This window comes from Ixodes scapularis, unplaced genomic scaffold, assembly GCF_016920785.2.
Source record: "Ixodes scapularis isolate PalLabHiFi unplaced genomic scaffold, ASM1692078v2 ptg000044l_1__unscaffolded, whole genome shotgun sequence".
In the NCBI taxonomy this organism is placed as follows: domain Eukaryota; kingdom Metazoa; phylum Arthropoda; class Arachnida; order Ixodida; family Ixodidae; genus Ixodes; species Ixodes scapularis.
Window position 1 is genome coordinate 941,767 of NW_024609897.1, and position 63,267 is coordinate 1,005,033.

Here is a 63,267-nt window from a genome sequence, read left to right on the forward strand (position 1 = left end):
GCTGGGGAATGCGTCGCTTCCTGCATACCTAGGTAAGGTCCTTGAGAAGGGTCCAAAATTCTGTTCGATGCCCACAAGGCAAGGAGCCCACTTGTTATCTACTGTTCATGACATCGCGGCGAAAGCTCCAGAAAATGACAGGCCGCGATGCATCGATGACTGCGTTGATGTGTTACTGAGAGTAGGTCCTAATCGGACGAGTAAAATTTAACTTTCAAGCATTGTGGGCCACTTTCATCGCAACAATATGAAACTGCTAGTGTCCGACAAAGAGGGAGGATTCGTTGTGGCACCTCAGAACATCTACCTAGAAAGGGCGGAGGTGGCCTTGGGAAAAAAACTTCAATCGCCTGCCTGACTTCAAATCGAAACTTGTCAGGGCCAAGGCTCTACAGCTGTGCCACGGGCTGGATTTGAACCGACTACGAAAACAAATCATCGCATCCAAAGGCAACCAAGTGGAAGTTTTTTTCACGGCCAAGAACGACAACGAAGGATCTTCTTTTCACGGAATTGTGACAGAGAAGCTATCATGGCAGGGTTAAATGTCGCGGCACCTTCTGCGTCGTTTGTCTCTCCTTCAACTTGATGACCCGTTCTTGATATCCAACTCAGAAGTAATGATTCAGTACGTAATAGACGACTAAACCCAAACACAATGTGGAATTTCCCTAGATGGTTGAAGACTTAATTGTTTGACAAGGCCAGAGAATGCATCGACTCCAATGGGGAACTAGGTTTTCAGTACACCTGTGGCATAACGGTCGCGTCTTTTCTAGAGTTTTCGAAGTTTTATTGGTTCTCGACCTTTGTGAGGTTTTCAGGAGAAACTTTCACTCAGAAAAAACGAATCTGCATCGGGTCATCGGAACATTTTGTGTGACATTTTTATTTCAAAGTGTGACAGGGGCATATTCCATGGTTTCACCTCCTATCCAGTCGCACGCATATTCAGATTAGTTGACGACTATCTTGTGCTGATAACAAAAATACCTGACGCAAACGACATCAACATCATCAGAAACATATTTCTAGGTCAGACCCAAGGATTGAACTTCACCCACGAAACTCCGACTAACAACAACCGCCAAACACCTTTCAAAATGACCACGTCAGTTGAATGTATTCCACTAAATCCAAGAAACGAATACTCCAATATGAATTTGCACACTCAAAACTACTCAAAAGGGGCATTGTGTCTAGTTGTTTGAGCGCTGCCCTGAAATATCTTGCATTCATTCAGCAAGGGACAGCTTTGACGCGCAAGTATCAAGGCTCAAGGCGTCAGGCTACCCATTCTCCATCCCGTCTGATGTTGTTGAATGTATGATAAAAACAAACAGAACAAGCAAGAGAAGTAGAGAAAAAGAAGCCTACCGGCGGTCGGCCCTTATATACAATCGCATATCTCATAACTTCAAGAGAATTGCCTCTAAGTACGATGTGCCGGTTGCGTTTTCAGCTCCCGACAAGCTAAAAAAAATCTGCCTCAAAGTCAACACCCTGCGCGAAAAGCCTGACGAATGCGGGGTTAGGCACTGCAACAAATACCTCAACTGTTGCAGCGAAGTGGTGCATTTGATCCCGTTTACCTGTGGGAAGGTTTATGTGGGACGGTCGGGAAGATGTATCAACGTAAGTCTCAGAGAACATGCGCTATCTCTAAGATCCTCTCCGTCGGGGAATCTCGCTCTAGATGTGAGGGACTGTGGATGCGGAACGCTACTGTCCAGCACCAGGATTCCGAGGAAGTGTCCAGATAAGCGAACTCGCGAGATTTATGAGGCTGAACTCATTGCGACCAAAGGAGACACCTGCAACAATGCTCCATCGGTGACTTTATTATCAAACGAATTAGAGTACATGAAATATTTTCCTTGGATATTCTTAATTTGATTTGCCTTCCTCTCTCTTTTTCTTAATTTTTTCGGTGTCATTTTTTTCACTGACACTTTAATCATGCCCACCGTTAGACACGTAGGCAGGATTTTGTTTCGGGAAGGGGGGGGGGGGGCAACCATGGCAAAATCCTGTGTGAGGGTGAGGGGGGAGAGGAGGACCCATGGAAAATGAAGATGGGGGGGGGGGGGGGGCGGGCCCCATGGGCCTCCCCCCTGGCTACGTGCCTGCCCACCGTTTTCTTTTGATTTTACTAATTTCCTATTTCACCTTTTAAATTCTCAGACTTTTCAGATCCTTTCACCCCTTTCTCATAAATATTTGCAACCTTTAATGTTAGGGTCTTTAATGTCTTTGTCTTCCTCATCTTCCGAATTAAAGCGTCACTGCGAGTAAGCGCTTGTTTTGTGTAGTCTCCACCTTGTCCTTGTCTTAAGCGCTTTCTATTTTCGTAATCTAATTTGATTATTCGCATGTTGTAGAAGCCTTTATTTTTACTTCGATAATTTTATTTGAAATATGTTGTAATTTTTTCTAGGATTTTGTGCACAGGGCGAAAATCATAATTTCTAGATATCATTATCTATGAATAATTCGAGCTCGTAAGCCGTTTTTTTGCCAAAGCGACTTTCTGTATTATACTTTAAATTAAAGCTTTAAAACGTGCAAGTTCGACATGCTCATAACACACGAAAAGACAAAATTAGTATTGGGAACATGACGGTTACCAGCAATGAGTTCCTTCAGTTCCGTCGCCAGACTCTCGATGTCCTTGTCGAAGCCGTCTTTGACAACGACACAGGCTGTTGGAGCCTCGCCATACTGCGAGCTCGGGACACCCACAACAGCGGCCTCTGCGACAGCCTCGTGGCTGATCAAAATTTCTTCCAGCTCAGCAGGGGTGACGACGTTATCCATGCATTTTATCATCTGTTTCAATCTCTCAATAACATGTAGCCGTCCATCAGTGTCATAGTAGCCTAAATCTCCTGGAAAGCAACATGAAATATTGTCCAAATTTAACGCTCCTTGTTCAGTGGGCTTGCAGTAAAGTAAACACGCGTGTTTTTATTTGGCTAGGCGGTTTTTGTCTACTTTTCGTGCATTGCGAATAAAAGTTTTGTTATTCAATATTCATCTCGAACTTAAATTCTTGGCCACCACTTTGCACCATTCGATTCGAGCGGAAATTTCACTATTTGCGCAACTCAAATAATTTCTTTAATATAAGTACACTTTAAGATTAGTTTTAGTCTACACTGAGCTTGAAGCACTGCCAGCTGGCGAGGGTAGTAGGTACTTTTCAACCAATATTGGTGGGGTCAAAGCGGCGACTTGCGGCAGGTGTTTTGTATGGTTAGTAGCTGCCTCGTGAGGAGTGCGAAACCAAGCCAAGAATGATTATTACTAGTGTATAAAAGCTTTTTTTTTTTTTTGTAACAATCCTCGCTACATCGAACGTATGAACTTTAGAAAATGCACCATGACTATCGGCTATATGCATTACAACACAGGAACAAGAGAACACAACAAGACGCATGCCAAGAACGGCGGATAGGTGTCTAGAAACGCGACTCTGCACGCTTCCGTGCGCACACCGAGCACACAGCGATGCCAACTGAAGTAGGATCGTAGTGGATTTTGTAACATCATATGAAAAGTCTTTATATTAATATTCCTCCTATAGTTTTGTTCACATTATTGGTTGGAAACTAAAGCACAGATTTCTGAGACTCAACGGACACACAATGAGCAGGGTAGCATAGAAAATGTCTATAATAACACGCCAGACTGATAGCTATTCAGGCGCAATTGAAATATGTGGGTCTGATCGAAAACATATTCTTGTAATTTGGAATAAGAAAAAAAAATTCACGAAAACAAGATGAGCGTTGCACCTGTACGCAGCCATCCATCGCTGCTCAAGGCTTGAGCAGTGGCTTCGGGACGTCCAAGGTAGCCTTTCATGATGCATCGGGAGAGAACCGCAATCTCGCCATTTTGGTACGGTCCGAGAGTGTCTCCACTGGTAATATCTATAACCTAGGGCATCATGTTAAGTACTCAATTCCTTTCTTCTTTTGGAATGATATTTACTAGGAGAGACAGCTACGTCCCCGTTTCGGAAAATAGTCAAACTCTTATAAAAGAAACTTAGAACATAGAACATAGAACACAGTTTTATTTGAAGAAATTACATTAGTTAAATGATTGTCCGATTCTAAGCGTACACCTAGCTAGTTCAATAAAAACTGTTTTCATGTCATTGAAAGTTCTAGATAATAGGGATTGGAACCGCGGATTGGCACGGTAATTATAGTATACGTCCGAGTCGCGCGTGAGTTGTGTTCCTTCGTATGTGCATCGGTGACAACTCTATGTCGTTCTGTGGCACATTGTTTATGTTTTCGTTTTGTACTTTGTAATTATCCCGTTTAAGTCCATAAAACAACCCATCCAACTCCGAAATCCGGTTTGTGATAACATTTTTGGAAATGAGAAATGTCTAATCATGCAGAGCCTGAAATCATCGACAAGTTTGCTAAATATATATAGACCAAACTCAATGAGCAAAATGATGAAGCATAAACAGGTTCGAATGCTTAAAGCAAGGTCAGAAAGCGCTCATAACGCATTGAAATGCAGTCGGCCGTTTCTCGGCACACAATCCGTCTTTAACGAACTGAATGAAAACATCCCCGTTGTGATGCTTAACAAGATCTGATATGCAAAACATTACAGGAGATTTGAAATTCCGTTCTTCACAAAGTATTTAAAAACGCTGCAGTAGTACAAATTGTTTTCAATATTTTGGCTGAGATCTCACGCAGCAGACTATTATGAGGAGGCTATCGAACCACTTGTGCCACGCTATTGTCACGAATGACAATTGATGAGGCGATGATACCTGAAGAAACTAAACGTTTAATGGCGCGAACTTGTTCCCAAAACAAAAAGGAAACAAGATAGCAATAGAGCGTCGCAGGCGTCGATGGCGGCGTAGCAGCAGGATCAAAAAAAAGGGGGGGGGGGGGCGCGAGACAGACTCCGCGTGCCATGCGGAGCCCCTTATGTACCTTCGTGAGTTTCTGGAACATTCGGCGTAGAACGTTCGGCGCGTAGAACATTTGGAACTCGATGAGACGAGAATGTTTTCGAACTTACGAGGACGTCAATTTGACGGAACAAATTGATGTCCTCGTCAATTTGTTCATTCCGCTACTGGAATCGAACCTACACCTTCCGCGCGATAGTCAAGCGGAATAATCATTCGGCCACGCACGCGCTCGCTCGGCGCGCGGGTGGCATTACTTCCTCCTTTTAAAAGCGCATCTTCTTGATGTGACGTGCCGGGAAACAAAACCGCAATAAAAACAAAAAAGGCTTGAAGTACTCCTAAGCACTTCTTATGAGTTGTGAATGCGAAAGCGCGCCTGCCGCTCTTCGCTTCTTTCTTTAATCTGTGGCGTACAACGCGCTGACCTTGGACGTGGAACGGTGGAGCCGCTGCCTCGCGGACACGCAGCGCCATTCGGATGAGCGATCGTTTAAATCGCCGCGTGCCTTGCGGCGCGAGGAAGGAACAGATAGCAACGTAGTTGCGGGCAGAACGAACGCCTTGGTTTGTTCATTGCGCCGTATATATTGCCACGCGCCGTACACCCCAGAAGAGGCGAGCGAACGAGTTGATCAGTGATAACCGAACAGTGTGATAACACAGCCAGGATGACACCACACAAACTGATGCCCAGTGGCCAATCTAAGCCTCGTGGACGCGCCAGCCAATGGGATCGAAGTGTGAAAGGTGCTGTTGGCTAGCTTTGCGTGTGGTTTCATTAAGGTGCCGTTTGGCATGGTTTCAAAAGATGATGACGTCGGCTCGCTCTATGAGACAGTCAATGCTTTTGCATTATTAATGGCGAACTAGGGAACTTTGCAACACAATCATATCGAGCGTAGTACAAAACGCAATTCATGGTCCTATCAATCGTAATACGGCTTGAGGCGCATAACGTGGATGACTTCCGGTCGTGGAGGGCGGCCTGATGAAGAATGTGTTCCGTCAACCATCACCTCCTAGTTCAAATCCCCGAGTTGACGACGCACTTTGTAGGGTACTAAGTAGCGCTCCAGGGAGTTTCTCGCCGAGACGACGGCGGCGGATCGGTGTCCACACCCGCACCCTGTCTCGTGCTAAAAGTGGACGTCCCGACGACGAAAATTGTAGCGGCCACTGTCGACACTTTGTTAGGCTTGAATCCGGAGCCTGGCGAGCTGACGTGCCTCTTCTGCCCGTTGGGCAACTACCTGGGCCTCGTCACTTCGTCGACAACCGGTTCCTGGGGTAACATCGCGTCCAGCATTGTCGTTACTTTGCAACCATGAACCAGTTGAGAGAGTGTGACTCCGGTCGTCTCTTGCACGTCTGTGCTGTAGGCAGATGTGACGTACGGCAACACCTAGTCCCATGTCTTGTACTCCACTTTGAGGTAGATGGTGATCATGTTGGCGATCGTCTTGCTGTGTCTCTTCGTCAGCCCGTTGGCCTGCGGGTGGCACGCCGTGGTGCGACGATGGCTAGTGTGGCTAAGACGAAGGATTTGTTGTCTCAGCTGGGTCATGAACAATGATTCACGGTCTGAAATCAGAACTTCGGGAGTGCCGTGCCGGAGGATGATGGACTCGAAGAAACACTTGCCGACTTGCACAGCAGTCCCTGAAGGAAGGGTTCTCGTTTTGGCGTACTGCGTGAGGTAATCTATGGCGAAGATTCCCCATCTGTTTCCTTGCGTTGAGGGTGGAAAAGGACCAGGTAGGTCGATTCCAATATGCTGAAACGGTGCGGTCGGGGAGCAATCGGATAATGGAGACCTGCAGGCTTCGTCGGCGGTTTCTTGTGTCGCTGACACTCGTGGCACGATCGTGTGTAGAGGTGAACGGTCTTCGGGAGCTTGGGCCAGTAATACCTTTCCCGAATTCGAGCCAGCGTACGGCGCTAACCAAGGTGTCCGGACGTCGGGGCGTCGTGACAGGCTTAGAAGGTCTTCGGTCTAAGTTCAGTAGGGATTACCAGTAGCCATGGCGAGCTGTGGTATCTGAAGATCTTTTTGTAAAGTACACCTTATCGGAGGACGAAGGTCGGCTGGGATCTTGAGAAGTCACGTGAAATAGTACCCTTTCGTCCTTCGAGGTGCTCGATTATTGCGGGCAAATCAGAATCGCATCTTTGACATCGTGCCATGTTATCGGTGTTCACTGCGCCTAGCAAGCACTCGTCGTCATCGTCGTCATTTCTACCGGGAGATGCCTCGACAGGGGCTCTGGACACGCAGTCGTCGTTGCTGCGCTTGCGGCCTGATTTGTAGACCGCAGTCATGTTGAACTCCTACAGTCAGAGGCTCCATGGAGCAAGGCGTTTTGAGCGGTTCTCTTGGATTCGCAAGCCAGCAGAGCGAGGGGTGGTCATTCAAAACGCGGAAGGGGCTCCCATACAAGTACGGGCAAAACTTTGTGATTGATCAGACGACCTGAAGATTTTCCTTTTCAGTTGTAGAGTAATTTAATTCCGCTTTGAACAGTATCCGACTTGCGTAGGCAATGGCTCGCTCTGCGCCTTCTAGTACTTGAACGAGTAATACGCTAAGTCCTGCGATACGTGCGTCCGTATGAGTCCCGGTTTCCGCATCTTGATCGAAGTGTCCAAGAACTGGAGCTGTCTGGAGTTGTTGCTTCAGTTCGTCGAATGCCGGCTGTTTCTCCTCGGCGAATTCGAACTTCTGGGCGTCCTTTATGAGGTTTGTGAGCGGTGCCGAAATCCTAGCGAAATCGCGAACAAAGCGCGGATAGTAATAACAAAAATAATAATGTTCATTTTTCCTTTAAACAAATGATCGAAAGGTTTGTGTGAGAGGGCGGGGGAGCCCCCCTCTCACACAAACAGCAGTGGCACAAGGGAAAATAAACAAGACACAATGACACACATAGTCCAAGGAATCTTGAACTATATGTTCGCCAAGACTCAGACATGATTGACGCCGAGACGGCGCGAGTGTTCTCTCGGTTTGGGCGAACACCATCGTTGGTAACCACGTGGCCTAAGAACTTCAGTTGGTCATAGGCGGACCGACACTTTGATGACTTGATGGTGAGGCCGGCGGTCTGTATGGCTTGGAGAAAAGCTCGGAGTCGTCCCAAGTGCTTGTCGAAGTCGTTTGAAAACACTAAGACGTCGTCAAGGTAGACGAGACAGCTCTGCCAAATCAGCCCAGCCAGTACGGTGTCCATGACACGCTGGAAAGTTGCTGGACCCATTCATAGTCCAAGGGGCATTACCTTGAACTCGTATAGTCCATCTTTCCTGACGAAAGCTGTCTTCTCTCGGTCCCGTTCGTCGACTGCGATTTGCCAGTAGCCACTCTTCAGGTCCATCGACGAGGAGTATTGAGAGTGGCGCAACCGGTTTAACGTGTTGTCGAAGCGGGGGAGTGAATAGACGTCTTTCATCGTCACCGAGTTCGGCCGCCTGTAGTCCACGGAGAACCTTGGCGTCCCGTCCTTCTTCTTAACCAGTACGACTGGAGGGGTCCGCGGACTCGCTTAAAGGCTGGATTATGTCGTCGTTCAGCATTTCTTTCACTTTCTCCTGGATGACCTGCCATTCTTGTACGAAGACTCGGTACAGCGATTGATGCACGGGAAGCGCGTCGTCCTCGGTAACGATGCCATGCTTTGCAACGGTGGTTTTGTGCACCTTGGACGACGTCGCAAAGCAGTCGCTGTATTCGGCGAGGAGGTCACTCGGCTACCGCCGTTTCGGGCCCGGAAGCTGTGGGTCAATGTCGAGCTGCGCTGGCGACGTACAGTCTTGCGGAGGCGGCGAATATTCTTCAATAATTGCGACGATTTTGGCAGAGTTCCGGAATTCTTCGACATGGCCCACATCTGCACCTTTATTGAGGTGTTGCGTTTCTAATCGTAGGTTCTTCACGAAGACCACAGTGCGCCCATCCTGAACTTCAGCTACTCCTATTGCGACGCCTATTCGCCTTCCCAGGAGCAATTGAAGGTTACCTTCCAGAACAACTTCGCCTCAGGTAGCTGCGTCGGTCACAACGGTTACGACAACACTTGAACGCGGCGGCGGGTTCACGTGGTCGACAGCAACGGGGACGGCGGCTGTCGCAGTTTGGGGTTTTTGTGAAGGCGCAACAGGTGTCCGCAACGTCAAGCTGTTTTCACCAAGGTCGATAATGGCGCTGTATTCACACAGTAAGTCCATGCCCAGAATGACGTTTCTGGAACAGGCTTATAAAACGACGAATTTCACAGGACACGACTCGCCGTAAATTTCGGCGCGAGTAGTAAACCTTTCGACATGCGTGATGAGATGTCCTCCAGCGGTTCGCATCTGCGGTCGATCCCACTGCGTCCTCACTTATTGAAAGCCGGGAGAGAGCCTCCCACTCAAGACTGAGTAGTCTGCTCCGCTGTCCACGAGTGCCAATGCGTCGGGAGACTCGGAGCACTCTGGCGTTCGGGAAGGCTCTTTACGTCGTCCATCAACTGCAACTTCACCTCCGGGAGTTGCTGCGCTTAGCATCGGGGGATGGAAAACGAGAACCTCGTGGTGATGTCGGCGCTAATGACGGAGGTCGACGGAGGTATTTCTCGATGTAACTCGGGTGTTCGCCATACCTTTGGCGAGGGTCGTTTGGCGTAAGCCCTCGTAGGTCCTTTTGACGGTATCGGCAATTGCGGTAGAAGTGATCAGCCTCACCGCAGTGGTAGCAGAGGGGTCGTCTGTCGGCCGTTGGACACACAACGCTGTTCCTCGGCGAAGGTCACTCCGGACGGAATACTGAACCCGTCCTTCCTGACGCCGAGGATACTGCGGAATCGGATGGTCTCGTAGGGATGGTGCGTGACCTGGCGGTTATCTTCCGGCGGACGTCGGGCCATTGCAGCGTAGTTCAACATTGGTTCTTCCGGCGTTGTCGTGTTGATGGGAACTCTAGGCTGGACGGCTCGGTGAACCTCCTCTCGGACAACCTTGTCGAGGGATAGTGAGGAAGGGCTCCGCAGCCGGGAGCATCTTGCGGAGCTCTTTAATAACCGGATGACTTCTCGGATGATGTCACAAAGCATACAAGACAGGAGGACGGAAACGCAGACCAGACTCGAAGGAAGATCGTGGTGCTACCGTACATTCGTGGAATTACGCACAAATTGAAAAAGTTTGCAGCAAGGAATGACATTCAAGAAGTATGCTTGGCGCCAAACCAAGCCTACTCTATGTGCAGTGAAGTGAACCGAAGAAGAAAGACAAAATCCTGCAACACGGCCCACAGAACGCAGTATCTCCCATTCACAACAGGAGTGGTGTACCACATTCCCCTTTCTTGTGGGAAATGCTACATCGGCCAAACGGGCCGATGTATCAACGACAGAGCCCGCGAGCATACAGCGTCTCTAAATGGAAAAGCGGCAGGAAATCTGGCAGCTCATTGGAGGACATGCCAGTGCAGTGTAGCTTTTAACAGCACCACCATTCTTGCCAGAAAAAACAATCCTCATGCACGCCAAATGCTCGAGGCGCTCGCCATCGAGGTGCACACGAAGGATTGCGTCCGCACCCCATCAATCACCGTACACAAAAAAAAAGACAATACCTACAAATTGTCACGCCCCAAACAAGAACAGCACGAGCTTGTGGCGGGTTAGTTAAAAAACAATATTTTTCTAGGAATTCTGTGTAAATGATTTGTACATTTTTATATAACTGTAAATATCGGGAGTGACCTTTATTACTGGAATAAGGTTATTTAGATACTGTGTTTATTGTGCTCTACTTGGGACTCTAAATGAAGGAGCAAACGCGCAAGGAAGAAGTTTACGCCAAAGCATGGTTGGTAGTCGGCTGTGTGTTCTATCCTGTCCTTTCATTCTCTGTGTTCTATTTTAATTCTAAAGTTCAAGCTTATATATTTACAAAAATGTTTTTATTGATTTCACGAAAGTCTTCCACTTTATTATTCATGATTTATTACTTCTTAAACACAAATGTTAAGGTACTCGTGGTTTACTTCGACAGCTCTTAAAGTCCTGCTAGCATTATCGCAATCAATATATTTTTATGAACCAACATTATTTCAATATTAAGCCCATTCCCTCAGGCGTCCCACAGCATAGCATCCTTGGGCCGTACCTTTTTAACGTCCACATAAATGAAATTGTAAACATAACTCCTGCAAAATTTATCATATATACGGACGACAGCAGCATATTCTTTGCTCCATATAATCGATATTTTCTTGTTAACAACGCCAATATTACCTTGACGAAACTTTTTGATTGGGCAAAGGTTATCAACATAGACACAATAGTGATAAAACAAAAGCAATATATTTTGTTAAAAAAAGAAGTGCTTCTCTTTAAACAGAAACATATACTTGACTCCAATCCAATAAAAATTGTTAATACTTTTAAAAATCTCGGTGCTATTTTTCCTGAACGATTGTCGTGGGACAGACATAATAACCACTTACAAAACTGTCCAGTGTTATAGGACTGACACACCTCAAACGAGACGCACTCCCATTTAATATAGAGCTGTTAATCTATATTTCTTATTTTCAATCTCATTTAAACTATTGCAATCTCGTCTGGCTAACACAACAGTTACAAGACTGAAAAAAGTATTTTGTTGCAAAAAATAGTCAGAACATTTAACGCACCTTATGATTCCTACACGTATACTTTGTTTAATGATCTTAAAATACTAAAAAGAAGTAAAATTTAAAGAATATGGATTATGTATGAATGTAAAAGTTAGAAAAACCTAAACAGTCTACATTTCTATCGTACCTAACGGAACTGATACTTAACGAGAACATCTACTTAACTCGAAATGTGAAATATTGGAGAGTGTAGGACGAATTATTGTACGCAAATGCTACATTATATCGTGCCTAAAATGTTACATTTTTATGAAAGATATCATTTGCACACATTCTATCTTCAAAAAGGGCTTGCGTTTTTTTTAAATTTGCGCTAGTGTTTTTTTTATAATAGAACTGCGTCTTTAAAATGTTGTGTTTTGATAAGGTAATTGTTTGTTATATGTTTTGCCTTTTGTGTGAGTGTTTTCTGTTTTTTTTTGTGTTGCCGTAATGTTATTGTGTATAGCAAAGGGCTCGTCAAGCCTCCATTGTTTCTTTTTCTCTTCCTGCTCTACCATATTTCGTCGAAATTAACTTATCTTTAAGGTGATGACATGTTGAATTGGAACACTTCTAGCATTGAGACAATATATACTTCTTAAAATTTACTAGGAAGCTTTTTGCTCACTGACTATCTTTACCTAATCTATTTAGAAAAAAACAGGTAAAGTGCTCTAAAATAACAATAAAAATAGTTTTAACGATATTTTTATTCGTATGTACATGCCTGTATTGCGAGGCATATCTCGAGACATCTGGTTTACCGGTGTTAGTATAATACATCAAACTTCTGTAAGCTCCTAAATGCATTACAATGCAGCATTCCCGGATTGTCACATGTTTGAGCACATACGAAGTTTCATTGGGTATTTCTGTGAAAGCGTAAAAAATGCCCTAAAAGTATTAACAGAATCTTGGGGCACAAACGAGCTAGTGACGATCGAACATGATGAACTAAAGCCCTGAGATCAGGGAGAAAGACGACGATGAAAGACAAGATACGTTGTTCGAGATAAAAACAATAAAAAAACTGTTTGGGGGAACAAGCTACCTCCTTGACCCACGTCAACAATTGAAAACACTAACTAGCAAGAGAATTAACTAAAATTTACTAATTCAGTTTCGAGTTAGTGTAAGAAAGGTATGGTTCCACTCAAAAATTTGCTAAGCATCAACAGAAACCACTAAACTCTTTTTTGCAAGATATCAGGCAGGGGCAGCATTTTAGGGCGTCCGGAAAAACAACAAAAAAATACGCTTAGTTTGTACGTGCTTTTGAATTTGGTTTCTTATCGGAGCGCCATTTTGCGCCAATGGTCCTGGTCCCCAGTGGTCGCGGCGCGAAGCCACCGCCTCGCCTCCCTCGTAGGATGAAGGAAAGCAGGCGCACGTGAGCCGCGCGTCTCGGCCACAGGGGAACAGGACCGCGGGTGCAAAGATGGGCTCCAATGAGAGACTGAAGCCTAGGAACGCGTCCAAATTGTACGTTTTTACGGCACGCCGTAAAATGTTGCCCCTTCTTTATATCTTTCCAGAAAGACTTTGGCTTAGTGCTTTTCGATGATGCTTAAGAACTTTCTAAGTGGAACCATTTGTTTATTTCACAAATTAAAATATAAATTTGTACATGTTAATTAATTATCTTTCTAATTAGTATATTTGTGCAATCCTTGAAGTCCACCAGGGCTGGTACTTTGATTCCGCAAAAGTTGCTTCTTATTTTCAACAGTATATTTTAGAGATTTTTGACAGCTTTCGAAAAACAAAACTTTCTGTTTAACTAGCCGTCATATATCAATGAAGTGATCGTTGCTGCTTCTAAATTAGTTCCTTTGCACTCTATTGCAATACACAATAAACGAAACACTTCACGGTTAGGGCAGATTTAAAAACTGGGCAGACAGAGAAAACGTTTAGTATTTGATAAATTTGAAGCATACCTTGATTTTGACACCGGCAGCAGGAAATCCACCATTGTCGAAGGTAACTTGTCCAACATTTGAGAAGCTCACGATACCGAACGTTTCTGTCAAACCGTAGCCATTGTAAAGTGATTCCACGTTGAAGATTTCAATAATTTCCCGTGCAAGCGAAATAGGCATCATTGAACCAACCATGATGATTCGATTTACACGAGGTACACTATGCTCTTTTTTTCTGATTTCATTGACAATATCCTGCATTCGTCCCGGGACGCCAACGAGCGAAGATATCTGCCAGATAAAAAAACAAAAAAACATCATACAGCACCTCTTGGATACTGCGTGCAGCATAAATACACAGTTCCGGTCCCGGAAAAAGAAAAAAATCCTAGTAGTTTCTTATTCATTTTTTTTATTGTGATCTAATATAGCACTACATAATGTGCCGTGACTTGACAGGTGGATGTGGGTCTATTTCATGGGTTTGAGGTCTGAGGGGCGAATATCCTTGAAGGGGGAGCCTACACTTTAGGTGTTAGGTGCTTGGTCAGTAGCGCCACCACGCACCCCTAGCCGCCACTCCTAAGATGTACTCAACTATGCCAAAAAGACTGAAGGTAAAGTGAAGAAACCTCGAACGATTGCGGTCGGAGTCTTCGTCAAGCACCGTTTGATGGGTGTCATTGCACCCCGGGACCTTAGTGATGGGTGAGCCACCACCGATAGGCCGATTCCCAACTGAGTTTCTCTAAACCTTCTACCAAGTTGCACAAAACTTTGTATAAACTGTGGTAACTCGGGAAATGGAGGAAGAGAACGTGCACAACTGGCAGAGAGAGCTCGAGCGGATCAGGAACCGGCCGCCATCGGGCAAGCATCGGCTAGCACAGCCCAGCCTGTATAAATATGTAATTAAACGGCAATTTACTACATTTGGCGACGAGATGTTCCACTCAAGTCAACATCCGTGGGCATCAACTGCGTAGGGTAAATCCTCTTCAACTTGAACGCTCCACAACCTAGCGGCCTGGTTGACCCTACGACTACACGGACATTCGGAAGGGACCCCTTCGATGTCAACACAAACCCGGGTGAGGATGACTTACATCGATCGCGTTCCTGATTTTGATAAGTCAGAACGGTTCGATCTTTACATGGAAAGGTTTGAACGCTGGCTCGCGACTAACAAGGTCCCTGAAGGCAAGAAGGCAGATATTCTGCTTGGGATACTTCCTGCATCAACCTATGAGCTGCTTCAAGATCTGGTTTCTCCACTAACGAGAACAGAATGTTCATATGGGGATCTCAAAGAAGCGCTTATCCAGCACTTCAAGCCCAATCCCATGACGATTGGGGAACGATTTCGCTTCTACAAACGCAATCAAGAGGAGGGCGAAACTCTGACTGATTTTATAGCCGCGCTGAAGAAGCTCGCTCACGCTTGTGATTTCAAGCACTTTTTGAACGATGCCTTGCGAGACCGGTTCTTCTGCGGGTTGAAGGACGAATATCATATCAACCGCCTACTCATCGAAAGGACGCTGACTTACTAGTCCGCGTGCGAGATCGCCTTAGGTTTGGAACTCGCCAGGCAAGACACTCGTCAGTTCACCCCGGACACTGCTCCACAAGGTGGAAGCCTTCAAAAACTTCAGGTCCAGGCACGTACAAGAAATACAAAACACACGGCTTCAACGGCGTCCGGCGCCCTTTCGCCACGTACCTGCTACCGTTGTGGCGAACAACACCTTCACTCCAATTCCCTGTTCAAGAAAAGATTGTGCCATAAATGCGGAAAAAAGAGATACATTGCTCGAGTTTGCAGAAGAGAGGAACGTGTGTAATACAAACAACAAATCTCGATCGAAGCAGGTCCTCATCATGATTGCGTCGCTCTTATCCTGTTGATGGGGGCACGTGCAGTGTCGGCGATGGCATCAAGGTCCTGCTGAAGCTGGCAGGAAACCCTGTGAAAATGCTGCTCGACACTGGTCCGTCCCTGACCATCATCTCGGAGAGGAAATACAACGAGTCGCTACGCAGTTTGCCACTCAAACCCATGACTCTGCGCCTCCGCTCTTACACGGGCGATGCCAACCCTGCCCTCGGAGAGGCACAAGTCCTGGTAACTTACGAACACCAGTAGATGACACTACCACTGGTGGTCATCCAAGAAGATCGACCAGCGCTGTTGGGAAGGAATTGGTTGCCGCACATCCGCATCAACTGGTCAAATATTTTCTTAATCACCAAGACTGCAGCTCGAAATGGACTAGCCGGTATGCTAGAGAAGCACATGATGCTTTTCAGCGAAGAAATGGGAACGGTGAAGAGGATAAATGTAGCGATTCACGTCCAGACAAAATCTGTTCCTATCCTTTTCAAGCCTCGCCCGTTTCCATTTGCGCTACGATAGGTTGTGGAGAAAGAGTTGGAAGATCTCGAAATTAGAGGCACCATCACCAAGGTTGACAGAAGCGAGTGGGCGGCATCGATCGTGGCAGTTCCGACGAGGGACAAGTCCGTTCGTCTTTGTGGAGATCATGAGGTCACCGTGAACCTTTGCATTCGGCCGGAGACCTATCAACCACCGACTGCAGAAGACTTGTTTGCGAGTCTTGCTGGTGGCAGGTACTTCAGTAAGGTGGACTTGACCAGTGCCTACCAACAGTTGGAGCTGGCGCACAGCTCGAAGGTCTACACTACCATCACTACACACAGGGGTCTTTACCAGTGTAATCGACTACCGTTCGTAATCTCCACAGCCTAAATCGTGAAAGAATTGGAGCACGTAGGATGCTATTTCCACGACATCTTGATTACTTCAGGTACTCTTGAGGACCACTTTCGGTTGTTGGAGCAAGTTCTGACCCCACTAACAGAAAAGGGAATTAGGGCCAACCTTCATAAATGCGAGTTCCTCAAAATTGGAAAAGTGGCTTGAAATAGGTCGGCTACAAAAATTGACGGCCAAGGATTACATCCAACGGATCCAGCGGAGGGTAAAGTTCAAGCCATTCAAAACGCTCCGACATCTTCCAATGTGATGGAGCTGCACTGGCTTTTAGGCCCAATGAACTACTATGGGTGATCTGTGGCCGGTCTTTCCACAGCCTTAAAACCACTTCACAAGCCACTAGGGAAAAAATAGACGCTGGAAGTGAACAGCAGAATCTCAAAACGCCCTCAAAGAAACGAAAAAAAGCCTGCTGGGGAGCAAATGGCTTACTCATTACGACCCGAGCAAGCCTCTCTGCCTCTTCTGCGACGCATCTCCAAGCGGAGTGGGAGCAATCATCTCATACATCATGCCAAACGGGGAAGAAGTGCCAATCGCCTGCGCCTCTAAAACGCCCTCACCAAGCGAGCGTAACTACGCACAGATCGAGCGGGAAGCGCTTGGTATTGTATTTGGAGCAAAAAAGTTTCATAAGCACTTGTACGGTCGGAAATTCACACTTATTACAGACCACAAACCTCTGACCTCAATATTCAACGCGCACATGGCAATCCCAAGCTTAGCTGCTCTACGAATGCAGCGTTAGGCACTTACGCTCCTCGTCTATAACTATGATATCCTGTACAGGCACTCCAAGGACTACGGCAATGCTGATGCGCTTTCGCGGATGCCTTGTGATTCTGGTTCGTATCACCCTGGTGAAGACACCTCCGCACTGCAAGTCTCCAGCGTGGAGCTGCTCCCCGTCACAAGCGATCGCAGTGGGAACTCGGAGGGTCCCAACTTTATCCATTGTGCTGAACTTTATCCTGAACGGTTGACCCAACTCCGTTCAAGACAAGGTGCTCCGGCCTTACTTTGACAAGAGGGACCAGCTATCCACATACCAAGGTTGTCTTCTCGGGGGGGGGGGGGGGGGGGGGGTTCTGAATGCTGCAGTCGCATTCAGAACGCGACTGCAGCATAAACTACACGCGGTTTACCCAAAAACCAATCGCATGAAGGCCAAGACTCGAAACCATCTTTGGTGGCCAGCGTTGGATAAAAATGTAAGAGATTTAATCAAAAAGTGATACGCTTGCGCGTGTATGCAAAACCATCCGGTGGCAGCACCGCTACACCCCTATGGTCGTGGGCAACAAGCTCGTTGGAGAGAGTTCATGTCAACTATGCTGAACTCAACAAGCAGCACTATCTTTTAATTATAGACAGCTTCTCAAAGTAGACAGAAGTTCTACCCACAAGGACGACAACGGCAGCTCGCACCATTGAGATGCTGAGGAACCTCTTTGCGCCCTATGGAGTTCCTTCTGGGCTTGTGTCGGATAACTAACCACAGTTCGTTTCAGGGGATTTCGACAACCTCATGCGAATGAACGGGGTGAAGCACATTCGCACACCGCCATATCACCCGGCATCGAATGGAGCTGCTGAGCGAGCCGTTCAAACATTCAAGTGAGCTTGGATGAAAGACTCATCCATTGGTAACACACTAGGCGAAACAGAAAACCAAAGGCTGGCCAGATTTCTCCTGATCTACCGAAGTACTCCTCATACAATAACAGATAGGACACGGGCTGAGCTGTTCCTCACGCGGCCGCTTCGAACCCGTCTTGACTTGATAAAGCCAAGTACGGAGCGGACCGTCGTCAAGCATCAACGCCAACAGCAGTTGGCGCACGACAAATCGCGAAGACCACTTCGCAGCGTCGATGTGGGTGACCGGGTCCACGTGTGACACGTGAGAGGCAAACAGCACTCGTGGTCCCCAGGCGTTATTGTTTCCCGACAGGACCACTGTGGTATCTGGTGGACGTTCGAGGACGGACAATCTCCGTTCACTTGGACCACATTTTACGACTAGATGTACAACTACCCAGTCGTAAAGTATCAGGCCCGCAGCCATGGGTGCTCTTGGGTCGAAGTCCTAGTCCTGGAGCGTCTACGTTAGCAGATGGAGATTTGCCACGTTCAGCACCAACCGCCCCACCTCCAGTAGTGCAGGCAGGGTCGGCCGGCGACACCTCCTCAACGCCGGCTGAACGTTCAACTCGGTACCCGCAACGCGTTCGGCGTCCCACAGACATACTTGTTTCACCAGACACTTCTTTCATTCGTCCTTTGTAAACTTTTGCGCTGTTTTTACGTTTGAAGATGTTCAGCCAACTCGCCCAACTTACCGCCTTGTTAGACTTGGAGCACTGCCTGACCTGCCCGAAGCTGTAGGGCCCCCTTGTACTTAACAACTAAACCTGGGGAGATGCGGTAACTCGGGCAATGAAGGAAGACAACGTGCACGAGCTCGCAGAGAGAGCTCGAGCGGGCCAGAAACCGACCGCCATCGGGCAAGCATCGGCTAGCACAGCCTAGCCTGTATAAATATGTAATTAAACCGCAATTTACTACATAAACGACCTAGACAAGACGATATATCGACCATAAGAAAAGTTATGAAATACGTCAAGTAAATACGGGTAAGAGAAGCCTTAACACACTATTTACCAACGAACTACTTCATATAAAATGGAGGAAAATGTACCAAAATGAGCACCTCTAAAGTCGTTTAACGAATATATAAAAATCCATGCTTAGTAGCCAATATTATAGTTGAGTTAATATTGCAGAAAGGTAGCTGATTTCTCCAAAATTAACCAAATTGGACGTAAAAAAAAAGATAAAAACAAAACTTTTTTTAACTATTGTTAATCGTTTGAACTGCCTTGAACTAACTTGTGATGGAGAAACATTCAGTAACACATGACCTCCAAATGAGAAAAACGACAGCAAACGTTCATTTAAATTGAGCTAGCTTGTCTTCGTTATAGGGACTAAGCCACGTGGCGTCGGCTCCAAAGATACATTTTCTACAAGGGACAAAGTCCGTACAGCGGGGCCGCTCCATTGAAGGGTGTAGAAAGTAGTGCTGTCCCTAACTTTAGTTTTATATTTATATTTTCTCGGGTTGCCTCCTAATTGTAGTCCCAATCCAGTTACTGCTGTGCCTCATTCCCCACTGTATAATCGTTTCTTTTTGTTTGGGAACGAGCAGGGTGATTATAGCCGAATTCCACAGAACCCGGACAGAAACATTCCGGGGACGCCTAAGCACTTCTTATGAATTGTGAATATGAAAGCATATATGTCGCTCCTCCGCTCCCTTAGCTTGTCTGCGGCCTAATGTTACCAACAGTGAAAAACAAAGTGGAACAAAAACACGTAACCAGGGAAAAGACCTAAGGAGACATCCAGCACAAGAAATGATTAACGCCACACCGCGTTGTTCGACTCAGATGGCATCAAAATCTGCCTCACCAGATATGGAAACAGACAACAATTAGTGGATATTCCAAGGAGAAAAACAAAAAGGTAAAATTTTATCCCCATCTTGATAAGTGACCCTCAAAGAATTAATGACTGAGGGACAAAAATATCTTCAGTGGAATGTGAGGCGCCTACGGCCAAATATTGAGGATTTGAATGAACGGAGCGTGAAACATAACAGCCTAGAAGAAACCTTCCTTAAAGAGCTGCCTGGTCGCAGTGAGACTGTAAGGATTGAAAGCTATAGCATTTTTCGAAAGGATAGCGCAGGTGGTTTCAACTGAAGGTTGCGGCCATAATGGTTCCTTCTTGCATCCCCTCCTCTTCAGGCACCCTTACTATTGCACTTGGAGCAGTAGCCGCTAAATACAAATATATTGTTTGTTCACTTTGCGTAGCATTAGATTCCTCTCTACAGGGTGTCCCAAAAGAAAATTTACACTGTCTTTTAAACCGCAAATATGAACTAGGCATCGCCGAACGCTCATTCTCCGCCCAAAATAGCTCTATAGGTCACAACCAGATGCCAAAGTTTCAGCCCGATCCGATAACTTAATCAGAAGTTATAAGTGATTTTCTGAAAATTTCAATGGGAAAATGGAGCCTATTTTTGCCCGTTTTCGGTTTCTGGTGCCATAGAGCCCCATGTGTTCGGAAACTCCGTCGGCCGCCATTTTCCCATTGAAATTTCCAGAACATCAGTTATAACTTTTTATTAAGTTATCGGATCAGGCTGAAACTTTGGCATCTGGTTGTGACCTCTAGCGCTACTTTTGGGCGGAGAATGAGCATTCGGCAATGCCTAGTTTATTTTTGCGGTAAAAAAGACCGTGTACATTTTCTTTTGTGACACCCTGTACTATTCATAAGAAACCCGAGCTCTAGTGTTACCAAGAAGGAACTTACTGAACGCTACATTATCAAATGTGACTTTAATGCTCACCACCAGATATGGGGAAGCTCAATAAAATATACTCGTGACTACATTATATTCAACACATTCTTGTATAATCCTATTTATCTTCTCAACACTCGGAAAATGACACACCTAAGTGAAATACACGGATCACTCTGAACGATAGACTTCAGCATCTGCTCGGCTTTACTTCAAACCAATTTTTTTTTGAGAGACAGAAAACTCTTCAACGATAACCATTCACTTCCGCATTGTGATAGAAACTGTCACCCCAACTCCCTGCATACCTACACGTGCCCCATTTCGGCTAATGGAAAAGGCAAGCTGGCCGAAGTACACTAGTCTTGCTTGCATACCAGGTGATGTCCTTCCCAGTTTGAGTGTAGAGAATGCCACGGTTGAACAGACGAAACTCATCATCACAGCTGCCCCTTAAATTCGAAATCTGAGACAGGTTTCCCACCCACCTAAAGCCTCGAGGGAGTGAAGAATGTGCAGAAGCTCGAAAAGCAAAGAATAAGGCGCGGAGTTACTTGAAATTGCAATATAAAAAAGCACAGCTAATATTGTTGAAGAAAGCAAAAGCACACCTAATAACAATTACTAGAGAAGCAAAGAGAATCCCTTGGAACAAATTGCTATCGGGTCCATTAACTCCGTAACTGAAGCTGCTCTTGTATGGAATAAGATTTATAAAATACGAAGTAGAAATACAAGCTTCGCTTTGTACACACTTAAAGTAAATAGTAGGCAGATATTGGACCGGAGAGAACAGGTAGAGGTCTTTGGTGCAACAATTTTCTTTTAATTTCATCCCGAACGAATTGTTCTGCGGTAGTTTGAAATTTGAGGAATTAGTTGAAATGAAAGAGATAACACTCCAAATATACCATAGAGAGTATTGTAACCGTCTCTTCACCTACACAGAACTTGAGCAAGTTTTTAAGGACAATAAGAATACACGGTAAGGATTGAAAGCTACAACATTTTTCGAAATGATAGAGCAGGTGGTTTCAACTGAAGAGGTGCGGCCATAATGGTTTCCCTCCTATTCAAGCACCCTTACTATTGCACTTCGAGCAGTATCCGTTAGGTACAAATATATTGTTTGTTCACTTTACGTAGCATTATATTCCTCTCTACTATTCATAAGAAACCCGAGCTGTAGTGTATCCAAGAAGGAACTTACCGATCATTACATTATCTTATGTGACTTTAATGCTCACCACCACATTAGGGGAAGCTCAATAAATTATACTCGTGACTACATTATATTAAACACATTCTTGTATAATCTTATTTGTCTTCTCAACACTGGGAAAATGACACACCTAAGTGAAACACACGAATCACTCTGAACGATAGGCTTCAGCATCTGCTCGGCTTCACTTCAAACCAATTTTTGTTGAAAGACAGAAAACTCTTCGACGATAAGCATTCACTTCCGCATTGTGATAGAAACTGTCACCCCAACTCCTTGGATAACTGCACGTGCCCCACTTTGGCTAATAGAAAACGCAAACTGGTCGAAGCACACAAGTCTTGCTTGCATACCAGGTGATGTCCTTCCCAGATTGAGTGTAGAGAATATCACGGTTGAACTGACGAAACTCATCATCACAGCTGCCCCTTAAATTCGAAATCGTGTGGCAGGTTTCCCACCCACCTAAAGCCTTGAGGGAGTGAAGAATGTGCAGAAGTTCGAAAAGCAAAAAATAAGGCGCGGAGTTACTTTAAATTGCAATATAAAAAACACAGCTAATATTGTTAAAGAAAGCAAAAGCACACCTAATAAGAATTACTAAAGAAGCAAAGAGAACCTCTTGGAACAAATTGCTATCGGGTCCATTAACTCCGTAACTGAAGGTGCTCTTGTATGGAATAAAATATACAAAATACGAAGTAGAAACACAAGTTTCGCTTTGTACACACTTAAAGTAAATAGTAGGGAGATATCGGACCGGAGAAAACAGGTAGAGGCCCTTGGTGCAACATTTTTCTTTTAATTTCATGCTGAAAGAATTGTTCTGCGGAAGTTTGAAATTTGAGGAATTAGTTGAAATGAAAGAGAAAACACTCCAAATATACCACAGAGCGTTTTGTTACCGTCTCTTGATCTACACAGAACTTGAGCAAGTTTTTAAGGACAATAAGAAAACACAGCGGTTGGACCGGACGGCATTCGTTACCTTACGATTTACTACTTATCAACCAAATCGAAGCCTGCACTCTTCAGTTTCTTCAACCGGCTGTGGCTTAGCAGAGGTCCTCCAAGCTCTTTGACGAAAGGTATAGTTATACCTATAGCTTATACCAGCAAGGATCCAAAAATCCAAAGAACTATAGTCCCATCGTTTTAACGAGTTGTTTCAGAAGGATCCCTGAAAGGATTGTTAACAGCAGGTTAAAGTGGTTTCTAGAAATGAACAACATAATCTCACCGGCAAAGTGTGCTTTTCGCAAGAAGCATTTCATTACAGACAATTTCATACGCTTTAAAACCTGTATACGGATTGCTTTTGCAAATAAACCATAATTGGTTACCATTTTTTTCGACCTCAAAAAGCATACGGCATGACATGGCGTCGCGATATCCCGTCGACCTAATAAGATATCGAGTTTGGAGGAACATGCAGGTGTTTTCAAAGATTATTTTCAGAATAGAGCACTTTCCAAGTCCGAAGTTGCGGAATCCTTTCACAACCTTTTGGTCAAGAGATGGGGGTCCCTCAGTGAAGAGTCTGGAGTGTAACATTTTTTGTTTTCTAGGTGAGCTCGGTCTCTGAGCAACTTACAAAGGCCCTTTCTCACTCTGTACATGTTGACCATCTCCAGATATCGTACCACGGAAGTAGCTTCACTCTTGTTGGGCGACAGCTACAACTAGGATTTAATAAGCAAGAGAACTGGGGCAACAAAAACAACTTCATATTTTCCATTAAAAAAAAAAACCGCAGCTGTGCACTTCACATGTATACAAAGAGCGCACCTACCTCATGAACTTCAACATTACGGTAAAACAAATGCCCGTCCGCTGTAGTATACATTTCTAAGAATCTTTGACAGAAAGCTGACCTTCGAATCTCATTGATAAGATATTTGCAACAAGTGCTAAAAATAACGAACATACAACAACTCCTGGGTGGTACCTTGTGGGACTCAACTGCTACTTAATGTCGAACCTACTGGTTATTCACCCGCTCCAAGCTCAATTACGGAAGAACTGTGCACAATGCTGTGCAAATTTTTGAGACGAATACACTTGATCCAATGGTCCACGAATGCACTCTTATTTGCACAGGTGCCTTTTGAACAACCCCTTTTAACAGCATTTCCAGCATAGCTAATGAACTTCTTTTGCTTATACGTCGAAAAAAACTGTTACTTTTGTAAGTTATCAGAATCGACGTTATCTTAGACTACAATGGTCACAGCGATGCCATTGATTCCAAGCTAGTACAATTATTCGGCAACAAACCTTTGTAGCGGCACGCTACAGCGAGTAAAGAAGACGAAGAGCACCAGCTCGAGAAAAACACCATCACTTGCACGCGGGGGCTCAAGATGACAAGGCGAAGGGCTACGCCGTCCACGTTCCACGATCTTTAGATTTTGACTCTGCTGTAAATAATTTAAATATACGATTTGTTAGCAAATGAGAATATCTTTCTTGCTACAAGCTGGTGACCCGAGACTCGGAACAAGCCCTCCTACCCGACTAGTGGCTTCTATCAACCAGTGAGTTTGTCTTGGAACATCTGTGCTCATTTGGAACGATGAGCGTCACTCAAGCTTCCGCGTCGCCGGGCGACCTAACAACGCTTGCTGTCGCTGCGGTCAACTTCAAGTTACCGGAATTCTGGGCTGCCGATTCGGAACTCAGGTTCCTCACGATTGAATCGACCTTCTCAAAGAACAAGATAACATCGTCCTTGACGAAGTTCGACCACGTCATTTCCGCTCTGCCGCAGTCATCGGCAGCAGTCGTTCGGGACATCCTTCGCGCTCCACCAGAAGACCAGCCCTATGAATACTCGAAGATTGAACTCATCCGACGAACAACAGAGTCGGAACACCGCAGGCTGCAGCAATTCCTGACGGCAGAAGAACTAGGTGACAGGAAGCCGACAGAACTGCTACGACGCATGGAACAGCTTCTAGGAGACAAAGCACCGAACATGGAGACAACGATTCTCCGAGAACATTTTCTCCAGAGGCTACCACAACCAGTCCGCATGATACTAAGCACATCGACCACCGACTCCACCCCCACGTTCGCTCGGATGGCCGACCAAATCATAGACGCGGGCTTTCCATCCATCTCCGCTGTGCAAACACATGACACTACACTCCATGCCGCACGACCATGGCCGGCCGTGGAGGACAAGATTGCCCAGCTGCTGTCTTCCAACTCTCGGATGGAAGCCAGGATGGATCAACTCACGCGAGAGCTCAAGGACCTCCGTATGCGTCACTCCCGATCCTCGAGCGCGAGTCGACGAACCAACGAAGAACGCCGCCGAAGCAAGTCTCCTGCAAAACACCAGGTCTGCTGGTACCACTACCGTCACGGAAATGATGCCAAGAAGTGCCAACCTCCGTGTACTTTCACGGGAAATGGCAAGGCCGCACACTAGAGGCGGATGGTGTAGCCGGCCTGGAGTCCAACCGTCTTTTCTACGTAACCGACCGAACCACCAAGGTCCGGTACCTAGTAGACACGGGAGCCGAGATTTTCGTCGTTCCGCCTACGCTGGAAGATCGACGGCATCGACAAGACACCCCGCCACTACATGCAGTGAATGGTTCACCAATTAAGACGTACGGACAAAAGTCAATCACTCTCGACATCGGACTCAGACGGACGTTTCGGTGGGTTTTCTTAATCGCCGACGTTCTTCAACCCATCATAGGAGCCGAATTTTTCCGGCATTTTGCGCTCCTGGTGGATGTAAAGCGAAGACTGCTTTACGACATTGAGACTCGCCTCACCGTGCAGGGAATATCTGCGAAAGGAGTCCAAGAGGCGCCCAGCCTCCCCCAAGTGGAGCCCACCTCCTAATGGCCGGATATCCTCGATGAATTCCCCGACGTGTTTCGTCCAACTTCAAGGGACACCCCGGTCAAACACACCGTGACCCACCATATCGAGACGAAGAGACCTCCGGCGTTTGCTCGACCTAGACGCCTAGCTCCAGATCGCCTGCGGATAGCGAAGCAAGAATTTGAGCACATGCTCGAGCTTGGCTACGTCCGGCTTTCTTCCAGCTCCTGGTCATCGGCTCTCCACATGGCCCCAAAAGAAGAGCGGCGACTGGCGTCCATGCGGAGATTACAGAGTCCTCAACCAGAGCACGGTCCCCGATCGCTATCCAATTCCCCACATACAGGATTTCACTGGCGCCTTGCATGGAGCAACCATCTTCAGTAAGGTGGACCTCGTGAAAGCGTACCACCAAATTCCTGTGGAACTCGCCGACGTTCCGAAGACCGCCATAATAACCCTATTTTGCATGTTCCAGTACTTGTGGATGCCGTTTGGTCTCCGCAATGCGGCCCAAACCTTCCAAAGGTTCATCGACCAAGTCCTACGCGCCCTGACCTTTACTTTCGCATACATGGACGACATCCTCATTTTCAGCGACGACCCGAGAGACCATGTAGACCACCTACGTCAGCTCTTCTCTCGCCTTGAAAACTATGGATTGATCGTAAACCCTGCAAAGTGCACATTCGGCGTCGAGCGCCTGGATTTCCTGGGCCATCGCGTCGACAGTCACGGCATACGGCCGCTGCCACAGCGAGTAGAAGCCATCCGCGAGTTCCCGCAACCTCCTACAACAAAGAAACTCCGCGAGTTTCTCGGGCTCGTGAACTTCTACAGGCGCTTTGTTCCTCAGTGTGCTACAATCCTCCAGCCCCTGCATGACCTTTTGCAAGGAAAGCCAAGCAAGAACGCCATTTGACTTGGACGCCAACTGCTGACGCAGCGTTTTCCGCCGTCAAGGAGGAACTTGCAAAAGCTACACTGCTGACCCATCCAAAGGCTGGAGCACCAACATCAGTCATGGTAGACGCCTCTAACTCCGCCGTTGGAGCTGTCCTCCAGCAGAACATCAACGGAACATGCAAACCATTGGCATTCTCGAAGAAGCTGTCAACCACTGAGTGCCGCTACAGTACTTTCGGAAGGGAACTACTCGGAGTCTACCTTGCCATCAGACACTTCCGCTACTACCTCGAGGTACGATCATTTCTTGTGATGACTGATCACAAGCCGCTGACGTATGCTTTAACATCTTGCAGTGAAACGCACACGCCAAGAGAGATACGGCAAATGGCTTACGTCATGGAGTTCACGACGGACATCCGCTTTGTACCAGGCGAAGACAACTCCGTAGCAGACGCACTCTCTCGAATTGGTGTGAACACCTGCTCTACCGAACGGAACGCTGTCGACTACGAAGAACTAGCAGCAGCGCAGAGCACGAATACACCACTACCACATCTGCAGGAAACAACGTCACTGAACCTACAATACATAAAGATTCCGGAATGCAAAGCAACACTGGTCTACGATGTGTCGACAGGACAACCAAGACCATATGTCCCCGAGAAGTTCCGGAAGCCTATTTTTGAAGCAATCCACTCACTTTCACACCCAGGAATTCGAGCCACACAACATCTCATAAATGCTTGATTCATCTGGCCTAAGATCAACGCCGACATCCGGAATTGGACACGCACGTGCGTGCAATGCCAGCGCGCGAAAGTGGCTCGGCACACGACTACACCGCTCGGCAAATTCAACTCCCGATGGTCGTTTCACCAGCATCCACCTCGACATAGTGGGACCACTCCCGCCAGCCGACGATTGCCGGTACATTTTGACCTGCATCGACCGCTTCACGAGGTGGCCTGAAGCAACACCGATCAAATCGATAGCAGCAGAAGCCGTAGCACGGGCCTTCGACAGCATGTGGGTCAGCCGTTTTGGAACACCAACCACCATCACAACAGACCGAGGGAGACAATTCGAGTCTACACTGTTCCAGAACCTCTCGCGGATCCTAGGTACAAAGCATATTCATACTACATGCTATCAGCCCATCTCCAACGGAATGGTGGAACGGTTTCACAGTGAACTAAAGGCCAGTTTGAAGACAAAAGGTACAGCCGCGCCTTGGACGGAAACTCTACCACTCGTCATGCTTGGAATACGCACGTCCCTAAAAAGTGACCTGGGATGCAGTACAGCAGAAATGGTGTACGGCACGCCTGTACGCATCCCTGGGTAGTTTCTAACACCTACCACCAGCACCGAAACCACCACAGCAGAGGACTACGCAAGTCGTCTACGTTCCTCATTCGAGAAACTACGACCTATGCTCACACGACAGTGGAACTCTCGCAAGGTTTTCTCATCCCGGAACTGTCACGCTGCACCCACGTGTTCATACGCACAGAAGCCGTCAAGCGACCGCTGCAGAACCCATATGAAGGACCATTTAAAGTTCTTAAACACGGCGACAAGTACTTCACCGTGCTCGTGAAAGGATGTGAAGATACAATTTCACTCGACAGGATAAAACCAGCTCATCTCGAGCAACCCCAAGCACACACAACTCCAACCCTAGTACGACGTGTACACTTCAAAGGAGCACCTGATCCCTCGTCCCCTCCACATCCTCACTAGGGGGGGAGTACCTGTAGCGGCACGCTGCAGCGAGTAAAGAAGACGAAGAACACCAGCTCGAGAAAAACACCATCACTTGCACGCGGGGGCTCGAGATGACAAGGCGAAGGGCTACGCCGTCCACGTTCCACGATCTTTAGATTTTGACTCTTTTGTAAATAATGCAAATATACGATTTGTTAGCAACTGAGAATATCTTTCTTGCTACACCTTCACTCATGACTCCATTTGGCATCAGTGTGAGCTATCTGCTAAAAGACCCTGACACACACTAAACAATGTCCTTCCGGCTCCCAGTGAAATACTAGCATAGGAGAGGTTGCGCTTTTGCTGTCGAAACCGTGACCAATAATTTCGAACTGCCCACTTGTGTTTCAATCTTTACTGCAGAGGCTCTGGGAATATACAAAGCAGCCAAATATATAAAGGTTTGCTCATGACGGTGCTGAGTCACCTTAAGTGCTTCAAAAAACGTTCTGCAAGCATTAACTGATTAAACAACCAAAGCATATCCGTCCATTCTCTGGTTGGGAAGATCAAAATGCTTCTTGTACATTATAAAAACACGTAACAGACACGCCACGTTTTGGTGGGTTCCAGGCGACTTCCAGATACCTGGAAACGAGAGACCTCAGTATGCTGCTCGAAATGTTCATGAGCTTTTCCCTGCCACACTGAGAGTTCCACTCACAGACGTCAAAGAGTTCTTCAATAAGCATTTAAAAGGGATGAGAAAGATGCATTAGAGCCAACAGAGTAGCGATGAGCTCTATGCTCTCTGAGCAGGCCTGTTATCACTTATCTAAAACCAAGCGAGTGTGCTACAACTCATCGACACTTTGTTTTTGAAACTCGTACTTCTTAACCTAGATTTTTAAACTGTCATCTAGGCTCTCATCATACATTCAAATTCAAAAACCTTAAACTGTCGCTTTTTGGCCGTTGGAGCTCTTGCACCAAAATATACAGAAATAATCTATCAATCGTCGAATATAACTTATATATCGAATCGTGGAACGTTAAACAATGTTAAGTCATAATGAAATTTGTTACCCGGAGTACCTTTAGGCACCAATGTCATTGGCGTCAACAGATGTGATGCTAGCAAGGTGTTAACCCTTGAAACGCGCTCACCAATTGAAGCCCTAAAAAACAGGAGCGACATCGAGGAAGCTGCTTGCTTTTTTATCTGCTAAGGTTAGGGAACGGTTAGAGATTAAGAAGATGTTAACACGGATAAATGAATACTACTAGTGGATGCAGAACTCAGATTGTTTTATAAGCTTTCTTGTCCATGTAACGTTAATCTGTACAAACGCGCTGTTAAAAAAAAAATAATAATAAAACGTTATTACTTCTTTGCATTCCGGAGCAATGCAAAAAATCATGATTTTTTGTTTAATTTTAGGCAAATTGAATTTGTTTGTTTTGATTCAGACTTATTTGATTTAAGGAAGGTCGATATTATTAAAATCCCGTCAGCTAAAAACATTTCTCTCCATTGATACGCCTTTAAAATGGCTGCGTGAAATGGAAATGTTTTGCTTGAACACTCTTTGCTTTAAATACAAAATAAGTGTCCCTGAAAAGTAGGAAACGATAAAGAAGTGCTAAACAAAAAAATATTTTTCGGAAGAATTATTTGGCGGAAGTTCTTTTATTCAAATCACCGCAGTCTGGTGAGTGACATTAAAAACACCGACTTCGATCATTTTAAATCAGGATTTAGATAACAGATTTTTATTGTTCATCCTGCTTACGATCACGAGTATTATTTCAAAAACGGCTTGTGGGACTATTTTAGTTCAAATTAAACCTTTCGCCTAGGAATAAAAAAAAAGGGTTTCTTATATTGTTATTCTTAGGAAAACCTATATACAAAGTAAGCGCAAGAAAGGTACTGAGAGTAAAAAAAGAGAAGTACAGCGTTGATTTTCCCGCCCAACCATTCAGACCTTTGTTAGAAAACGTGTGGCTTTCGGATATGCATAAAGTTGTATATTGCTATCTGGCACTCAGATATTTTTCGGGGAGTACTTCTGGGCCGGCGTGTTAAAAACAGTGTCTCAGCTGAGACTGGGGAATAGAAACCATTCTTAAAGCCAGCACACGAGCTGAGTGGGATTCACATGGCGTCTCAAAGCGCTCGCGCGCTTTAGCCTTTACGGTGCTTTCTTTCACCTAGTGTCAGCTGAGACGCATTTCTAGCAAGCCAGACATGGTAAGTTCATTACGTAGCACGCGTTAGTGTTGTTTATTATATGAAACTGTTCTGAGCAAGATTTGTATTGGCATTAAACTTGTTATTCCGCGAGTTCGACGAGGTAACGTTTAAAAATCCCTGGTTGAGTTCCGTGCTTGTTGAAAATAAACGGCCTTCTTCAGCTCAGTTGTCTTTTAACAATGTCCAGGAACTGAAATCGTCAGCGGGACCACTGTGAAATTTAGGTACTTGTTATCAGCGGAATATCAGCGATTAATAACCTAGATGGTAAAGCTGCAGGTATTTCTAAGAAATACCACGGTGCACTAAATAAAAAAGGTGTGACATTAAGTTCTGTTTGGACTTTAAGACGAAATAACAACCCAGCTTGTTTTAATTAGGAAATCAGAGTCTTTGCTAGAAAGATTAATTCGAGTTCCATATGTGAAGCTGTTCGGTTCGTTCACAAAGCTCAGCTACTGAAAAAATGGTGTCCTACAACAAAATATAGCTGAAAAAAAAACGTTTACGATTTAGACGCGAGATGAAGTAACGCTCGCTTGATTATGACAAGTTAGTGCTGTTAAACAAAGCAGGTCTATATAGAACACATAAATCAAGCTAGTTGTACAGGCTACGCGAAAAACGGTAAAGTGTTATTGTTTTTTTTGTTTTGTTACTTTCACAGGCGGATGGAACACTAGATTGCACTTGTTTAGTCAAAATAACTTTCTGTTGGTTTATGATAACGAAATTCATCTGTGCAATGCTGAGTGAAATAAACAATACATATACAATTAAATAAAAAAGCCCACACGAGCCGGGAGTCTGGTTGTACTATGAATACGTTCTTAAACTGCTCTCGCTTATTTAAACACCCACTCAACGCCAATAGCAAAAGAGCCCGTACCTGAACACGTATTCTAAAGAACACGCAAAAAAAATACTGCGGTTTTTCAAATTTTCTAAAGTAAAAAAATACTGCAGCATGAATTAAAGCATGAATAAAAATGAAACGTTCATTTTATAGCAAAAGTGGTTTTGCGTTAAAATTTGCGATGACAAGGGGTCCCTACATGCTCCTCTGTGGTAACATTATGCGGCTTGACACAAATCAATTATTGTGAGAGACGATCGTTAATATTAATTTCTCGCGATATTTCTCACCTCATGGGTCTTGAGAGTCTGCAGGAAAGTTTCGTATGGAATCAAAGGATCTGTTATGACTGTTTTTGTTCCTAAAAGCATACAAAACATGTTCAGTGCAAAACCCGAAGCGTGGGTTAAAGGATTCCAGCCAAGAAAAACATCCTCTTCAGTGAAAGTTCTAAGAGAGCTGAAATTGAAACAACAACAACAATTGAAAAGTAAACATTTCGGCAAAAATCTGCCGGGTCAGGTGAGTATTAAGAAGCTGGAGGTACTCTAACCAACTGTATTTAAATAGCCCGACATTTCGCGGCCTGTTCGGTCGCTTGTTCCCGTTTGACGTATTTGACTTGGGGTTTGTCTTTCTCTTCTCCTTGTCGCTGCCGTTCAAATTGTCTTGTTATTTTTGCGACTCCTTGGGAAGGTATCAATCGACCGGTTCAGGTTGTTGTTGGTATGCTGGATATGGCCATGACTCTAAATAAAGTCGTTTTTTTTTCCAGTTTCTTTTAGTGTTTAGGACGAAACTGTTGTCGAAGTGATATGATGTAAAAAAGAGGAACGTGCAAGGAAACGCTCTAGCGGAACATGCAGAAAACAACAATCTCGTCATCGACTTCGACAGCAGTTCCGTCCTAGACACCACATGAAACTGGAAAAAACGACTTTATTTCGAATCATGGCATATTCAGCATACCAACAACATGAACTGGTCGATCTGTACCTTCCCAAGCAGCTGTATTCACGGACTTTGAGGACTTATAAAAAGAAGACGATTTGAACGGCAGCGACAAGGAGAAGAAGAACAACGAACACCCAGCTAAATACGTCACCAGTGAACAAGCGACCAAGCAGGCCGCGAAACATCGGGCTATTTGAACCCAGTTGGTTAGAGTACCTCCAGCTGCTTTTCTTAACAACAACAACAACAACAGGTACATGTAAGTTCAAGAATCATCAAAAACAGCTGATTAAGAACATTCTGAAACTTTGGCTTTCCCAACTCGAATTTCGCTTTTAAGATCTATGTACAAAATATTATATACCCTTGGGGTGACCGGCCTGCAGCAGAGAGAATAGGACAGAACAGGACAAAAGAAGGAAATAGAGCTCGTAGAAAACCTATGGAGGCCCTGCTCGAAATGGTCGTGCGCATCAAGGCCCCGTCGTGGTAATCTGCTTCTTTTAATATAAAGTGTTTTTTTAGAATAAATATGTTATAAAATACTCAATAATGAGGAAAATAAACTTACGAGCAAACAAAACATTGAAATACGGCACGCAGTTTCGTTTGACCTGCTTAGAACTTTAATTGTGACGTGCTTAGCAGCAGTACTGAAAGTCTAACACCGGTTGCAGAGGATAGCTGTTGTGGTAACCTTAAACTGGGGGAGGGGGGGGGGGGGGGGAAGGGGAGGGGGTTAGTGGAGTCTTTAAACCGATAACATGCACATGTCTCCGAATGGTTACACAGCGTGTCAGCGTTTGGAAGCTGATCGTAACACGTAAGCCGAACGCTGCTTCAGGAACACGCTCAAATAATTCATTTTGTACCCATGGGTTTAGTTCTCAACTTCGCCGCTAGGGGTGCGGCGATTGGATCTACTCTCCAAAAGGGTCTCAGACTTCTCGTGAAATTTCGGGGGGAGGGGGGAAGGGGGGAGGGTCATATCCCCCCCGAGACCCCCCGACTTTAAGAACTGAACTACACTTTCCTGCCAATGGGCGCAATGTGGTTGATTGCGAGAGATCATACTAAAAATTTTGGTTTCCCCCATGGCTTCACATAGTTACAAAATATTTCAAGCAGGGTGACATTTAAAATTAATATCACTATTTAAAAAAATAGTATTAAGTTAATTATAGTTCGTTTGATACTTAGAATACAGCGCGGTCAAAGATACTGGCGTCAGCGGGTGACTTCATCTGTGGTTTCGTTTGCGGGATGACGCGTGCAAATAATCTTGGAGATCATTCCCCATGCTCGCGCCAGCAGCTCTGAGAGCGTTGTGCGCTAAGTATGAAACAGAGTATAATCTCTATATATTACCACGTAATCGAATAAAACAAGTTAATACTCGATCATGTCGAAATAAATATTTTTAAATAAGGTTGCTTTACGCGGAATATAGAATATACAGTGTGAGCGAGATATGATGAAACATAACGGTAATTTAAAAAATAAGGCGGTTTAAAAAAAGATCATTCAGATATTTTGCACGGAATTTAGTACAGATAGTGTTTTTATTCGTGTTCTTAAACTTCATTTCATAAAACCACCTTTAGCGGCCATGACTGACTCGAGGCTGCTTCGATAACAGTTGCCTGCCCTGATCAAGCGGTTTTCGTTGATGACCATAGCGTTTTCAATGACAACCTTCACTGACTCCGGTGTCGTAGGGTTGCCTGATGTTCTATCTCTCGATAACGCCCAAGAGAGCTAGTAGTCCACATGGACGTGGCTATTGAGGTTGTCAGCCAGTCAATCTTGTGTCGCGTGTGCCATCTGACATGGGGCACAATCACTTTGAAAAATGTCTGGACTCTCCTACGTCATCTCCTCTATCAAGTGTTTTACCACAGTTCGCAGAGTCTTGATGTAGGCCTTTGAGTTGACCCTCAAGCCCCGCTGAAAAAAGTGCGGTGGCAGCCCCTGACCCTCGTTGCTCACAGCGTCAGGACCATCACAGATGACGGAAACTTTGTCTGCTTAACCTTTTGGTCAGACCGTACATCCTGACGAAATGTCCATCGGGTCAAAAGGTCCACCAAGTGAAAATGTCTATCGGGTCCTTCTTTATTTGCATGTTTTGGAAACCCTACAAAATATATGCATAAACAGGGTTCAACTCGGAACCCTGGAAACAAAAGCGACTGAGAGTTCCGAAACCACAAAGAGTGATAATATAAAGTGGTATTTGAAACTGTATCCTTACACACTCGCACGTTCCATGCCACCCTTTTCTCGGTGTTTGACCAGTTGACCAGTGACAAGGTGTCTTATAGCGAATTCCTTTATGTGACCAATATCCCTGCTACGAGTTTCGGTAGGTGAATCGTCTTTCAACGAACACCTCGCCTCCTCCGCTCCGCCAAGTAGGTAGGAGGTTCAGTCTAATGTTTGTTTTACTCTGTTGCGTCCGGGGACCTTGTGGTGTGGTGACCTGTAACGTTGCTTAAGGCAACTATGCATCTGCTATTTGTTGTGGAGCATTGTTTTAAAATTTTTGTTACAAACGTCACACTGTGCAGCTCGGTCACTTTCAGTCGTAGCTAGCGCATTAATGCTCCAAATTAAAAAAAAAAAAAATAACAAAGGAGCGAGAAAATTGTTTCCGGTCATTTGGAGCCAGGAAAGTATTCTCGACATTGTTATGCTTTAATCTCTGTCTTCACTTATTTTTGAAAATATAGTATCTAAATAACAAAAATTTTACAGTAATTGCGTAGCATTTTTAGTTTTATCAAACCATAAGTACAACCAATACACAAGACGTTGGGAGCGGATAGAACCCTATTTTTTTTAGCACTACCATAAATAAACGTTTCCAGAACGTAAATCCGGCAGTATGATCCTAGCTTTATGCTGAACTAACGGCCAACAGAGACCGTGTTTATTGTGAATCTGAGTTTTTTCACGAGTTCGATATTTGGCGACTTTCTCCAACGAATTTTCTAGATTTAGATAGGTATACTGTGTATTCACTTGCGTGGGGTTACTGATTCGCGGGCACGTTGTTCGGGATTGTTTTCAAATTTCTAAATTTGTGAAACTGAACTCAACGAACGCGCTCTATTTTGTCATTGACACTTATTTTTTTAAAAATGCTTTCACTTTTTAAAGCTTCTAGAAATTTTTCTCTGAACGTTTGGCATCTTGTTTGAAACACTGGGCACGTCGTGGCGGAGGTTGAGCGGGCCGTAACGTTTTATTTTTTATTCTTTTCCAAAAAAAAAATGGTTTCTCCTAAACATCCGGTACAGAAAAATATGGTTTTTGACAACATTAAGAAGTCACTCGGATTTGCGGAAGCAGGCAGATCATGATCATTTGTGGAAGAACGCTTGTTTATATATACCACATATATCTATACGAGTTGGCATCAGCGCCATTGTTAAAATATGAGTCCACGACGTAAACTGTCTAAAGGGTCAACACATTCATGTGGGCGAAATGTCCATTCGAGACGAAATGTCCATAAAATCAAAATGTGGACATTTTGATTCGATGGACATGTGGTCTCGATGGACATTTTGACCTGGAATCCGTTGGGACCTCATCGAGGCTCGCACACAGCCACCTGTCATTTCTCCTCTTGACCTTTTTGTCTAAATAAAAGTTAGTATTGAAAAAAAAACAAAAAAAACACGCCCAATCCCTTAGGTTGCTTGAGTTGGTTCGACAAGCCTTTGGAACGAATGGCACCGTTTTAGTGAGTTTTTTGGAGAAATAAACTGCCCTCTTTTTATCACGCACGACCGTATCTATGGCGCTCATTGAACACAAGCCGGGTACTGTACTCGGTAACAAAGAGCTGCTATTTAATAGCTTTCATTGACTTGGTGGTGTCATAATTCAAAATTTTCTGCACCTACATGTTCTACCAGCTCAGCCTTTATGACGACGTCTGACCACTTGGAATGTATTTTTTTTCCCTTTCCGACTGGCCACAGGTAAAACGTCCCCGTCAGAAACCGAAAACTGTTTTCTGATCTTGAAAACGAATAACCTTGACAAATTGAAGAAGGTGGCTATATCCAAATCGCTGTGGTTCGCGGCTAATGCAGCCAGGTTCGTGTGCCTCTTCATTCTGGCTGTGAGACCGCAAGGTTCCTTTTTAAATTGTTACACTAGATAGATAAACGTACATGCAGTCGAAGAAAGGGAAGCATATAGAAACATATTTAGTGAGAGTATAAAAGTTATACGCTTTGAATTTCTATTCTGAAATACTTCGCGCACCCTGTAGATCAGGGGTCGGCAACCTTTTGCAGCTACGGGCCGAGTCGTCACGGAGCCGACTCTGAGGTGGCCAGAAGCCAATTTACGAAGGTGGGAAGGAGGGGGGCAGGCGAAAAAACTTCAAGAAGGTAGTGAAGGCGTCCTTTGCCCAAGTTGAGGATGCCGGGCAATGCCCATTGGAAGTGCTCCTTGTTCCTGTCTAACCCCATTAGAGGTCAAAAGTGCAGTGTGATTCTTGAGTCTTTGTTGGGAAGCGACAGGGGCGGTGCTTTTCTGGTGTCGTCCCGGGGACTGCATGAGACTGTCGCGCGGGCCGCATGCGGCAGGGGGGCCGCAGGTTGCCGACCCCTGCTGCAGAATTTAGTGTTTCCCAAGGCTTGAAAAATTATATAATCTTAATTTTTTTGCTTCCGTATATAGATAAAGAAGCAAACATAAAATGCTACCGGCCTGACACAATGTAACTTGTGTCTTCTAAAAACGAGTGAGTTTCCGAATTCCGGAGAAAAGCTCACCAGAGAGAAGCTCACCGGAGAAAAGCTCGCCCACTTTTGTGCGGGTCTAAAGAAAAGTTCACCAGACTTTTGACAGACCCGGAGAAAAGCTCACCTTGAATTAAATTATTATGTAAAGTGGTCGCTACCATTTAATAACAGTACCAAGGTTTTAGGTGCCTCTGATGCAGACGGAACATTGTACAAGAGTTAGCGCGAAGCAATTTTCCGCATGTTACTTATGAGACAAAGGGTTGAGCAGCGTCAAACTGTTATTGCATAGATTTGTGCCCTGTATGAGTAATTTCCACCGCGCTCGTCGTTTTGACGGCAACCGCAAAAATATAATTAAAAAGCCCATTGTTCGTTTATGTTGACAATGTCACGCGGTGTACAGACTTCACATCAGGTCTCTCTGCTGTGAGAATTCATGTAATTTTAACAACGTTTTGTTCATGGAAAACTGGGCATATTATAAAACAAAAACAGCTTAGTTCTCTGTTAGCGAAAAAGCTGTATTTACTTTTATTTTTCGCTATCTCATTTTTTTTTTTTTTTTTTTGCAATACGACATTACTTTCCTAGTTTTTTGTTTTTATCTTCAGCGTTTTGATTTGATTGTAAGAAGATGTGGCGTAACTGAAGAACGAAGTCGGGGGTAGAAATAAAGCTCCACGCACCGATTTGATCCAAGAGCACTGCTTCTGGCTCCTGTTCAGTCCGATATAAACATTTCTTGTGCAACGACTCTTTGATTTAGATAGAGGACATATAAGCATATTTTAAGTATCAAATGATTGACAAACTCTAACTAAAAATATTTTAGGAACTATATTTCTTGGAAGGGTTTCATTTAAATCAACCCAGTAAAACAGGTCCGATTTAAATCAAGACTGAATATAGCTTGATTTTCATTTTCCACCCTGGGTGCAGTTTTCGCGTGCGTGTTACCGTATTTAGTTTTGACATAGCCAGGTTAAAGAAAATACGGTGTTTTTTTTTTTTTTTTTCTCGTTCAAATGAAGAAAATATTTGAAACCTCTGCTTCCTAAAATATAGTGAAATGTGGAGATTTGGCAATGCGGTGTCGGTATACCGCATAAAGGGTTATTATATAAATGAATATCTAAGAACTGCTCAAGCTGCAGCCCTCTACAATGGTTATATTTCCCCCGTTATGTCTTTTTTATTAGCGTTCTATTGAAATTATTTATTTTATTTCCGCCTGAATCTATTTCAAAATAACGTCCTGTTACAGGGCGTTATTTTAAAAAGTAGATTTATGTAGTGAACTGCGGAATGACCGCATGAACATAAAGCATCCCAGCATACTTCGGGTGAAAGAACGTATGTCCCTTGAGTGAACGCTCGATTCTTAAGCTACCTCGGTGGCTCCGATGCGACAGCGCTGGCCTACGGATCCCCATGTGGCGGGTTCGAATCCCGGCCGAGGTGCCCGCAATCTGACGGAGGCTTATTGCGGAGGAGGCGCCGTGTAACCGAGCTTTCGGTTGCACGTTAAAAGATCCCCAGGTGGTCCACATTAAACCTCAGTCCTCCGCTGGGGTGTGCCAGATGCCCGTCGTTGGTTTGGCACGTAAAACCCCCAAATTTGACTTTCGCTCGATTCTTAGATTCGTACGTGAGCTTTTCTCCGCATCCGTCAAAAGGCCGGTGAGCTTTTCTCTGCATCGGAACCTTTTGCGGTGAGCTTTTCTGCGGTGAGCTTTCCTCCGGTAAGCTTAAATCCCGTGAGCTTTTCTACGGTGAGATTTTCTCCACCGTACGAGTTTGCAACACGTTGATAAGCGCGTACCTGAATGTATGAAACCCGGCACAGTACGCCTTGTGCGAAATTTCCACGCCCTTCGGGGGACCCACTGATCCTGACGTATACATTATTACGACAACCTCTTTCTCGTTGTTAGTAGGTGCATGGGGTGTGAATGAGGCGTCACAAAGTTTTTGAAACTGGAGAACATTGATGAAACCGGGCGAATTTCCCACGGAAAACATTGCCTGCGAACCAAAAGAGTTTTTTTTCTGTATTAGTTGTGTTGGTTGCACGGTGAAACAAAATAATAGATGCATGCGGGTAACTAAAGTGGAGATATAAAGCGCTCAAATAGCAAGAGTATCTCGCTCGCTCGCGAGAGCTAAACTTGCTAAAGCTATAAGACAGATAAGCATAATACGTTTTTTCTTTAATTTATGCCCGTAACTGGTAGTTTGTTCAATCTACGCCACCTCGAATAATAAAAGTCCGGACACTGGCATTATGACGTCATCACAGTGAGGTACTGACTCAGACTGGTCATGAGTGCTGCGTCATGTTCAACAGGGTTTTGTGTCCAGTTAATGCGTCGAGGAACGCCTTGGGCCAGGACCCAAATGTTGAGTTGGCATCATCCGGGTATGATGACACTAGGGAGAGGCAGATGAGGCAGTTTACAGGCTTTGATTATTTAAGGTGGTATTTGTCCCGTGGGAGCAGTTGCCGTCAACTCCTTGATTCGCTCTCTTATTTGAGGAGAGATAAAAACGTATATTCCTTTATCTTAGAAAAGAAAAACATTAACAGTAGTTACCTAACCAGCACATTCACGTAAGGAAAACAAAGACTACGATTTACTTAAAGGGACACTGACATTCCCCAATTCTTTTCAATATATTTGCCAGGCTTCTTATATAAAGTCAGGCGATCACTTAATCCATTTTTTTCTACAGAGTAAGGTATATATTTAATAAAGCGAAAAAAAAAACAAAAAAAACTCAACCACTGGAAACCAAAACCAAAACAGGAGCACGGAAGCTGATGGCCGGAAGCCAGACGGGTACACCCCACAACTTTTTTTTTTTCTCCGCTTCTTCGGTTTCTGACGCAGGCGACGAAGTTGCGTGCACCGTTTCTAGTGCAATTGTTTCGCACATCTATCCCTTCCGCTTGATGTTCTGCGCTCAAAGATCAACTCGCCTCTACCCCGAACGACAGTTCCTAAGTAGCGGCCCAACGTCCGTCGTAACATTGGTACGTAGTGCGCCGCCATCGTGTCGTTCAGCCCGTGGTACGTCCTCATGTTGAGAATGACGTGTACTTGTACTTTCTATGATCTGTGCAACATTTCTTTTTCGATCTACATGTTTGGAGCTTTTTGGAGGCCACAAATATGGGGTTTATCTTCTTTTTTTAAATAATGAATGGCTGCCTTAGACGACAAAAGGCATTGAAAATAGCTTGTTCAAAAAATTTGAACACCACGTGACCGTTGAAAAGAAAGTGAGCGCGAAAAAATCCGGGCAGTTTTCGACCGGCTGTTTTTGGCGAAAAAAAAAACGAATTTGGAGCTGAAAATTGTTCTGGGTATTGTGGCTTTTATAGGTCATGTTCAAATGAAAACCTCGGCGAGCATTAATATATTGCCAATGTCCCTTTAACTGGTGGGACAACAGTGTCACACGTTCTCTGTTTTGGTGTGACTCAAGAAACAGCCTAAATATAGTACTTAATTCTAGGGCATAAATATATAAGATAAATGCTTTTAGAGCCTGACCAAAGCTCAACCTGATAAATGAATAATAATATCTTACCTTAATGTTTGATGGCATTGTCACCTTGGCAGCATTTGCTGCGCCTTTTTGATCAGTTAGTAGGAAAGTGCACTGGGAGTCTTCAATCGTGTAAAGCAATTCCCCTATAAGAGTGATGTCACCAAAGGTTCTCCTTTTTAAATGCTGCAATTAGAATTCTCAATTGAGATGAAAACGCTGAGTGCACTCACTTGCCACGTAGGTCGCCGTTGCCATGACAAGCGTACCGCCCGCGAACACAATGCCAAAGGCTGCTGCGACAGTTTCAGCCGAATTGCCAATATACGCACAGACATTGGAACCCGGTTTTACACCATGTTGTTGAAAACCAACAGCATATTTACGTATCTTTTCCAAGAGCTGAGAGCCGGTCAAGGTTTGATGGGTGTCAACCTAGAAAAAAAGAAAGAGGAAGTGTTTTGAGAAAAAAAGGGCTTTCGACCGGTCTCATGGTGCTAAACAAATCTATTGTCCGGACTTCGCCTCGGTTTTGTGCAATACGCTTTGTTCCGTGCGTGCTGCTATGGCGCCACAGTTTCTCGCGCCATCAGCGCTTCCCTTCGTCGGGTTAAGAACTAGTCGTATGTTCCCATGCGAAAGCGGCGGCCTACGGAAGTGCGGGACTTTTGCGATTTAACACAATAAATGACACTGTAATATGCAGGGTGTCTTTTCTTAACTGCGTCAAGTTAAAAAAAAATATAAAAAAAATAAAAAAAAGTTGCATTGAGACACTTCTAATTTTTGAATTCGCCTACCCGACTCGGCGACCACTAAAACAATACTATTTGTGCAATTAGGCGGCTAATTAACAAAGTTACCTCAATTAATTTTAATTAATGGCTTTCAAGGGTCTATTGAATTTTCGAAACTGATCCTTAATCTCCAGGTTGTGTGCGCCAACCGCTAGCTGTGATAAACATGTCAGAATTTGGACGACACCGGCGAAATATTTTAGTTCCGCAGGCTTCCTCGAACCGAAATTGAGTGAGTAAAAGCGTTTTATTGAGGCTATGAACAGTGGAGAGGGGGAGGGGAGAGCGCCGGTGGCCACGCGGCCTGAACGCAGACATACGATGGTGAGCTCACGTGTAGACGTCGAGCCTGGCATCGAAGATGAAGTCAAGTAGGCGGTTCAGGTAGTCCACTTCTGGAGGGCCGCGGGGTGTTTGTGTCTGGAAGAACGTGCTTCCTTCCGATGTCTTGATAGTGGAGGACTCTCCAGAGGAACTGTGGGCCGTCCGCTTTCTCATGAAGTGTGCATCTAAAGTCACTGGATCTAGGAAAGTAGCGCCAGTGCCTTCCTGCCTGATAGCCAGACACAAAGAGATAACAACCTACAGATGACAGGACCTCTCAAGGCGATTGGCTCATCGCTGTCGGTTGCCATGGTGATCACCATTTTGGACTCTTTCAAAGCTTCGAAGCTTCGAAAGAGTCCTTAAAACCAGTCGCACCAAGATCACTATGGAGCATGATCGTACTAAAAGTGGTCCTCGGCCAATATGAGCATTTTTGGCACTGTGCATGCAATAAACGTATCACTCATGCTTATTTCCCAGGATCTCTTAAAGTTATGTTGCTCTTCTTGCGCGTTTAACAGTAAAATTATTGTTCAATTCCATCAAAGCACCGACGCCGCGTCTGATGCCGTACATCTTCGTACCGCCATCACACGGAACGTCAGTTTTTGTAGGTAAAGAAAAATAATTTTACTCCCCTGAAACACGCAAGAAGAGCAACATAACTGTAAGAGATCTGGGGAAATAAGCATGAGTGATACGTTTATTGCATGCACAGTGACAAAGACGCTCATATTGGCCGAGGAACACTTTCAGTACGATAATGCTCCATAGCGATTTTGGTGCGACTGCTTTTAACAACCCTTTAGAAGCTGGGAAGCTCTGAAAGGGTCCAAAAGGGCGATCGCCATAGTAACCGACAGCGATGAGCCAATCACCTTCAGAGGTTCAGTCGTCTGTTTGTTGGTATTGTTTGTGTTGAGCTAGCAGATGGGAAGGCAATGGCGCTACTTTCCCAGATCCAGGGACTTTATGTGCATCCAGTGCATTCGCCAGTCTTGCTGCGCTTGCCCCGCTTGGGTAAGCGGTCTGAGATGCAGAAGACGTCGACTTAGATTTTAGCGAGTAGAACACGCTTACGCCGACGGAGGCCCGGGGGAAGGGGGACGGGCGTTGGGGTGGGAGCAGTTCCCACAACTTGAGTTTGCCGTCGTCCTGAATTCGGAGGCGTTCCTCCTCTGGGTCGTAGTCTTGGGGGTCCTTGGACGTATCTTGCTGATTGGAAAAAGCCGTGTACCCGTGGTCTATTGATTGGAGTGGAAAATCAGCCGCCTGGGCACGGAGGGTAGGGAGATCGTGAGCTTCTTCGTTTCCCTTGATGCGGGCATGGCCGGATATCCGAAGGATTTGATTTCTGCTTCCTGTTAAAAAAGGTTCGAAATGAGTTTCTTCGTGCGCTTCGCCTTGCGGCTCGTGCTGTGGGTTTGCTTGCACTCTGTTAGTGAATCCTGCGAGCCTTCGGAGACCCGCAGTTCGCAAAGGCGAATGTCGGTGTTCGTGAAGAAAGGTCTCGAGTACCGGGGTGATGGCTTCAATTTACCCTCCCTTGATTGTGGTCCTGGATGGGCGCTCAAGGGATGTGGATGTGGACAGCTCTGTGACGACGACCGCCACCGAACGCACAGGCCTCCAGGACCGTCGTCCTCTGCAGCGTCCGTGTAGGCGACAGTCTGGTGTGCAGCGAGTCCTTCCAGGTTGCGACCATCCTCTCGTGGGCGGTAGTGAGCCTAGTGAAGGTTTCCAAATTTCTTTTGCGAAAAAGGGGTATGATGTTTGTGATGTTTACCAGGTCTTCCCAGTGTTGGAGGACCGGCTGCAGCGGCGGCAGGTCCAGCTTGGAGTCGGGGAGCCGCACAAGGATGTCCCGACCTTGTTGAGAATGCTGCAGACGTTCATGTGCGCCAGTTTCCTAGCCGAGAATTGTGTCTTGCAGGGAGTTCATTTGGGCTTACTCCCGAAGCTTGCCGATCGGGGTGAACTTCGGGAGACTGGTGAACACTCTCATGGCGTGATGGTTGGGGGTTTTAAGCTTGAGCCAATCTGTTTTGGTTAGCATGTAGTGACCTGCTCCGTAGCAGACGTGGGACACGGCGAGACTAATTGGTGTTTTCTCAAACACCCGTTAGTTACTAATACTTTTCTTGATTTCAGTACATCCCCTAAACTAAATGATCTACTTTTGTGCCTATTAAGACTTTACTTTTGTAATGCGTATCAAGCTACTTTTGATTACTTTAGAAGTACCACTAAAGAAGCGGTGCACGATGTCATCGGTATTAATGTGACTAGTCAATAGACGAGGAGTTACGTTTTTAGTGTAGCGCGGCATGTACTGATCGACCACGCAGGTTTCCTCATGATTGTCAGGTAGACAGACGCTGGAAACAATTATTCTTAACATTGTGGTACTAATATTGGAGCAACGCACGAGGCACATATTTCAAATCCGGTGATTGTACAATAATCGGAAGCGCAATAAAAAGCAGATGAAATAAAAAAAGTCTTGCATCACCAAGGCAACAGGAGAGTTTGATCCTTGTATCCCAACAATTATGGTCTTCCAAGTCACACTGGATTGAATATATATAAAGCCGTACTCACAAGAATTATCTTGGTCGATAATTTCTTCAATCGCTGCTCTATAAATTGGGAAGCGTAGCTGTTTCCAACGTCGAAATCCGGGAGGGATGAGTGGATGACTCGGTTCACAATTCTTGCGGTCATATTTTTTTGCGTGGTTATCTCTAAAGGTGTAAAAACGACATATGTGTTGAAACTCGTTGGAAAGAAAAAGAAAACGAACAACATGATTATGAGTAGAACAGTTTTTTTTCTGTGTTACATTAGGGCGCGAAAGCGATGATCTTACTGGACCTCTCCTTAAATTTTTACTTACTCGGAAAGACGTAATTACCAAAATTATAGTTGTTAATTCGCGAAATTTCTATTCCTGGTTTTTAAAGGTATATAAATTTATGCGCACCAAAATTTCAATACAATGAAAAATTACAGTTAAGGAGCGGTGTTCTCTTAAGAGAATGGTGATTTTTACCGACATTTATGAAAAAGCTTAGACGAACGTACTTCATCCTGACTCTACGCACCTTCTTCGCCAATGTGAAACATACCACTACACCAGTCATACCCTTTGTAAATGGGGCGCATCTGTCTGATGTGCACACATGCGCGGCTCTCACGTGGGGCAGCTACACGAACAGTTGTCGATACCCTTTTAATAGAACCCGCGAGTGCTTTAAGGATAAGCTAATGCGCACAAGCGCACAATATATGACATGAAATAGTCTTATGCGTGCCACGCGCTCATTTTCACTTTTGTACGGTTCTTTTTATCTGTCCAGTCTCAGGTGGGAGCCGTAGCGGCAGACTAAAAGAGCACTCTCAGGGTGACTTTGAACAGAAACTTGACACGAAACACCATCTGTGTAGCGAGGCAAACAATGTCGTCTCGCGGCTTAGACCGAACGTGTTGCTTCCAACACCACGACCACCTTAAATTTGACTGTTTGGTTACCAACAGAGGAGCCAGTTACTTGCATCTAATTATTGCTTCCCAGCCAATCCGGTGGTGGTATCATCCGGTAAAACGTCCATAGAACAAATTATGAAGCCTTGATGTATAAGTGACGCCCTGCGATTAAGTTGTCTCTGACTAGAATTCGCTTACGTGTGTGTTTTCTTGAACACACAGAACGCAGACAGCAACAGACTTGGAAATCCGAGTTCGAAGAGACTTTCGGCAAATGGCCAGGTTGGAATAACGTTTTTACGCGCTTTTATACGTCCGCGTCTCTCCGGGGAGTGCAGTAACGGCACTGGTTGCGTTCTGCGGGAAAAAAGAGAGGCTAGAATATTTTAGTTTTGTCCGAATGCTTCAGGAACGCATTTCATTGTTCATTGCGTTATAATCACCGACCTTAGGTGCTTCCATCGACCATGGGCGTAATCGGCGACATTAGGCATTGCTTGCATACGCGCGGTGTTTACCGCGCGTATGGATGGAATGCACACTAAGATAGTAATATGATCTTTCATGAGCATTTTAAAAAGCGACACATTGCAGATATTTTGACTTACTCTCGTTGTCAACGCTACGGAAAGACCCTTCTCTCCCCGCTTGGTGCGAGGCCAGGGAAGTCTGTTTTTTTTCCGTGGGACGCCCCTGCATCCCGCCTGCAACGACACGACTGAAGGCGAGGCTTCTGTGTCGTCTGCTTGAAAGACTTGTTTTCAAGCATTTCTCTCCTTAACCGAAATCTCACTTTGGCAGTATCCAGTTTCTACACGTAATGTTGTATGGGTTTAGAAACTTCCGCCGCGCGTACCAACTTACTTTACGGATCACCGAGCACTGGTAGCGTCCGTCACTGGCATCCACGACGCAAACCACAATGGCTATGAGAATTAACCATGTCGCATTTCCGTCCCCAGCTACGTGACTGCACCGTTCAAACCGCCTTGTGCAACCATGCTTCATCTATCGCTTTCGCTTCTTCACACATTGTAGTCGATAAATGCGAATATTATTGCAAAAAACGTTGAAACTAAGTTTTGAGATTAATGCACTTGTTGTTCAGCCGCGCTAGATACTGACAGAAAAAAAAAATCCCGTTTTGCTTTTTCTAAACTTTTCGTGCTTACCTACCAAGACATGGACCACGCCACTTTTCTATGAATTTAAGGCGGCTGGAGGGTGGGTGATGATTCGAAATACTACGTAATCACATGCATCTTTTTTCAGGTTGTTTTTTTTAGTACTTATTAATTTCAATACTCAATTTTTTTAACTAACTAAACCGTTACACCTCGTTCTCACTACTGGAAGACACTCTTGTCGCCAACCGAATTCGCTCACCGGCCAAAGAGCGGGCGATTTGTTGCCCTCTGCCATTGATGCTTGTCTCCGGTCTTGCCCGGATCCTGAGAAATCTCACTCTGCAGCCTCCCACCGTTTCGGAACTCTAAAAACCATGAAGCGTCTGCTTTTCCCTTGAAGCACTTAAGAGAGCCGATTGCTCTAATCTACAGAGCGAACTCACCAAGTGACAAGGCTGAGATTGTGTTCAGACCTGAAAATGCAGTTTCCGCTGTCGCACTGATCACGACGTTTCGTCATGCTCAGGGTCTGAGCAAGGACTGATTCTAAGGTCTCGACATATTACCAGCGTCGTCCTCCGCCGAACGCCCTCCATAGGTCACAGCGTTGGATATATCATGTTGGTGTTGTGGGAGAACTACAGGTTTTCCCGCTCATTTTAATCCAAGCGACGACCAATTTAATCCCGGGGTCACTCAATTTAATCCAAGCGCCATACAATTTAATCCAAGCGCCAAACAATTTAATCCCGAGGTCAGTCAATTTAATCCACAAAATATATATGCACTTATTGTGTTCAGGGGTCGTGTTTCGGTTACACATTTGATAACTTAGAACAAATGTTTATACAATTAGAATTTCTTTTGGGGGGCAATCGATAATTTGATTACTAATGTGACTACTTTGAGTTAATAGTCCCACTATTGACGAGGCTTAATTGATGTGTTGGTTACTCTTTGTAGAGCGCAGCTCTTAGGCACCCGTTTCCGGCTTGAACGGCGTCGGCGTCGGCGTAACCACACGGTGCATGATGGGTAAATTCCCCCGCCAAATTTAGCGAAAAAATTTCCCCGCTAAATCTCGCGGAAAATTTTCTTCGCTATATCTAGCGGAAAATATTCCCCACTAAATTTAGCGGAAAATTTTCCCCGCTAAATCTAGCGCAAAAGTTTCTCCAATATTTAGCGGAAAGTTTTCCCCGCTAACGGAAAATTCCCCCCGCTTTATTTAGCGAAAACTTTCCCCGCTAAATCTAGCGGAAAATTTTCCCCGCTAAATTTAGCGGAAATATTTCTCCGATAAATCAAGCGGAAAATTTTCTCGCTATAATTACCGGAAAATTTCCCCGCTAAATTTAGCCGATTTTTTTTCGCTAGATTTAGCTGAAAATTTGCCCCGCTTAGTCAAACGGAAAATTTTTCCCGCTAAATCTAGCAGAAAATATTCCCCGCTATATTTAGCGAAAAATCCCCCCCCCCCCCCCGCTAAATATAGCGGAAAATCTTCCAAACTAGATTTAGCGGAAAATTTGCCCCAATAAGTCTAGCGAAAAATTTCCCCGCTAAATATAGCGGAAAAATTTCTCGCTCAATTTAGCGAAAAATGCTCGCGCTAAGTCAAGCGGAAAATTTTCCCAGCTAGATTTAGCGGAGGATTTTCCCCACTAAATCTAGCGGAAAATTTGCCCCGCTTACTCTAGTGGAAAATTTTTCCGCTATATCTAGCGGAATGTTGTACCCGCTAGATTTAGCGGAAAATTTTCTTAGCTAGATTTAGCGGAAAATTTGCCCCGCGATATCTAGCTGGGAAAATTTTCCGCTAGATTTAGCGGGGAAAATTTGTCGCTAAATATAGCGGGAAAAATTTTCCGCTAGATTTAGCGGGGAAAATATTTTGCGCCAAATATAGCGGTGAAGCTTTTCCGCTAGATTTAGCGGGGAAAATTTAGCGGGGAAAATTTTCTTCTAAGTCTAGCTGGGAAACTTTTCTGCTAAATCTAGCTGGGAAAATTTTCCCCCAAATATAGCGGGGAGTATTTCCTGCTAGATTTAGAAGGGGAAAGTTTCCGCTAAATCTAGCTGGGAAGATTTTCCGCTAGATTTAGCGCGGGAAATTTTCCGCTAGACTTAGTGGGGCAAATTTCCCGCTAAATCTAGCTGGAAAGATTTTCCGCTAGAGTTAGCGGGGAACTTTTCCGCTAAATTTAGCGGGGAAAATTTTTCGCTATATATAGCGGGCAAATTTTCCGCTAGACTAAGCGGGGCGAACTTCCCGCTAAATCTAGCTGGGAAGATTTTCCGCTAGATTTAGCGGGGGAAATTTTCCGCTAGACATAGCGGGTCAAATTTCCCGCTAAATCTAGCTGGAAAGATTTTCCGCTAGATTAAGCGGGGAAATTTTTCGCTAAATTTAGCGGGGAAAATTTTTCGCTATATATAGCGGGCAAATTTTCCGCTAGACTGAGTGGGGCGAACTTCCCGCTAAATCTAGCTGGGAAGATTTTCCGCTAGATTTAATGGGGGAAATTATCCGCTAGATTTAACGGGAAAAAGTTTCCGCTGTATATAGCGGGGAAAATTTTCCCCTAGACTTAGCGGGGCTAATTTTCCGCTAAATTTAACTGGAAAATGTTCCCACCAAATTTAGCGGGGAAAATATTTTGCTAAATATAGCGGGGAAAATTTTCCGCTAGATTTAGCGGGGAATTTTTTCTCCTAAATTTAGCGGGGGAATTTACCCATCATACACCGCGTGTTTACGCCGACGGCGACGGAGACGCCGACGCCGCTCAAGTCGGAAAAGGGTGCCTAAGAGCTGCGCTCTAAAAAGAGTAACCAACACATCAATCAAGCCTCGTCAACAGTGGGACTAGTAATTCGAAGTAATCACATTAGTAATCCAATTATCAATTCCCCCCCCAAAAAAAATTCTAATTGTATAAAAAATTGTTCTAAGTTACCAAATATTTAAGCAAAACACGACCACTGAACACAATAAGTGCATATATATATTGTGGATTAAATTGACTGACCCCGGGATTAAATTGTGTGGCCCTTGGATTAAATTGTATGGCGCTTGGATTAAATTGAGTGACCCCGGGATTAAATTGGTCGTCACTTGGATTAAAATGAGCGGGAAAACCTGTAGACGATCCAGATTGCTTAGAGTGGAGGGCGCGCTACTTACCCCTCGCACGTGTGGTTCCTCGGTTTTGCTGGCTCGTATGCCTGCTACAATACCCTAGAAATACGACTTGAAAACGGCGGTACAAGGACATACAGGTAGGGTGATCTGGAAAGCGCTCTGCGTCACCGGAGCGAGAGCAACAGGTGGGCGAAAACAACCTCTAACCATACACCGTAAAAAAAAAAAAAGAAAAACCATTTTGCAGGTTTCGCCTTTTTGATAGACGCATAAAAGTGATACACGTGTAGTTTTCTATTTTTTCGAAGCGGCTTTATTACAAGGAAAGTGCAAAGCCTGTCTATGGCCGACCACGACTTTATAAAACACGAAATGCTTTAAACACGCTACTCCAATCCTAAAACATTGTCTAGCTCTCCGTCCGTGCCTTTCCCGCTAAATTTAGTCAATTTTATGCAGTGTTGTAGGCGTTAATGAAAAAAAAAAAGGAAATACGTTACTCCTTACTTGCAAATAAATGGAACGCGTTACCGACTTACGTTACCTCAAAATAAATAGAACGTGTTCCCGTTACTGGTAAAAAGTGACTCCCGTTACTTTGGCGCTACTTTTTTTAAATATTGATTTAACACGTTTTATTATTTTTATGTTATAGAACGGCGTAGGCGCCATATTTTAAGAAACATTATGTCCATCCGCAAACTGAACATAATTAGCTTATCTTTTTTTATGGTTCCATTTAAATACTACGGAGAAAAAACGCAAAGAACGCAAAACACAACGGCAACAAAACTTGGCGCCCTAAAACACACCCAAAAAATGTAAGTAATTATTTTTTAAGTCTTGGGAAGCATACCGGAACGAGTAACGTAACTGCATTGCTCGTTATTTGAAATAAGTAACATAAGTACGCTATTCGTTACCGTTTTGAAAATGTAACGGGTTTTTTACAACGTTACCGGAAAAAGTAACGCGGCACCGCCAAAACTGGTTTGATGACACCAATTGACGTCACGTGACATGAAGTCACATGATCTATACACCCATTTATCCTAGATTCGAGAAGCGCAAAGAAACGTCAACAAGAATTGGACCCGACGATGCGCTACTGTCAACCAAATCTTTTTCGGTAAGGACGAACATACTACACAACTTGCAGAATTTGTCCATTTCTTTACAATTACAATAGGCAACACACAGAGTGTTGATTGTGTATTCTTGGACTTCCGCAAAGTTTTGTACACCGCGTCACGTCATCTATTGTTAAAAAAACTTGTATCTCTGGCCATCAACGACAGCACCATCAACTGTGTTGCTGACTATCTTTCGGATCGCGAGCAAACTGTGATACATAATGGTAAAATAATCTCCACCAGTGACTGTGACCTTCGGAGTACCACAAGGAAGTGTGCTAGGGCCCTTGCTATTTCTTATATTCATTAACAGCATTTGTGAAAACATACAGTCTCATATTACGTTATTAGTGGACGACGGCATAGTATATAAGATTATTGTAAAAGGCATGGACGCCAGTGGGCTTCCAAACGATTTAAATGTGCTCGAAGACTGGTGTAACCGTTCAGAAATAAGCTTAAATATCGGCGAGTGTAAATGCATGTGTTTTTCTCGCTGTACATGTTCCCCGACCGGATATGAACTGCAAAATGTGATACCTGACCAAGTCCTTGGAGTTCATTTGTCGTCAAGTTAAAAGTTAAATGGTCACGCTGGTAACGGTTTTGCTAAGGCTAGTAAAATGTTGTATTTTATTCGCAGGAAGTTTAAAAATACATCTCGCAGTGTAAAACAATCATATTTTTCTTTCATTCGACCAATTTTAGAATATGCTTATGTAATCTGGAAGTCGCCACAGAGTTACCGTGAACAAAAGTTGGAACGGGTTCAAAACCAGGTATTACGGTTAATTAGAGGTGACTACAGTCCTCATACAAGTTGTACAAAATTGAAAAACAGTTTAGGTTGGGATTTACTCAAAGAGCGAAGAAAGTGCTTAAGATTGAAATTCTTTCACAGCACATATTACGGACAGACTGGTATTGAAAGACGTCTTTACATTCTTAAACCACACTATTCATCTGCAAGACGCCATAATTCTAAAAAAGGCCAGGAATTTCGTTACATACTGACTGTTTTTCATTTCGATTTTTTTGTTCAAATCATTAGAGTTGAGTACACTTAGGGACAAAATTGTATTTATTACTGATAATTATATTTTTAATGATCGACTGGAAATCTTTATTCGCGATTAAAAATGTATATTATAATGTTTTTCCGGGAAAGGGGAGGGGGGTTGACCTCGGTCTTTATGCTTCTTGTAAACTCAGTCTTGCCAGTGACATCATGAGATTTGATTTGCTTATAAGAGAACTTTGGGCCTTGACCTGCCGTGATAAGAATAAAAATGACACAGCTCCGCCAACGTGCTGGCATTTTTAATAGAACGAGTACACTGTCGTTCCCGTCGCTGAATTCACCCAGGAATTGACCAAGCTCAACATACCTTTAAAAACAATTAGTTAAAATGACACTTCTTGTTTCCCTGACGGTTTTTACTACAACAGTCGAACAAATACTCGTATTTGAATGGTGATATTTTTTGAAGTCGGGAATCCCGAGCTCGTAGCTTTATCTTTGTCAGTTACTCCTGCTGATCGAGATGCATCCTTCAGCGAATAGCTTGCGCACGCAGCCTAGTAGCGGAATAATTGTACATTACTAAAAGCTGGGAAGCGAAATATAAAGCGAAAAAAAGGGCAAATGAACTCAAATAGGTATAAGCGTTGTGAATGCGTTAAAACATGGGTGTACCACCCGGAAGGGGGGGGGGGGGGGGGGGCGCTTGCCCCCCCCTCCAGTTCTTAAAGAAGGGGGGGAGGCAAGGCATGTGTTTTGCCCCCTCCCCCCCTTCTGAAACAGCCGCCCCTGGGCAGTGCAAACACTGGCCGGCGGCGCCCAAGGAATACGAAAGGCACCACCCCCCGACCGGCGGGGGCATATTTTTAACGTGCAGGCGATAAAAACCCTAGCAACGGCGCTCACGCCAAATGGGCTGGTTCGTGGAGATAGGCGCTGCCGCCGTCAACATTGGCAGTGATTACAATGCGAGTTTCTGAAGCGGGAGCGAAACTGAGTTGTAAGATGTCTGCCTCATACGAGCAGATACGGGTTCTATAAACGGCGTGGGCTTACTTCTTTTACTTTTTTTTCCTCGAACATTTTGTTTTGTTGAGGCATTTGGCGATATTTACGACATTTATTTTTTTACGATTAACACTGAAAAAAACAAAAAAAAACAATGTTGTCGACGAAACATTGCTAAACTAAATCGTATGGTACTCTATTTACGGATGTGCACTGGGGACAGCGGGGCTTGGGTGTGTGCGGGGGTAGAAGAGGGGGAGGGGGGGGGGGGGGGCTAACTGGGTTAACAGTTTTGTAATTAGCAGCCGCACACTCTCGCCGCGAAGCGCGTGAACGCAGGCCGGGGGGGGGGGGGGGGGGGGGGGGGCGGTTAACGCGCTTCGAGTGATACACGCGCCGTCCGATTCCAAACTTTAAGTTCCCACGCGTTGCCGACCAGTCAATCCGGCAAAGTTCCGCACATTCCAAAATTTAGAGGAAAAGTTCGCAAAGATTCGTTGAAAATTCGGCAAATGTCTGCGCACGCGCATGAACGCGACAGGGCCATGGATCGCAAATGGACGCCGCACAGTCGCGCGGTTACCATCGTACAGTTTAGTACAACCAACGGTTACGGCGAGGTGTAGAGTAGGCGACACGGTAACTGTGCATGTGTGAGCTTTTGCGAGTATGGTTCTCTTCAATATTTTCTGCGTCAAGAACAGAAAGTCGACCAGTAATATACGCAGTCCACTGCGCAAGTGACAAATGATGCGGTGCATTCTGAATAACGCGAATTTCATTTGACCTTTCCATTGATGAAACAAGGTAGTTGAAAGATTGACTGGCAACTGACAATTACGCTCAGCGTGCGCAGCCCTCTGCCGTCAAACGGGGCAGAGCCACGAGAGCTTGCCAGAATATTTGGGATGCAGCTGGCATCCTCGACATAATGTGATACATGTTTTCCCCCTTCTTTTCTTTCCCCTTTATGCACTTTCTGTAGTGTGCATATTCTGTACATTTATATATCGGTTTTGTTTTTTCACATGGGGTGGCGGGCTGGTAGGCGCTGTGCGTAAGTGTTCTCACATATCTGCCTAGCCCCGCACACAACCACATGGGCACCTTCCAGTATTTGCAAATACAATTATTATTATTATTATTATTATTATTATTATTAATTATATTATTATAACAATCCTATTTTCGGCTCACAAGTAGTTTGTGCCAAAACAGAATAATATTGCTTTTTAGTTCGCGTTATTTAGCGATTTTCATGTATCTGCATAAAACTAAACACAGAACTATCATGCTCGACGTTGCACATCCGACAATCCTAACTCTCCTCAACGTCTTAAACGTCCGTGTGTGTCCTAACACCAGAAACCAAAATTTTAAAGGTTAAAAACGGCGCGTTGCGAATATCGAACGCACACTTTCATGCAAAGCGGACGTCAAGTGACTAAAATCGAAAAAGATGCATATTTACGATATTGGTATCTCTACTGCTGAAGGCTCAACAACCGTTGCATTCGTTTTCGCGCACAAAACGGCGACTACCCGAGAAAGTAAGAACGCAGTGATTGCCTTAATTTTAACAATGTACACACACTTGCAGGCGTGCGCTGATGAAGTCTCAAAGTCAAAACTCTCGTAGCGTGATTCGTGACTGCGCCGGCTACTACGCAACCTCGTTGTCACGCCACTTTCTTGCAGCAGACACGCAAATATCAAGTAAACACACAAAAGGGTCACCGATACAGTTATCTTGCAGAATATCGTAAAATATTTGGTAATAACTGGGTCAATAGGCACTTCGTGTTGTATTTAAGTTAAGAAAAAATAAACCTTTTTCTGTGAGAAAATACTAACAACAGTTTGCGACCGAGTAACACCGAGAGAGACCAGACCGGTTTGTAAGCCTCTTGCGTTGTCTTAAGACCAGCTCCGCTGCAGCGCATCCGGTCCTAGCACGTCGCAAGAGACTTAAAAACCGGTCTCGTCTCTCTCGGTGTTACTAGGTCGCATATGTGTGAACGGCGCTTAAATGTCATCGTTAAGTCTGGTAACAGTGTATATTTGCAGAATCTTTTCTGAATCCTTAGAAAAGTTCGGCAAAAGTTCGGCTCCACCGAATCCTAAGGTTTGCTCGCCCACTCAAAAACAAGTTGGCACGCCACTGCGTTAAAAGTGCATGGCCGCTTTTCAAGCAAAAATGAAATGGGCGAGATGAGATCACGATGTCGCATGCCATTTTTAGCGCTCGAGACATTGGGACCGGAACTCGTAGCCGGTTTCCTGCGGGCCGCGTCTCAGCGGGTTGCGTCTCAGCGAGTTGTATGAATATGTATTGTTATTGCATATATTTCCTGTACCCCATGCGTAATGCCTGACGGCGCTGCAGGTATTCATGTAAATTAATAAATATATACGGCGTGCAAGTTCGTGTGCTCCTTGCGCACCTCTTGCGTTTGTTTACCCGGCAATTGTACCCACGTGCTTTTCTTTACCCCCCTACCTCAACCACTAAGGACCCGAGCTTGGCTGCGTTGTCATCCCGCGTTCCCCACGTGTTCGCTGTGTTGCTTTCTGATGGGCGTGCCGCTGCCATCGGTCCGATGCTCAAAAGACGCCGCATTTTGGCACACTTGCGTGCCCTAAAGGCCATAGATACGAGCATCCAACAAGTAGTGACATTCTTTGAAGCGGCGACTGGGTGACAGTGCACGTTATAGGAAGCTAATGTTGGGGCGAACAGCAGAGGTCTGAACTGAATGACGCCATTTTGTTCCAGCGGAATTTGTTTTGTGATTTCAATTGGTTGTCGTCACTTTTGAGAGGAGTACCAGGGGAGTTTAGCTTGACCTATCAAGTAATCGCGTTCTGCGCCCTGTCATCTGAGCTGTGGAAGACGTTCTGAGCGTGCGTGATACCTCTCTTTCAAGAATGATAAGAAGCCGCGCATGCGTCCACAGCGCAGTGACTCGGCAGTTTTTTCCCGTGGGATGAATGCTCAGAAGGTCTAAACGCTCCCGAGCGAACCATTCGGTCAGATTAAAAATTCTCGGGAAATTAATTCAAACCGCTTATTTGATAAAAGGGTTCACAATGTGATGACACATGCTTCGTCGCCCTTCACTCAGATATTAAAAGTCTCAGAAATTGCTCTTTCTGCTTTCGCTTTGCATCTTCCCAAAAAGTTACGTTTCATCGATTGCGCTTCATTAACCACCCTTTGGCATCATCTGCACAATTGTGACGGTGCTGTGAACCAGTCGCGAATTAAAAGACGACCTACGATTTCTTAAAAGATTGTCGGCCAATTTAAAATGTACTGCAGAACCGCTACTTTCTTTTATGCCTTCCGATTCACTTTGTCTTTTTTTTCAACCTTGACGCGAGGCTTTCGGTGATTTCCACAATAATAATAGTAATAATAATAATAAAGATGATCGTGATAACATGTTTATTTCCTTTTTCACCCAGACAAAAAGAAAAGGCCGGGAAAAAAGTTCCTTAAAAGCAGATTGAGGAGGCTCGGCCTCCATAACACACTGCGGCAACAAGTAATGGAAAATAATTTTAGCTGAATGTGTCGCTCATACGTATACGTAATTAGTCAACATTAGAATCCGGTACAAACCGCGAAGTTTAAAATATTAAGTCGGAACTTCGGTATCCTGGTAATCTCAAGGATTCTATTTTCCGAATTCATTAAAAAGTGGTGGTAGCGTATACCTCAAACATTTTAAGCTCTACTTGGTGCGTGGGGTTTTGTCACAACAACTCTCACCATATTCAGTTCCGTAACCCAGAATTGTTTTTCTTCGAACCTGACATCACAGAAAGGAAACGTTTTTATTTTGTTTCATAGCCCTACTGTATAAGTACATCAAGCTGTGGTTGTACCAACCATTGATTGACACAATTTCGCATTTTGTTCCAACCAACGTTCAGCCGAAGCATGCAAAAAAAGGAACGTTTGGCTATCGGAAAACCCTCCTTTTTCGGCGGCTGAATTGGTTGCGGAAGCTTAATCCAGCAACGTGTTGACAAGATTTTTATTGTGCGGCCAGCATCAAAAAGGTTGCCACCCCTCCCTACAACAGTTTTTAATGCGCGGAAAGAAAGAGAAACACTCCTGTTCTAGTTCTTCGCGCATATTTCCAGCAAGAATGAATTTTTTTTAAACTTGACATAATATCTAGAAGCTGTAGGCTCCTGTTTTTCATTTCCTCATGCGTGAATGTCCACCCATTGGCATTGTTGGAGAACACTTCTAGCGCATATATCAATCATCAACACCACAAAATCGTTTACAAGCTTCAAGATTCTAAAGTCCATCGTTTCTCGTTTCGATTAACACCTTGCTTACACCTCTGGCACACTTTGCCAAAATATATCACGCGAGGTTGGTGCAGTTCGGAACCCCAATACGTATCCCAGATCCCTCGTTTCTGTACATGTGAAATGTTGTTAAAGGAAACCGCCGTTGAATGAAGGACCATGGCGAGCGGTTCGCACAAAGATGCTGCTGACCACACTTGCTACATTCAGTTTATAAACACAGCTTCTCCCGATATTTCAACGCACGTTTTAGCAGCTGGAGGCAGTTGTTTGTGTGCAATGGAGTAGAAAAGTCTACATCAATGGAAAAGTCAAAACTATACCTGTTTCCCATTTAACTCATATGTTTTATGACTTTTTAAGAATTCAGGACCATGAAGACATTCTTGAGCCAAAACCCCAACAAATATAGTCTGAGAAAAACACCCACTTCCTTCTGACATGAGTGTCTCCTCGTGACTATGGTCCTGAGCGGGCACTCCACCTTGTGAGTCTTAGCTGTAAAACACAAATCTAAATTTAACTTTTTTGCACCATTCACTGTCTGACCAAGTTGGACAGCTGCAGTCTTTTATGAATTTTCACAGCCGTTTTCTTGATTTTTTTTTAAGAGGGACGTTCACTTGCCTGAAGTTCTTCCTGGCGGCTTCCGTTGACTTTCTATTGCATAGTCCCTGAGGGAGTTCCACGAAACCTCCTTTCTAGTCACCCGTGAGAGGTTTCGTGGTACTCCCTCAAGGACTGTGTGGTATGAATTTTTACTCGCTTGCTGGCAGTTTATTGCTTTGTTTTTCTAGCACGTCAACTGCTTTCAATGATGCGAGTGCGTGTGTGGCCTTTTTGTTCTGTAATGTCTTCCCTTCATGGTTCTGTTTAGCGTGACACGATGTCTTCAATTCTTATTTTGTCTTGTCAAATTTTGTATAATTATGTAAACGTTTCTATAACACCCCCCTCTATGTAATACTACATTGGAGCCTTTAGAGGTATGTAGATAATTTTAACCATGTATGCGCTGCACATTGTAACCATGTATTTGAATGTCGTGCTGTAAACTATTACAACTTTTACCTTGCCTTACGTGTAATGTTGTTTTCTGGTCTAAGTGATGTGAAATAGCTGCTTGTTTTGTTCTGTGAAATAGTTGCTTGTTTTCTTCTTTGAATCTTATAAAACATTGCTTTTTCACTCCACGTTGTCTCGGTTTTTGCACTCAAGTTCAATGTTAAAACGTGTGATAAAAATTGTCACGGCTTCTAAGCCACTTCTTACAAATGAACGTCAGGTGGTCCTCGGATGGTATTGGCAGCCATGAAGAAATGAAAGATTCACACCCCTTTGCGACCGTCGCTTGGGTGGTTCGTCGCATAAATGAACACAAGAATGAGTGACAAGTGAAGCGAGTTGATTAAGGTCAAGAAAAAGAAGACGGAGAGAAAAGAAGACAGAGAAGGTAACCTGGGGTGTTAAAAACATACTAAAACAATCTCGGACTTTAGTATGTTCCCTTTCGTTCCATTACAAAATAAGATAGGAAAAAAAAGCTGCTTCCGAGTTTTAGATATTCCTTTCAAATATCAAATGTTCGGCCTTTACAACCAAGGAAATGGGCATTTCATTTAAAATGCTCAACATCCGACAAACGGAAAGTCGCAGCTAATTCTACGCTGAAACAACTTGCAATCCGCTTCTTTAAGGTCGGAATTGTTTTATGCAAAGGAAGGGTAATGTAGCTTGTACCGTCCAATACATTGAAGCATCGTGTTGCTCACGATCGTGCCGCAGTGTAATTGATGCCGCAGTACGAATGCCGGCAGGTCGTAGCCGTATCAGAAATCCTCTGTGCACTCCACCAAAGCGGCACCAAAGATTCATAATTTCGCGCGCGCAGCCGCGCATGCGGACACCTTCTGGATAACGCACCGGTGTCAACACCTGTCGCGATCAATACCACGCGCTTCAGGCGAGCCCCTCTGGTCCCAACACCGCCCAAGTATTCTAGTACCACGGCCACTCGATTAGGACTCCCCTCGGGAGCGGCCTGCCGTATGCGTCACTCGGCCGGTGAGAGCGATAGTTCTACTTTACCCCGCAGCGCCAGCCGTGGCGCTCGTTATCGGTGAGAGATAGAGTTCCTTTCGGGACAGCCATATCGAGGAACTCAATACTTCGTTTCACGTTGGTATGTACTTGTTAGCCGCGCGTGCTAAAAGCGCGAGATAGTTGCTTCGAAGGAAGCCTCGGCGGCTGCATGAGCGCTCGTGCAGCGAGTGCTCCAGTCAAGGCAGTAAAGGCTAGCCGCTTGCGCTAGCACAGCATTCGCGGTTAGTCCATGCTGAGGTAAGACGAAATATAGGGAGAGAGGAGCAGTACGCCCGGCCCGGCCCGGTGTGGCTATTTAGATTTATTTTTTCGTGAAGCCGCAAGTCTCAATAGAAACAAGTGCCAGATTGCATGAATGATGTGACAAATATGTGTAGAATAAAAGCACATGATTCTGTCGGCGAAAAGCTGACTCAGCTGCAGGCTGCGCGTTAAAGACTGTTGCCCCGTTTCTATTACCACTGTAATATAGGAGTTATAGTTGGATATAGCTAGGCCGTATGATTTCCGGTTTTAACCGACGCTCGAGCACGCGCGAGCTATGCCATTTATTCATCTGTGAAGGACATTATAAAATCGGATTCCGCGTGCATAACTTCAGCAATATAAACTTTATTGTTCACAAAAAACAGACCACGGGAGTCATATAGTTCACAAGCGGAGTACCTTTCGAGAAAAAGGCTTCCGCGAAAGCCTCAATATACAGGGTGTCACAAAAGAAAATTTACACGGTCTTTTTTACCGCAAAAATAAACTAGGCATCGCCGAACGCTCATTCTCCGCCCAAAGGTAGTGCTATAGGTCACAACCAGATGCCAAAGTTTCAGCCCGATCCGATAACGTAATCAAAAGTTATAAGTGATTTTCTGAAAATTTCAATGGGAAAATGGCGGCCGACGGAGTTTTCAAACACATGGGGCTCTATGGCACCAGAAACCGAAAACGGGCGAAAATGGGCTTCATTTTCCCATTGAGATTTTCAGAAAATCACTAATAACTTTTGATTAACTTATCGGATGGGGCTGAAACTTTGGCATCTGGTTGTGACCTCTAGCTCTACCTTTCAGCGGAGAATGAGCGCTCGGCGATGCCTAGTTTATTTTTGCGGTAAAAAGGACCGTGTAAATTTTCTTTTGTGACACCCTGTATTCTCTAGTGGGCTTAGGTGACCAGCCCCGTTTGCCAAAAGAGGTCTGACGAGTTTTCTGAGAAAGAGCTCGCAGAGCTCTTTGCTGTGGTAGGGGTCTCGGCAGTTAACACACCACATCAGCGGGCAGTCCATAAGGTGTAGAAGCACAGCGTTCGAGAGGACCTTGCAAATCCTTCCACATCCACGAATCTCTGCCGACTGTAGACCCCTCTCGACAAAGGTGCAGACGAGCTTGCACAGCCACACAGCTTCAGGTCGTGGATAGCTGAGTCCTCCTTGGTCAAGGCTAAACATGGACTGATTTGCTCCGTCACGTAATGTATTTCTCTTAAGTTGCGCTTGCTTTCAGGACACGTCACCTGCAAAGTTTTGGCGGGTTCTACACATTAGCCTTCCTTGGTTTCACTGAGAAATTCTTATCCATTTGCTAAGTTGAATGTTTCAGCTAATTACTTTGAAATTACAACAATTTCTAAAAATAAAAATGGTCACCTTTTGTTCGCAAACGAAGGCCAAGTAGCCAGCCATGTAAGTCAGCGGTGCGAACTTAAGTTCGGAAGAGACTTCATTGTATGTACTTCATCAACTGCAGTATTTCCTGTTTCACGAGTGGAGTTGGCACATTTCATCGCCGTCTGGCACTCAGAACTAGAACGCGCATTTACTTTTCCGGCAGCTTCCCAAAATGCCAACACAAACCACACACGCGAGCGTAGAGTGACACTACGATATTTTCGCCGAGCAGAGCGGTGCATAGGTGGGGGGAAAGCGAGTTTTGCTGCCTTCTGCAACCGCGGCAGCGCCTCGGTATCGGCGAAGCCAATGACAGGCAGATATTTTATCTGGGTAGCGGAGCAAGAGCGCGTTGGGCGCCTTCTCTATACTCCGTTTCACCTTATGGTGTACCGCAGCGAAGGCTGGAAGCGCGAGCTCATAGCGTTGACAGCTGCCCTTACTACAGTTTACTGGAATACTTGGGTAGTGTTGGGACCAGAGGGGCTCGCGTGAAGCGCGTGGTATTGATCGCGACAGGTGTCGACACCGGCGCGTTATCCGGAAGGTGTGCGCGTGCGCGGCTGCACGCGCGAAAATATGAATCTTCGGTGCCGCTTTTGTGGAGTGCACATAGGATTTCTGATAGAGCTACGACCTGCCAGCGGTCATACCGCGGCATGAATTACGCTGTGGCACGATCGTTAGCTACATGATGCTTCAATATATTGGACGGTGCAAGGTACATTACCCTTCCTTTACATAAAACAATTGCGACTTTAAAGAAGCGGATTGCAAGTTGTTTCAGCGTAGAATTAGCTGCGACTTTCGGTTTGTCGGATGGTTAGCATTTTAAATGAAATTCCCATTTCCTTGGTCGCAAAGGCCGAACATTAGATATTTGAAAGGGATGTCTAAAACTCAGAACCAGTTTTTTTTTTTCCTATCTTATTTTATAATGGAACGAAACGGCACATACTAAAGTCCAAGATTCTTTTAGTATGTTTTTAATATCCCAGGCTAACTTCTATGTCTTCTTTTCTGCCCATCTTCTTTTTCTTGACCTTAATGAGCTCGCTTCACTTCTCACTCATTCTTGTGTTCATTTATGCGTCGAACCACCCAAGCGACGGTCGCAAAGGGGTGATAGTCTTTTATTTCTTCATGGCTGCCACGACCATCCGAGGACCACATGACGTTCACTTGTAAGAAATGGCTTATAACCCGTGACAATTTTTATCACGCGTTTTAACATTGAACTTAAGTCCAAAAACTGAGATAATGTGGGCTGAACAAGTAATGCTTTATAAGATTCAAAGAAAACAAGAAACTTTCAAATCATTTTGAGCAGAAAACATGAGCACACGTAGATCAGGCAAGGAAAAAGTTGTAATAGTTTACAGCACGGCATTGAAATACTTGCTACAATGTGCAGCGCATCCATGGTTACAATATGCAGCGCATTATCCTCTTGAGGGTAAACCATCTGAAACCTACACACTCATAACAATATATTTAACCGACAGCTGCTTTCTGACAACCAGGTAAGTCTCACCTGAGCTGGGTATTCGAAGAGAAAGACCCATGGTTCGACAGGGGGCGTATCTGGTTCACGCAGACATACAGTATGTTTTTGTTTTATTCTTTATATAACTTTACAAAAGTTTACAAAAAAAGGATATGGCAGATATGTGGATGCCGTCTTTCGTTATCTGTAGGGCTCGGCGGACAATAAATGGGTAAATAACCGTTGTTTAATATTTAACCAAAATCTGTTAGTTACCTTGTTTATTAACGGCTTAATTGGCCATGGCGCAATTGCAGTTTTAAAAGGAGTTATTATCAGAAGCAAACACGATTTCGACAATTCGCGAAAAGGCAACGAGGTTCGCGAAATTTATCTCAAAAGTTTGCCTTTCTTTGCTTGATTCAGAAACCGCGTTATGAAAATAATACGTAGAATAGTAACTTAGTTGTCTTGATGTGTGGCCCCGGCGAGTCCACCGAAGACACGCTGTCGAGTTAGTGACAAGGGGCGAGGGACAACTGTGTCATTCTTCTATGCATCAATATCAGCACAACCGCATTCGCGCTTTCAGCGCGCGGTTTTTAATTAAGCAAAGAAAGGCAAAATTTTAGCGATGAATATCTCAGGACAGAACGAGCGGGTTGGCAGAGATAATTAAGCTTGGGGAAGAAAACGAGAAGGGACGAACAAACACAACAAAAACGAGCGCCTTGTTGCTTTCGCTCAAAGCTCGTTATTTGTTCGTGAACTTTCTAAATTGGGTTGGCTATTAATAATGGCTCCCTTCAAAGCTGCAGTTGCAACATGGCCCATTAAACCGTTCATTAACCCTT

The 63,267-nt window shown here is 44.8% G+C and overlaps 1 protein-coding gene across 1 annotated transcript; it reads right to left on the minus strand.

Annotated features, from left to right (window-relative positions):
* Nucleotides 1-2,547: 2,547 nt before the first annotated feature.
* On the minus strand, nucleotides 2,548-44,644 carry LOC8028955 (probable CoA ligase CCL7). The gene is made up of 8 exons (XM_040218560.2): nucleotides 44,513-44,644; nucleotides 41,021-41,222; nucleotides 40,830-40,933; nucleotides 39,058-39,260; nucleotides 31,803-31,971; nucleotides 13,559-13,831; nucleotides 3,798-3,942; nucleotides 2,548-2,888 (listed from the first exon to the last, which is right to left on the minus strand). Exons 1-8 carry the CDS (start codon nucleotides 44,633-44,635, stop codon nucleotides 2,548-2,550), a joined length of 1,560 nt encoding a protein of 519 aa, XP_040074494.2. The 5' UTR covers nucleotides 44,636-44,644.
* Nucleotides 44,645-63,267: the final 18,623 nt, after the last annotated feature.

Excerpts from the sequence above, each read along its gene's own strand:
- LOC8028955 (XM_040218560.2), bottom strand. The coding sequence starts at position 44,635 with ATGACCGCAAGAATTGTGAACCGAGTCATCCACTCATCCCTCCCGGAT. Across the intron at positions 40,934-41,020 it reads AACGGCGACCTACGTGGCAA|GGGAATTGCTTTACACGATT; the intron begins GTGAGTGCACTC and ends TCACTCTTATAG. Across the intron at positions 31,972-39,057 it reads GCCGGGTTTCATACATTCAG|CTCTCTTAGAACTTTCACTG; the intron begins GTACGCGCTTAT and ends TTTCAATTTCAG.